Source organism: Molossus molossus, unplaced genomic scaffold (genome assembly GCF_014108415.1).
Source record: "Molossus molossus isolate mMolMol1 unplaced genomic scaffold, mMolMol1.p scaffold_m16_p_16, whole genome shotgun sequence".
NCBI lineage: Eukaryota > Metazoa > Chordata > Mammalia > Chiroptera > Molossidae > Molossus > Molossus molossus.
The window spans coordinates 70509615-70581703 of NW_023425351.1; positions in this window are offsets into that span (position 1 = coordinate 70509615).

Below are 72089 nucleotides of genomic sequence, written 5' to 3' on the forward strand. Positions count from 1 at the left end.
AAGTTCAGTGTAACTGCTCTCAGGAATTCTAGAACCGCGACGAAACAGCAAAGCCAGGCCTTGGGTGAGGACGTTTACCGGGCAGAAGGAGCGTGGGCCTTGGTACTCTGCCCACCATTTCCAACGGGGCTCCCCACCAGGGAAGCTCGGGCAAGGACACAGCTGTTCCTTTGGGGACAAATGCACAGGCTCTGGTGGCAGATGGACGTGGGTCAAATCTCCTTACCAGGCAAATCTCGGGCAAGGGACTTCGCCTCCCCGCACCTCGGTTGCCCTATCTCTACGACACAATGCGGCTCAGAGCGCCTGCTGCAGAGGATTCTGGGGCGAATCAGTGCCTGAAACAGTACTTGATGTCATAGCCGAAGGGCTGAGCGCATGGCGAATGCAGTTAAATACCAGCTAGTCTTTATAATTTCAAACATTTCAATGTAATACTTCGTGCGTGTGTGTGTGTGTGCATGTGTGTGTGTGTATTTAGTGGTTTTTAGGTTCATTGAATTAGTACAATTTGAGGTCATGAACTAAACCATAAATTCTACTTCTGAGAAGCCTAATTCTAGTGGGAGAAGCAGTACATCAGGGCACATATGGTTTTGGTCACCAGTGGTGACCAATGACCCTCACCTACTGGAGGGAGAGCGAGGACCGGGTGGCACAGGACGCAGGGCACCGTCTGGCCACAGAGCAAAGGCGGGACGTCTCGGCATTCAGCTCTCGACTCTGCGGGCACGTTGCCTTTTTATTTGTAGAAATAACAGAAAAGGAGTTTTGGGTGTTGCTTTTTATGATATTGTTTTAAGTGTTAACTACACTCTCTTTTCATAAATATTGACTTAACACCCACAAAATGCTGAGCATTGTGCTAGGTTTACAATATTCACAAGTCGCAGGGATTTCACAGATACGGAGCGCAGCAGATACAACGTGAGGAAGTAAATAAATAACTGGGTACAGTCTGGGAGGGGAACCAGGAGAACCGAGAGGACGCTGTGCTGGGAGGGTGCCGGTCGCAGCCCCGAGTAGGGTGCTCAGGACTGTTGTTACTGGGGAGTCGGCTTCAGCTCAGCGCCGGAAAATGCGGAGATGCAGCAGAGTCTGAGAGACAGGAGTGGGGTGAGGGGTGCCGGGAGGGAAAGCAGTGTGGGTGCTGGGGCTCCAATTTCACTTCTGTCCTTTCTGTTTGATTCATGGCCCCACCCAAGGACCTGTTCATTGTTTCAGAGAAGGAGAGAGAGACATTGATGTGGGAGGGAACACCCATCGGTGCCTCCCTCACATGCCCCAACATGGGATCGAACTTGCAACCTGGGTATGTGCCCTGACCGGTAATCAAACCCATGGCCTTTTGGTGCTCTGGATGACATTCCAACCAACGGGGCAACTGGCTAGGGCATCCTGTCGCCTCTTGAAGCCCTCGGCCATTTTGTCTCTCAGAACCTGGCGTGCGCATCTGTAGAATGACCGGCTCCTGCTAACTCACACACGTGTTGAACGACCGGCTCCTGCTAACTCACACACGTGTTGAACGACCGGCTCCTGCTAACTCGCGCATCTGTAGAATGACCGGCTCCTGCTAACTCGCGCATCTGTAGAACGACCGGCTCCTGCTAACTCGCGCATCTGTAGAACGACCGGCTCCTGCTAACTCGCGCACGTGCAGAACGACCAGCTCCTGCTAACTCACACACTGTTGCGGAGGAATTATATATAAATGACTGCATCCGGGGCCTGTGTCACGGTCAGGTTAGGCTCCTCCACCAAAATACTGTCAAGACCGGGCGGCTCAAATAACAGAAACGCACTCCTCACAGTGCGGGATGCTCCGAAGTCCAGGCTCGCCGTGCCGGCCGACCCCCCCGGCAAAGCCCACTTCCCATTTGCGGGTGCGGCCTGCTCGCTGGGTCTTCACGAGGGGGAGCACTCTAGTCTCTTCATCTTCCTGTGCGGGCTCTGATCCAGCGTGGGGGCGCCAACCTCATGCCCTCACCGAAAAGCAATTCTCTTCTAAAGCTCCCCCATAGCATCCATGGTGGGGGTCGAGTTTCAAAAATGAATTAAGGGACACGAATATTCAGTCCATAGCAACCTGGCACCAGGGAGTTCTCATTATAAAACAGTATCTCACATTCATCCTCTTCAAAACCTTCCGTGGTCACCCATGTACCCCGGGTCAGTGCCAACCTGCACGGGTCCTCCAGGGCCCTGCGTTGGGCCACAGGGGCTTCCCAGTGGGCTCTTGAACTCCCCGGGCCTTTGCCCTTGGCCTTCCTCTGCCAGAACCGCTGTTCCCAGCTCTGTCACCAACTCCTCCTCCGCCCCCTTCAAGGCTCTGCTCAAGCCCCACCTCTCGGCCCACATGCCCGCCCTTGATGCTTCTTACCCTGAGTCTCATGGTCATTCCAATAGGGCATATAATCGACACATTAATCATGCTTATTGATAACGGATTGTCTACCTCCTCTGCTACAATTCATGTCCTAGAAGAAATGGATCTGAGCCCTCTGGGCTCCCAGATTTGTCCTGAGCACTTAGAACAGTGGCTGGCACAGCAGGTGTCCAGTTCATGGGCTGACTGGATGAACACACCAGGGACTGACAGACGGCCTGCTGTCCTTAAAGCTGCTGCCCCCGACTCTCCGCCAGGTAACGTCTGAAGGCCACTAATGAGGACAGATGTATAACCTCGGGGCCCGGGTCAGATGCTCCAACGAGGTCATTAATATCACTTGGGAAGGTAAGGATTTCCTCTCCATTCCCTTTTCTTGAGTTCCTTTACCCATAGCAACTATTTAAATCCCAAAGATAAACTACATATTAAAAATAATCCGTTTCATTCCGCCTACGGAGCGGGCTCATGGGGAGACGCAGTGCGGTTGTCCGATGAGAGAAATCGTGACGGAGGCGGACTGCAGGCGAGGCCCTGCTCGGCTTGGCGGACGACGGTGTTTCATTGGGCGTTGCCTACTGCCGGGGTTTGTGGCTGGACACCGAGCCCATGCACCGTGGCGCCTTCCACGGCTGTGATTTCCCAACGTGCAGAGAGTTTCTGTGCAGAACGGAGAAGTGAGCTGAGCAAGGAGGGTGTCTTCTCCAACCAGCATAAGGACCGGACCCAACTCCAGGGAGGATGGTCCACGTCAGGGAGGATGTGAGTCTCCTGTACAGTGGCCCCACTGCCATCCAGTGTAAATCACAGGAACGAACCTGGTCAGAACCGGGAAGAAATCAGACACAGGACGAAGGGCCTTCCGGACAGGAAAAGGGGACAGAGAGGCACAGGGGTTGAGCCTGGGTCATCCAGAGAAAGGCACTGACTTCAACTACTACGTCAGATGCGCACTGCCTGTATGCACAAGGGCCCATGGTCTGATCTCTCTGAGCCTCAGTGTACGCAGCTGTATGGAGTGCATTTCAGATGGCGTGGGCTCAGCGGGCAAAGCACGTGCAGTGGGCAACCACACGTTTTAGGGTTTACTTGCTTCTTTATTAGCAGAATGACGGTCGAACAATCTCTCTTCTTTTGACAGGTAATCATCATGCCACGCTCTGCTTTATACCACATGCTCATTTCCATTATTTCATAAAATCCTCCTAATTCATGAGAAAGCTATTCTTGCTCCCGTCTCCCAGACCATGAAACAGAGGCACAGAGAGGCACAGTTAGGTAGTGACCCAGCTGCCGCCTACACGGGCAGGACCAGACTTACAGCCCTTGACACGACATCGGCTCTCCGCGAATAGAGACGTTTCCCCAGAATGAATGTATGCAGATCTCGCCCCTTCTGGTTGGTTACTGAGGAAACCAGATTCCCAAGGAGGATTTGGATAAGTAGATACAACCACCCCAACTATTCAGATTCCTGTTTCAAAGAGAACTGACATCTCAGACATAGTCGAGAAGAACGGATCCCCATCCTCTGTTCCAAGCCTCGGCGATTTTAAAGGTCTGAGACATCCAGCAATGGGTCCTTTACACAGGCACAGCATCACTGACACCGACGTTTCTCAGCCTGTGTTTTGAACTGTGTGTGCTGAAAGAGCGTGACTTCTGGTGTCACAGGCGTTGTCTTCGATCCCACCAAGGTCTGCGGCCGTGTGAGCCGGACAAGGCACGCAGCCTCTCGCAGCCAGTTTCCTCGTTCAGGAACCAAAAGTAACACTCTTTCCGGTAGGAATTGAATGTGGAAGTGATACATATTCCTTCGGACAGTGCCTGCATCTAAACACTCCACACAAAGTAGCTATTCTCTGATTAACGTTAGCAAGAAAAATCTCAGTAAAACTAGTCAACACTGCACACAAAGTAGCTATTCTCTGAATTAACGTTAGCAAGAAAAATCTCAGTAAAACTAGTCAACACTCCACACAAAGTAGCTATTCTCTGAATTAACGTTAGCAAGAAAAATCTCAGTAAAACTAGTCAACACTGCACACAAAGTAGCTATTCTCTGAATTAACGTTAGCAAGAAAAATCTCAGTAAAAATTCCTATTTTGTCAATCAGCACTTAAAATTTTCTCATCGTAAACAACAACTGCCTAAATAAATAAATAAACCAACACACCTACCCAGGAATAAAAGAAAGTCATCTAGGTTAGACTGATCGCAGAAGGGAAGGCCAAGAGCTGCCTTCTTTCCTACAGCTGACGTGGAAAAACTTCTCCCGGAAAAAGGAATGTCTGGTGATAGGATTAAAATAGGGACCCCGATACGCTCAGCTGAACTGAATGAGAGACAATTTTTCCAAACGACGACAGGCCGTTGCTAATCAGTAATTTACTTTTGTGTCGAACTTGTCCAGAAACTTGGGTTGAGGGAATATGATATGATGTTTTTAAGGCTCAACGCTTGACTTTTCCAACATAAAATTAATTTTTTGCGTGATGGGATGTGGGGGAGGTACGGAATAAGCCCAAAGGTTTTGGAAAGCCCTTGGCAAAACTCATGTTATCCAATAGAATTAATTTCTCCGAGAATGATTTACAACGGTAAACAGATGAATCCTTCCAGCAACCTTAGGAAATATACCCGTTAGCCTACCGTTATAATTCACCACGTTTAGAACAGACTTACAAATTCCAAAGTTGCCATCCGATGCTCTGGAGGTATTAAAATTAAACGGAGGGAGTTTTTCTTTAATGGCTTTGCAAAATGTTTTAATACTAGTAATAAAATAACAAAACAGATGACTCCATGAATTACATAACGTCTCAACTACATAAAGCTGGTCACAGGCGGGAGCTACAGCGGTCGTTAATTCTGAGGATGGATTGCGGATTCCGTTTTATATATTATTATTATTTTATGTTATTTCCCTTGCTTCCATTTACAATGGAAAACTGGAGGATGTACACTCCCCGCCCTGCCCCCAGAGGAGAAGGTAACCCCACTGCCCGGGTCAGTCCTCTGCCACCTGATGTGACCCCCTCCAAACCACTGTCACCGAGGCTGGACCTCTGGCCTCATCAGGACAGCAACACCTCTCGTCCCCGCCTGACTTCTCCGCGGGAAGAAAAACAAGCTGCTCACATCCGTCTTATCTTCTAATCACTGTGTTTTAAATTACAGCGATTTGTCAGAAACTCTTAAACTTGTTGCTGTGGATCTGGGGTGCCAGGACCTATCTCCTCTGGAAAAAGCAGATGTAATTAGAAAAATTCCCTTATCAATCACTCAACTAATGGTTGCGCTCTCTCTCTCTCTCTCTCTCTCTCTCTCTCATCAATTATTCTATTTTAGACAAAAGATCAGACCAACCCCGCCTCCTCTTAGCGATATACTATCATTTTCACTAATGGAATTTTAAATTTCCCTTAGAAGGGAGATTCCTGGGGAGACTTCAATGCAGCCGCTAATTAGGGATAATTCTTACACTCGCCTTGAATTAGCAATAGATCCTAACAAATGTGGGTAACGGTAGCCCACTTAGAACACAGTGACTTTTCTGACGTTTTTCTTGTTGTTGTTTGTTTGTTTCTTAATTGAATTTGTTAGGGTTACAATGGTTAATAAAAGTACATAGGTTTCAGTGAAACAGGACCCCATCTGATGTTAACCTGGGGACCCCAGGTTCCACGCACCTGCCCTCCACACAGGAAACACCTGGTTCTGAGTCCCCTCAGAACTCTGCAGGCTCCCCAGCCACAGACGTGTCCCGGACAGCTCTAACAGAAACAGAAAGCCGAAACGGATCTGTCCCTGTGCCACTGATCTTAGACATACATGGCCACACCCCACAAGCACACTTTTGTGAGGGTTGGATGTCCGACCAGGCACTAACGTAGAGGGAGCCTGGGAACAGGGAGTAGACTGTAAAACATCTTGAAGGGATACGTAGTAAAAATATCCAGTGAATTTACCAGCCTATTCGTGGGCCGACAGGGGACCTGCTGGTGGTCTTTGGCCGAGGGTCCAGGATCCTCGCGGGAAGGCCAGGGACTGGCAAGTGAGAGCCGCATCTGGGTGAAGCACAGCCCGGAGTGGGCAGGCGGGGACCCCGCTCCGCAGGGGCGGTTCAGGGTGCCACACTCCACCAAGCAGAACACAGGGACGGAGAAAGAAAAGAGACAGTGTGCGTGAGGTGTGCGGCCCCCACCCTGTCTACCCCTCAAACCCACAGATGTCTGCGCAGGGTTACCGGGGAAGCCGGTCACTCACATGTGGTCACACATGTCTATTTATCGGGGACGGTGCCGGTTTATATGTGTGGTCCCCCTGTGATCACTGACACCCCTGTTCTTTCTGAAAAGCCCAGTTTGGAAGATGCTATGGACCGAATGTGCTTGTGTCTCCCCTCAGGGCTCGATGTTGACACCTGAACACTCCGAAGCAAAGCGATCAGGGGAAGGGCCTCCGGGGGGTCACTGGGGGGACCCTGGTGGCGGCCCTCGTGCCTTTGTAAGAAGAGCCTGGTGACGGCCCCCACCCTGTCTCTGTCCTCTGCCACATATGGATGTGATGGAAAGACGACCTTCTGCACCCCAGAAAGGACCCTCAGCCAGACCTGACCGCTGGCTCCGGGACCTCTGACCTCCAGCCCCCAGAAGTGGGAGAAATGACCGTCAGTCGTTGACCTCACCGGCTCCCGCCCCAGTTATTGGTCCTTTGATGTGGCTGCCCCGGCTCACTAAGCGGACACACGGTCACCTGCTGAGCAGGTTCCCTGGGACCAGGGTCCACATGCCAGCTGAGTGGTTTCCGTTGCCCCTCAGAGGAAGCGGAGGGTCGTGCCAGCGGCTGTACCAGCCCTTCCCTGTTTCCCCAACAGCCTCCCCACTCGATATACAGCACCGTGTGGTGTAGGAGCTGCATGGAGGGTGGAGCCGGCCCGGCCACCGCGCCCAGCAGCGGGCTTGTCCCCGCTCTGTACGCAGCGCTTCCGGACCACGTGCCGCTCACCGGCGGCCGAGGGGACAGCTTTCGCTCTCGCTCCTTCCGAGGGACAGTTAAGTCTCAGGAAACAAATGGCTGTGCTCCGTGGAGCCATCTGACAGGGTCCTGAATGTGCTCCTTCGGGTCAGGACCGCACGGCCAGAAGCCACACCTCCCTCAAAGGTAAGGACATTGGAATCCAGATTTCATCGCTTCCCGACAGAGGCGGCCCTTGCTGAGACCTTCTTTCCAATGATTTATTAATTCAGTCGCTTCTGACAGTTGGAGTGTTTTAATTTTGCTCGATCTGCATGCAACTTTTGACGCTGGGGATTATAACATTGTCCCGGATCACTTCGAACCCCGTCTCCGCTGAGCCGAGTCGACGCTGAGTGCGTTTCACTCATGTCTGCTCAGCAGCCGTCGCCGGCCCCAGGACGGGTTCTCTCCTGCTCGGGGCTGACATTCGGGAGTCCTGGCTCCGAGCCTCTGCACTCAGCTCCCTGCCGAGGCTGCAGTCACCCCGCCAGGGAGAGTCCGTGGGGTGCGGCGAAAGCAATCTCCCTCGGGCTTGAGGTGCCCGAGTTCTGTCTCCATGTGACGGGAGACTTCACCTCTCCCAGCTCCTTGGGCTCCTCCTCTCCAAGTGGGGTGAGGACGCTGCCTCTCACTGTGAGGGCCCCCAGACTCCTAGGAAGTGATAACAGCCCTGCGGGAGGCCCCCTCCTGGAATGACATGTGATAACAAGCCCTTAGAAAGTGTCTACTGAGTCGGCCTCGGAACAGCACTGCCCATGAAGCCAGGACAGGAATGGAAAGGGGCTTGGACTTCGAAATCCTGACAACTATTATTACCCCCGGTTTTGTTTGTTTGTTTGTTTGTTTGTTTTCATTCTGGTAACATTTTTAAGAATTTTATTCAAACATGTCTGCATCCTGTACTGGGTTATATATTCCTACTAGTGCAGAGAGTTCTCCACTCTTTAGCTTTGGCCTTCCTTATCACTTAGGGACCCCATGATTAAGATGCAAACTGCACGTTAGGGAAGAGAAGGGCTAATATGAACGAGTACTCAGCATGGTAAGTCAGAGACCAGCAGGGGTCTAATCAAGTGTCATGGTTACCCTACAGATAAACCCTTGCACAAACATATTGGTACAGGAAAGTTAAGAAATTACTAATAGATTAAAATGAAAAAATGTACAGACCAATGCCTCACAAATCTAAACTAGCATTTCCAAATCCAGACCTGTGTACCATCGGTCTATTTCTGGTCTTGTGTTGCCTATCTACCCGACTGGCCTCGAGATCCCATTTCCCGATAGTCTGTCACTGGCCTTCCTGTCTGGGCAGCCACGCCCTCCAGGCTGCCTCATTCATTTGTCCTAAATACTCTCAATCTCTCCGGGTCCTGCTTCCTCACTACCGCGGCCTCGGCCCCCTTCCAATCATGAACGTCACGAAGGCGTTCAACGCGGTATTTTTACTTCTCACTGCTCATCCAAAGAAACCACTGTTCTTATTTCATTAAAATGAATTAATTAGAATTACTCATTTAATTTAAGGTAATTAAATTAATTCAAATGGGGTCATTTGGCGTCCCCGTTGTACACCTTTGGTGCTCCCCCACTGACTTCATTATGAAACTCGATTCCCAGACCATGCCAGTTGCGAGCTGAACCCAGATGCGTGGAATCCCCCAGCCTGTCTCTGCTCCCTAATATCTCAAGCTGCTCTGAGGAGGGATTTTCTAAAACCATCACAGTCTCTTCCATTTTCCTGGAATCACCTTCCTGTCTTCTTTATTTGAAGAATTCCTCGTTTTTATTCCAACTGCCATCCCCTAGGTGTCCATTCTGTGAAAACATTCTGCCCCTTAGGAAGAATGGGGAAGCACCTCCCTTAAGGGTCCGAAGTACTTTTCCATATCTCTGTAAGAACAGGGTGTTTGGTTTTTTTTTTAATCCTCACCCGAGGATACTTTTCCATCCATCTTCATATAGAGTGGGAAGGACAGAAAGAGAGAGACACATCGATGTGAGAGACACACACTGATCAGCCACCTCCCATATGACCCCCACCAGGGCCAGAGACTGAACTGCAACCGAGGTACGTGCCCTTGAGCGGCATCAAACTCGCGGCCCTTCAGTCGGAGGGCAAACGCTCTAACCGCTGAGCTGAACCAGCCAGGGCCAGGGTGATTGTTTTAAATGCCTTAAGCTGCACTGGAGAGTGAGCTGTGTGGACGAGGACTCTATTTATATACATTTAACCTCTGTATGTCCAGCTTTTTGGAAACACCTGTAGGCATCGAGTATCCGAGTATGGAGAAAAAGAAAATCAGAAAAATGAAGCAAGAGACAGCACCTTTCTTGGTCTGTGTACCTTGTTGAAACCCCGACACCCAGAATTGCTGATACTGCGGATGGTGAATAATGGTGTTACTGTTATTTTTATTGGCAATAGTATTATTGAGGGCACCGAGCATGGAGTCCACTGGTTGCACAGAGTGGGGTGCCTGTTTGTGTTTGCTGAGTGCCTCCTGTGTGCTTACCCCTCACAGGTGAGGGGATAACAGTAACACGTGTAACATACCATTTATGGAGAATTTCTATGTGCTGGCATTTGTTCTAAATTAGACACTTTATAATTAATTGACTTTTTTAGGCTAAACGGGTTACCCAGAGCCACACAACCAGGAAGAGGTGAAGCTGGGAGTCAGTGCTGGGGATCCGCCCCCAGTGCCTGTGTTCTAGCGCCTCTGTTCCTGGGGCAGCTCGAAGTCCTTCTCACGTGAGGGAAGAAGAACTAGGTGATGCAAGTAAACGAGAGATAAGCAAATAGATAAGACGGGCACTGCTGGAACTAATCATTCAGAGAGGGAGAAGTTCTTCGCAGAGAGTAACCGGAGGTGATAAATTGGGGGGCTATGGGTGGAGGTGAGCACAGAGGCCATGGTGGAGGGGAGACCAAACCAGCCCGGGCTCCCTTCCTGCTGGGACAGCAAGCCCCTCGTCTCTGAGGCCCCAGTGAACGCGGCGGGCTCAGGGTGAGAGAGAAAGCCCGGCTTCTCACACACAGTGAGCAAGGTGCGGGGGAGGGGTCCCCGAAAAACAAGGCTGGAGAAGAGGCAAGAGGAAGGAGGCTTGTCTTGGTGAGTGGTTTTTGTTTCTCGTGCGGCGGAAAGACCGTAGATGGTCTAAAGATGGAACCTGGTTAACCCTGATAAAGAGTCCTGGCCAGAGAGACTACACCGCAGAGGTCCCGCGTACAACGAGGGCGGGGTGAGCCGGGGCCGTCACAGTACACATGGAGACAGGCACATGGATAGTACTCAGCGCTGCCCACGTTGGGCTCACTGCCTTCATGAGACAGCAGGACGTCGCCCCGGTAGCTCTGAGGGGACCGAGGCTCAGACTGATCTCGTATTTTAAGGAAAATTCCCAGTCCACATCTGTTACATGAGCCGAGTAGGGATTTGAGCCTAGCTCCTCTGTCTGGCTCCAAAGCCCATGTGTCTGATACTCCGACCTTTCTGAGAAACGACGAGGATCTCCCAGAAGACTCTGAGCCTGCTGTGCTGATGATGACACCGACAATGGAAGGGTGGGGTCCCAGGCAGTGAGCACAGAGGGTAGAAAATGTAGAAAGAGCTTACGAAATCCCTGAGGGAGAAGCAGAGTTTGGGTGGCGGTGGCGGTGGGTTAGATGGAAGTGGTGGCGGGCCAGCCGGTGAGGTGACCCCATGTCTGGACTCGCCGGGAACTGCAATGCCTTCAGTAATGAAGACACAGGTAGGGACACGGGTAGGGTACCATGACCTGGACCAGCACACAAAGATCCAGACGCCAGACCGCATGGAAATTAGCAAGTAGGGGGCCTTTAGGACCCAGGATGGAGCTCCAGGGGTCATCGGGGAGCTCCGTGTTGACATTCGGCTGCTAGAGTCCAGGTCTGGAGCCATCACCCAGCACATCGAACTGACCCTGGTTCAGTAGACAGTTTGGTCAGTACTCAGTCTGTGGCAGCCTCGAGTCTCCCTCTTAGGAGTTATACTAGCTGGACATAGTTTTCTTTCCTTGAGCCTTACTCTGTCTATCTGTAACATGAGGCTGAGGGAATACATGATGATTGATGTCCCTTCAAATCATTAATTCTGTTCTATAACAAAGGCAAAACACCAGTGATTCATAACCCAGAGATTTTATGAGTAGGTAAGATAGAGTACGGTGTGATTTAATGAATCCATACGCAACTTTGATTAATAACATAAAGCATGTCGTCAGATAAAATACTTAATCTCCTCATGTCAGTGATCCAAATCGACCTCTCCTATTATATTTCATAATATTTTGAAATATAATCCATAGTTGTCCAATTCCAAGCCTTGCCAAATACCCCCACATCTGACTGACATTCAAACCACATCGAGTCCACTTCCTTAGTGCACTGATCACTCTGTTGAAAGACTTATCATTTCTCGAGTGAGTTACTATAAGATCATCTTCATCTGGTCTCTGTCTCTTACCTGGATTTTCCCAATTCTCTCTCTGAACATTTGTCAAACTAATAACTTCAAACAAATACCCAATGCCGTCTCTTTTGTGTTGAAAATCCTTCAGTGATTCCCTGTCTTCGTATGAGAAACTCTTCCTGCTTCGCATGGTTTGTTCTGATTGTGTAGGGTAACACCTTCCAAGACTCTCTACCGTCGCGTGCATCCGTCCCCCCAGAAGAAGTGACTCCAAAGTCTCCGCAAACACTATATCCATATGCCCATGCCTTCCAGGTATTCTTCCTCTTGCTTAAAATCTGGTTTCTTTTCCTCCCTTACCTTCCCGTGACCGACCCTGATAGCCACTCATTTATCACGATGCTTCTCTGCAAACTGTCCCTTCCTCAATCCCCCTTCTCAGCTCGCTGGAGCCCCAACATGTCTTCATGACATTGCCCTTAGCAGGAACTGAACCTGGGACTCTCTGGTCGGTGGGCCGATACTCTAACCGCTGAGCCAAACCGGCCAGGGCGGGAAAGATGTTTTATTTGTTTGTTTTTTCCTTATTCTATCTCTTTCGGGGTATGACAAAGACTGGCTCAGCCAGGACTGAAATATCCCACACAGGAATTCGGGGACATGTACTTGGGACGTCTCAAATGTGTGGTTCATTGTTTGAACACGTACTTCCCGAGGCCCCGGCGGGATGAACAGGTGGTGTGTCCCTCTGCAGCACACAGGGCAACAGTGCAGACTGGGGACTATAGCCCCAAAGGCACCGCGGTCCCAGGAACATGAGCCAGCAGAACACGCGGCCACCGGCGAAGTCCACAGCCCCAACAGAAGAGTGCTGATCGGACGCGCTGAGCGGTGGATTCGTTCCACTACCCGTGACGCAGCTGGGGGTGTGAGACGTCTTCATCACGACGCAGGGAGGTGCCAGTCCACCATGACACGGATCGCGAGGACTTCTCGCAAGTCCCGAGGACAAGCGGGTATTTGCACGGGCGGTGACTCGGCAGGAAGTGGAGCCTCACTCCCGCAAGGGCTCTGTTAGCAGATCTTCCTGAACCATATTTCCCGCACTGACTAGCTGGCAGGTTCGGATCGCCTCGGGCTGGGGACTGGCAACTGCGCTGCTAGACCAGATGGCACTTATTTATTTATTTTGCAAAGGAAGGGGAGGGAAGAAGCACGATGCAAATGGGAAAGTCCATTTTTAGTCCTAGAGCAGAAACCTAAAGGAGAAGAGAAATTGATTTTAAACAGTTCCAGATGCTACATGATTTTTATCTGCGAAGGAGCGTCTAAAAGGAGACGGCCATTGCGCAGAGAGAAGAAGGGAAGAAAAAGCATCATCTACAGGATAATGGCCTGCGGGATTTATCTGTAAGAAGGTGCACCTGCAGTGAGTGAGACCACTGTTCAGGGCAGAGGAGAGTCACACAGTTTCCATGCGAAGAATCGTGGTCACACGGGTCTCCACGAGGAACAGAAGGGCCTCTGCTGCTCGGGGTCCACAGTGCTGTGTCTCACCCCCAAGCCTGGCCCAGCCCCCCGACTGTCCCAGGAGCCACCCTGAGGGTCTCCTGTGTTTTGCCTTCTTCAGTTGTGTTCCTTTGTCCAAAGCAAGACTTGAACTAGCATCCATTGGGAGATGCTGAGAGCCTCTCGCGTCGGCCTTTTAGTGCACGTTGGGTGGGGGAGAAGGGAAGGAAGCTCGTAATTCCTACGATAAATTGTCTTGTCCTGAAACTACACGCAAAGGTTTTTCCAGACCTTAAATTCTGATGGCTGAGTCTCTTCACTGGGTCTCTGAAGTCTGGACTAACAAAGTTCTAAGGACTCCGCACGACTCGCTGTAGTGAACAGGTTGGCGGGTGACTTAAATTGGGATTCTTATCAGTTAGAATCTGGGCTCCATGTCATCCTCCATTGGATCCACACCAACCAGATTTCTCATTTGGTCCTTCAGAGACAAGTGACTGGGAACATTCCACTGCTCCAGGAGCAGGTCCTCAGACACGAGGTTTCTGATCAGCCACCAATGCTGTGACGCTGACACTCTGACGGACAGGGGCTCTGACCTATCCTGGAAGGTCTGCACTAAGACCCAGCGTCCAAGCACATGCCGAGTGACCGCACGGAGCCCAGTTCTCTCCTGCTCTGTTTCCTTGACAGCAAAGAGTCACACGGTGTCGGAGGGATGTTCTGCTGGTCAATTTGAAAAGTCAGGACAAAAATCCTTTACAAATCAGGAAAAATGATTTTGTGTTCTGACTGTGCTCTGCCCCTTATAATCTATGAGACTTTGGGGTACTTACCTACCATAGCTAAGCTAATGTTTTCTTACTTCTGAATGTGATCACTCTCTTGGGCAGTTATGTGGATTAAATTACACATTACAGATAAACATGTGTAACACAGTGCCTGAAATTTTAGGGGCACAAAATAAATAATAGGTCCTTCTGCCTTCTTATTTTCCTTCTCTGGACAAATAGATTTTCTCCATACTCATGGTTAGGAAACAACATAAATGTAATGGCTTTATACAAATCGAGTTGAATGTATACTTATTCATTATTAAATGCTTTCTATATGCTGGGCACCATTCTAGGTACAGGGAATACAAAAATGAACAAAACAGATGGGTCTTCGCACTCATAAAAGAAAAAACAAAACAAGATACATGATATCTGGTCTTGCCCTTATGTCCCCAAACTAAATTCTCTATCACAAAATCTAGAATTCAGGAGAGTACAGAAAAAGTCTCCTTAGATAAGAAAACAAAATGATCCCTATCGGTGTGGCTCAGTGGTTGAGCGTCGACCCTGCACCAAGAGGTCGCAGGTTTGATTCCCGGTCAGGACACAGCCCAGGTTGTGGGCCTGATCCCCAGAGGGGGGCGTGCAGGAGGCGGCCCATTGATGTTCTCTCTCATCGATGTTTCTCTCTCTCTCCCTCTCCTTTCCTCTCTCTCTAAAAATCAATAAAGAAAAAGTATTTTTTTAAAAATGAAGGAAAACAAGCTGGTAATTGTAAGTTGTTTTTAACTGGGAAATGCTAGAATCCCCACGTTACCCCAGGAGGGCGGGGAATCACTGCCGTCCACGCTAGCGCGCGTCAGTGCACTAGGAATGGCTCACGCCTTCCTCTCCGCCACCCACGAGCAAATGCACAGGCCCGGCCTCGCGATGCCGAGGACCCGGCCGCTCCAGCGCTGTCCTCAGACCAGCTGCACTGAACTGTGGGCCCGGGCGGCTGCGGCTGAGCCTCACCTGAGGATTGCTTCCCCGATGATGTTTAGACAGAACGAAAGGGAGGGACGGAGAGAGAGAAACAGCAGTGTCAGAGAGACGTGTCTGCTGCATGTGCCCTGGCTGGGGCCGGGGATCGAACCTGGAACCTGGACAGGGAATCAAACCAGAGACTGGGCCAGAGTGTGGGCCAGCGCTCTAACCACTGAGCCCACCTGGGCTGTGTGTGTGTGTGTGTGTGTGTGTGTGTGTGTGTGTGTGTGAGATAGTAGGCACGAGGCAGGGTCCATGGAGAGAAGCCGACCCCTGGACTGTCCAGCAGAAGGAACTGGAGTCTGAATCTGGTCACACGGCCGCTAGATCGCGAAGCCTCGCACAGGGCCCGGGATGGAGTTTCAGCTGGGTCTCGTGCAGCCTCAGCGGCAGGAAGCAAAGACGACATGTGGGCTACAGAAGTATTTCTTTTTTTTTTTAAATCCTCATCCGAGGACATTTTTTGATATTTTGTTCACACAGAGAGAGAAGAAGAGAGAGAGAAACATCGACGTGAAAGGGACACATCGAGTGGCTGCCACCCACACAACCCAACCGGGGCCGGGGACAAACTGCAACCGAGGTACGTGCCCTTAGCGGGAACCGAACCCGGGTCTCTTCGGACCACAGGCCGACGCTCTAACCACTGAGCCAAACTGGCCAGGGCTAGACAAGTATTTCATCGTCGCTGTTCTTGGTGGTGATCCTGAGGTCCCATGAAAAGGTCACAAAAGTGCAGTTTATTTCACCAAAGACGCTCACAACTGCTCCATAGATTTCTGGACTATTCACACCACGGATGTTTAAAGTAACAGAAAACATCTGTCTTATCAAGCAACTGACCTTTAGGAGTTAGATACTATCCCCTAAAACAGAAATGTTTCCTCTGTGGATTCTCAATCATGATCACAGTCTTCCGAAGAGACTTGAGACAGAGTGACCGCCAGTCCACACACAACCGTGGCCATTTCGGGGGCAGAAATGGGGAAACGTGTCTCTGGTACTGCCACTTGGTGCTGGCTCTTGAACGTCCTCATTATACTAACGACTGTTATATTAGAGGTTACCGTGGGATGGAATGTGAAAATGTTCTATGAAGAAGCCTCCTAAATTTAAAAAAGAAAAACATGTTTGGAAAAATGTTAGCTTTACAGCAACTCAGTATTTCACTTGCAAACAAGCTATCTCATGAAAAAAACCTGATGCAGAAATTGAACACCAGAACTCTGTATACCGCTCCGTAAATGCTTTGCTATTTCTTATTTCCTGAATGCCTGAAATCATCTGTAGGCTCGGACGTTCACAGGAAGAAGAGAAATCAAGTTTCAAGCTCTTCACTTGCGAAGCTGCAGCAAACACAGCGAAGCCAGTAATAGGACAGACGGACTTAACGGGGAAACACACCAAGCAGCACGCAGAATGCTTTTTAAAATTGGACTGTCAGAAAAATAAAAATAAAGCAATTTGGCTAATTAGAGAACACTAGAGATGGAGCAAAAATAGCCGAATCCAAAACTGCCTTAGGGCCGTGTGGTCCTTGAAAGATAAAACTAGATACAGATGATCGTGAACAAATGAAAACGAAGTGCCGTGTGGAGAAATGAAGGAAAATGGTAAATCTCATTTTCAGTGACTTGGAAAGAATCACCGCACAATCTCGGGGTGATAAAGTAAAAGAATGGAACGTGAAGTCCTCGCTCAAATCTGACGGAATAACACTTCATCTTGGACACTTGAATTTTATGTATATTTAATTGAGGTTCTCATATTAATAAGCCATGTGATGCTGCAAAAATCACCTGACTTTCTTGGATCAGTTTCCAATCAGAGAAATGGACGTGACGTTTCCTTGCAGATATTTTAATAATGCATTATATTATTCCGCAGAAAACCTTGGGTTTTTTGGAACCCTCAGAAAAGTTTTTCCAAATGGATGAAAACCTACTCATTTCAGTGCGACAACTCTTCCTTCAGCGTCTTTTTACTAGATTTGTTTTTATTTGAGCCTGTTTGTTTTCTTTTTTTTTTATCCTCATCCGAGGACATGTTTGCATGTATCTTCAGATCGAGTGGGAGGGAGAGAAGGAGGAAGAGAGAGAGAGAAACATCGATGCGAGAGAGACACATTGAGTGGTGCTACTATATGACCCCAACTGGGTTCGGGGACACACTGCAACCGAGGTACGTGCCTCAGCAAGAAACAAACCTGGGACTCTCTGGTCTGCGGGCCGATACTCTAACACTGAGCCAAACTGGCCAGGGTTGAGCCTGTTCCTTCTGTGACCCATACTAAATCCAGTCACCCTCTTCATAAAGCTGCGCTTTCTTGAGGGATTCATGCTGTCCGACTGGGATCCCAGGCCGCAAGCTTGTGCTTGAGATGTTCTCCTCTGCCTTGGCTCACAGTTCACCTCCGGGTCCCAGCAGCCCATCTGGTAATACTTCCTCTCCCCTCCTCTGTCCTTGTCTGCTCTCCTCCCCCCACCTCTCCCCACCTCTCCCCTCCTCCCCCCACCTCTCCCCTCCTCTCCCTTCCTCCCCCCACCTCTCCCCACCTCTCCCCTCCTCTCCCCACTTCTCCCCTCCTCCCCCCACCTCTCCCCACCTCTCCCCTCCTCTCCCCACCTCTCCTCACCTCTCCCCACTTCTCCCCTCTTCTCCCCTCTTCTCCCCACCTCTCCCCACCTCTCCCCTCCTCTCCCCTCCTCCCCCCACCTCTCCCTACCTCTCCCCATATAATTGACTTTAAATAATTGAGTTGTAAAGGTTGTCCTAAAAGTTTTGTTAGTATTTTCTGGATTTATACATAGAAAATAACATAATGTATACATTAAATTCAAAAGCTCAAGAACAGAATTTTGATTTCACGACAGTAATGCATTAAATATTAATTCTTAAAGCCAAATGAGCCTGTCCATTCATTTTCTTTCTGTGCCTGGAACGTACTTTCACACACATCAGAAACGCGAGCTGATGGTAGGGTTTCAGGCAGCGGTAGGGTGCTGTCGCTGTGAAGTTCATTCTTATGTCAAACACCAACTGTGCCAGGATGCTGATGATTATGAGGGCCATATAGACACATGTGTCTGCTGCCGGGCACCCCATCACCCTCATCCACTTCTCACGCGCGATGTAAGCACCAGATGTGCCCAGAGACACTGAGAAACACTGAGACTCCACAGAAACTATTTTCTGGAAGTTCATACCCTTCATTAGAAATAGAATCATAACAAATTTTTGAGTCTCTTCCCTTTCACACGTCACCAAGGACAAACAGTACGAGACGTTCAGTCCAGTCTGCATGCGTCTCTTTAGGGACAGACAGTGCACAGGAGGATCTTGCAAATCTCATTCATTCTTCTTTTGATCAGCTCACCAGGATAATGAGAAAATAATACAGCGGCTAAACTTCATGTTCTTGGTACCCTCCCCAAAGCTGTGTCTGTTATCTCATTTAAGAATTGAGGACAGGTGTTTGGGTTGATTCAGAGACTGTTCGTGACCCTCAGTGCGTATCTGAAAGACTCCCCGTGACGGCGGTAGAAAAGGGGCCAGTGTGTTACTCATCGGTCAAGAAAGAAACTGGATCCAGGGAGCATGTTGCATTGATTTCTTTCCCTTTAGACGGTTCCTAAGGTCTTCAGGATGTGGTGTGCTTTCAAATACACTGTTTCATGGTGTCCTGACAACACCCCAGCCCACTCGGCGTGACACACAAGATTCAGCAGAAATGTGTTTAAAATGCAGGTCGTCTGTCCAAGGCCAATGACTTGAAGCCCACTGTGTCCTCACTGCCTGGCAGGACCCCGCGCACATCCTGCTCTGGCCACCCAGCGTCCTGTTCTTCGTAAACATCGCATTCCGTCCTGCCCGGGCTTGGGCTCTTTCCGAGAACAAGGACTTTGTCATTTGTATATTGTATCCCAGCGCCAAACACAAACCATAATACTTCGCAAGTGAAGAGAGCGCACCACGCGCCGCGAGGAGAGCATCCTGCCTTGGACTCGGGTGCATGGCGTCGGCTCCCACGCTCTCACCAGGGCGTGGGCAATGGGGGGTCACTCCTCGCCCCCCCGCCCCCGGGAACACTGTTTCTGGGCCTCACCATGACATAAATGAATTGCTAGGGCTCTGGAGGAATTTTTTTTTTAACTTCAGGCTTGTAAGATAAGAGCTCCTATTAATACAGATTAACAGCTTCACCATCCAAGTTCTGAGAGGCTAAGCGATTTGACCAAGGTCACACAGGGTGATCAGTGACCCAGGTGTGGACAGTCTCCACTGATGAATGGCCCATGTGGAATCCCTGCAGTTTCTACTGCCTGTGGGATGCTCGCTCCGTTTCAATGACAACACTTGGCCAGGACACCCCCAGGGTGCAGCTGCCGCTCTAGCTTACAGCGGATCACTGGTCACCTTGATGGCACCAGAATTCCCTCGTAGGCAGAGACGTGGACGGAGGTGGCCGAGCAGGAGAAGATGGATCTTCCACGGCAGACAAGAGCCACTGAAACTCGAGTGGCCGTGGAGTGGAAAGGAGCAGGGGGACAGTTACGCACGCTCTTTACTTTTTGCATCCGCTCGGTGGGGTTGCTTTCTGGCGCGTCGACTGGAATCAGAGTCAAAGGCACATTCTAGATGCGCTGGCGACTTCTAAACCTAGGCTTTCATGAGCTTCTCTTTAAGCATATTTTTATGTATTTATTTGAGAGACAGACAGAAACATGGATTTGTTGTTCCGCTTACATATGCATTTATTGGTTGATTCTTGTAGGTGCCCTGACCAAAGAGTGACCCCGCAATCTTGGCTTATCGGGGTGATGCTCTAACCAACAACTGAGCTACCTGGCCAAGACCTGGGCTCTCATTGTTCAAACACGGGTTTGGAAATACATCCCCAGTAATGTTCGCCTGGCTATTCTCAAAGAGACAAACTTCATTCTTGCACAAGAAACAAGGGGGAAAGTGACATAGTTTGATTATCGCGATGGCAAATAATCCGATCTTCCTGTGAGAACCGCTCGGTCCCTCCGCAAACACCCCGACAGCGCTGTGCAACCTGGGACACGCACATGGCCACTGAGCACTGGATCGTGGCCAGTCTGAACTACGATGGACGATTTAAGGACCTGAGGTGTTTCCTCCATGTGGCCACCGGAAGCTAGCGGGAGGTTGATGTGGTCACTATGTGCCTGAGCTCCCATGGCGACCTGTAACTGCCGTGTCCTTGCCTGTTCTTCCTTGTTCTTCTCATTACAACGCTCACCAGTGTAGACTGTGCCCCGTGAAGCCGGCGGTGATGTCTTCTGTCTTTGTACACCCAGCCACTGGCAGGCAGTCCGGGACGTATTTACCACTTCATAAAGGTTTTCCACTGCATCGTGGGGCCAAAAACACAAAAGAAAAAAAACAAAAACCCAGGATTCCTATAGATCTACTAGGTGCACAAAATTTATACTCAGGGCTTTTTCCTACAACATTTCCCGTCACAGACCATCTATTTCCTAGTGTTTCAATCACCTCATTTTGCAAATCAGGACGAGCAATGTCATAGCCGTAGCAGGAGAAACGGGGTCTTCGTCGATCATTCCTACCGTTCGCCTGACTCATCATGTAGTTTTACTGTTGGAAAACAATGCTCCTCATCAATCAAGGGCTCATGCGGTAGATTCAGAGCGGCGTGTCTGAGTCCAGATTTTCACTGTCACTGTTGGTGCAACGACGGACTTGCCCCTCTGAGGTCACTGTGCTGGGCTGTGAAGTGGGTGATGACATTCTGATCGTGAGCCCGTGACTGAGCTGGGCCGCGCGTGAAACAGTGAGGGCTGGGAGCAGGGGCTCCAGGACCCGCGCAGACCCGGCCCCTCGCGCCTCTGGCTCTCGCCCACCTGCTCCGCGTCTCCCCGCCTTCCCTCTCCTCCCGCCAGCCTTCCCCACGCGCACGGAAGTCACCACCCTCGGTGGGCTGGGCTTATGAGAGGAAAACACGACACCTTCCGTGGTCACGTCCCATCTGGGAAGCGACTTATTAAACGCATGCTGGGATTCTAGCTCAGAAGAAGGTCCCACTTCGTAAATGCGAAAAAGGAAGTTCAATACTGAGGTCAATCAATTCTGCTTTGACCTTGAAAAGGTGGATAAAAAATTTTAGTTTCATCTCAGGGGGAAAAAAAAGTTGTTTTAAGGGATTCAAATTCTTCCACACAATAATTGAAGATACATTGATTTATGATTTTCATAAAAGCAAATGCATACAATAAAAAAAAAAAAAAAAAACTGCTGTCCCAGCTAAGGGCATCCCCTCCGCCTGGTCAAGAACTAACCAAGGACGAGTGTGTGTTTTCACGCACATAGACACACACACACGCACATTTAGTGTATTCATTCTCATTGTTTTTTATTTGGCAGAGTCTAGTTATACTCCACACTTTCCAAGGACTTTTAAATGATCTGTAATCTCATTAACCCATTGCCTTCATTATTCTACTGAGGGCTTGTCATCTGGCGATATTCATCTGAATGTGTCTTCATTTCCCGAGGACGTACTGCTTAATCCAATTTCTTCTTGCCTTTTTTAATAGGGCAGATCATTTACTTTGGTGAACTGTCATATCTTTCAGCAAATTAACCAAAACTTTATATCAAAATATTTCTAGACAAAAATCATGTGGAGAAGAATGTGAAGCATTTAAGCAGATTCTCTATTCGGTTAACAATCCACAGAGCTGCTTCTCCCCGTGACCTCGGAGGTAACACAGCAGTGGCGGGAAGACGAGGGACCGGCACCCGCCCTTCTGGTCCCAGGGTCCATCAGGACGCTGCCTGGCTCGCAGGGGCTCTTTCTGCAAGGCTCTCCCCACTCCTGAATTAGCCACGTTCCTGTTCCCTTTGCTTTTCCTCCCACACCTCCAGCTCTGAAAGACCCCGCCCAAGCAGGAAGGGGGTGTTGAGTTGTCGCCAAGCACGAGGCCTGCATAGCAGGGTCTTCCCCGGGATTCTCCTTCTCCTCTCTGGTCTCATCCTTCCACTCGGTCACCTTTTCTTCTCCTTGATCACGCTTTCCTGCTCCCTTTTCAAATACTAAACACCATTGATTGGATATCGTCTTGAAACTTGGTAAATTTACTGCAGAAAAAAATTAGGCAAACGCAGAGCAGAAAGAATTCACACCACGCGCCTCACCCAGATTCTGCGATTACGACTGGGGATCCGTCACGGTGCATGTCCGTCTCAACCTGAAGCAAAGAGATGTATCATTTTATGATTAAATATTTTAATAAGTATTTCTTAAAGACAATGATTTTCCTTCTGTATTCATTAGACCACGTTACTGAGTGAGGATTGACATATAAAAAGCTGTACCTATTGCATGTCTACAACTCACTCAAGTCAGGGATCATTATACACCCACGAAGCTGTCATCAGCATGGAGGCCGTAAGCATAGCATCAGCTCTAAAGGCTGGTCCAAGTGAGAGGGCACTGAACTGAGGGGGGGAGGGGAGGGGAGGGGAGGGAGGGGAGGGGGGATAGGGGAGGAGGGGAGGGGAGGGAAGGGAGAAAGAGGAGGCAGGGGAGGAGGAGGGGGGAGGGAAGGGGGTGGGGGAGGGAAGGAGGGGAGGGGAGGGGGGAGGCAAATCATCTCAGTAGAAAACAAGTTTCTCTTAGAATAGAAACTCCAAACAAGACGCAGGTGTCACATCTTGCTTTCAGAGAAAAGCAGAGATCACAGGATGTAGAGCATCTCTGGTGGCACGAGCCCAGTTTTGATCCATTTTCTTAAGCTCGCTAAAATATTTGCATTTTCACTGGCTTTCTTCCTAATTGCTGGTGTTAATCTGTCCATTAGCAGCTGCTTTCTCTTTTTAGAACATGCAGCACCAGAGGAGCAAAGACACGCGGCAAGGCCTCCGGGTCACTGCGGGTGTGCGGCCCCAGGTCCTCAGGCGCGGAGGGCGTGTGCAGGCTCCGCAGGTCCACGGGGGCCTCGGCAGCGCGGGGAGGGAGCCCGGCCCTGTCCTCAGTGGGCTTCACCGCAAGGCGCACCGCTCACCTTCCTGAGAACAGCCTGGGCCGTCGCGTGGGCTCCACATCCTCACCAGCCCATGCACAGGGGGCTTCCCACACTGTCAGCCCCCTGGTAGGCACAGCGTCAGCCTCAGGTTCTCATGTGGTTTCCACGCATGTCCCTGCCAATCAGTGATGCTGAACATTCTTCTTCTCATAAATAAGCAGTGATTGTTAGCCATTAGTGTATATATATATATATTTTTTTTTTCTTTATTGATCTTAGAGAGAGAGGAAAGGAGAGGGAGAGAGAGAGAGAAACATCCATGAGAGAGAACATCGATTGCCTGCATCCTGCACCCCACAACCTGGGCATGTGCCCTAACCAGGAATCGAACCCGTAACCTCTTGGAACATGGGTTGATGCTCAACCACTGAGCCACACCGGCTGGGCCCCATTAGTATATGTTTTGATGAAGTGTCTGTCCGAAGGTTTTGCCTGATTCTTAATTGGATTATTCGTCTTCTGATGGAGTTGAAAGCATTCTTTGTTTCTGGATGCAAACCCTTGGTGGCTATTTATACCTATCATACTTCTAACAGGGTTGTATTTATTTGCAAGCAGCGATGGTCCATTAATTTTATACAATAAAGACAGAACAGTACATGGCCCAGGGGAGAAAATCAAGGGTGGGTCGACACAGACAGATGACAGAGTGATGACTCATGACGTCGCAGCTTTGAAAAATACATGTTTGCACCGCTCCTCAGACCAGCTCAGAATTACCGAAACAGACAAGCTGGCCTGAGAATTATTTTGCATCTGACCTGAAATAAAAACACGAAGACTTACGTTGCAGATGGCACCTCTCACAAGACGAGTCCAATGTAATAGTCTCCAGAGGCTACCCCGAGCTCCGGGTGACCTTCTGGAGGCCACCAGGGGAACCTAGTTCCTCAGCCCGGCTCAACCCATGCACCAGCTGGCGAAGAGGGCACAGGGCAGATACATGCGTAACCTGCAGAATTCCCCCAGCGGGCAGTTTCTGAAACAAGTGACCCAGTGAGACCGGGTGGAGGCGGGGTCCCCCAGACAGAGGTGTCGGGTGGCAGGGGAGGGTCATAGCTGCAGTGGAGGGGGACGGGCCGCACCCCTCGGTCCAGCAGAGCAGCCAAGGCCTCAGGAGCCGGCTGCTGCCGACACCACTCCGAGAAACCTGGCGGCGGGGACATACTCTGTCTCAAGAAAGTGAAGGAAAGGCCGGTGCCCCTTTGGGAAGGCACTGGACTGGGTAATGGAAGGGGGCGCGGGAAGGGTGAGCACTGGGCTGGGGGGGGGAAAGCAAAGGCTGCTTCTCTCTGGGCCTCGCTGCGCACTCACTGGCTCAGGCTATGTCCCGTGCGCGTGGTGAGCACGCTCGGTGTGTGCTGGTGACCCTGCACCCGTGAGAGCTGGGACCCTGCAGCTCACCTGCACCGGGTGCCACCGGAACTTGCCCTGGTTTAAATCTGGAAACATGTTCACACGACGTTTCCTATAGTGTTTCTCTAACAGTGCGATTTTTTAAAAAAATCCTCACCCAAGGGGATATTTTCCAATGTATTTTCGACAGAATGGGGGGGGGGGAGAGAGAGAGAGAGACATCGACCTGAGAGGGACACATCAACTGGTGGCCTCCTGCACGACCCCAACCAGGGCCGGGGATGAACCACCACTGAGATACGTGTCCTTGACCAGAATCGAACCTGTGACTCACGGGTCCACGGGCTCTAACTGCTGAGCCAAACCAACCAGGGCCAACAGCGCAATTCTTAACTGTAAACGACTCGGATGTATTTGAATGGGTCAAAGAGTAAATAAGCCGAGGTCCAGCGACACAGTCACGTACTCAACGAGGACCCAGAGGAACCAGCGATGGAGGCGTGGGTAAATCTACAGACACGGAGGAGCCAGTGTCCACGGACCCGCGTATGTGACTGCGCACATAGCAGCCCTGGGAAGCGGCGGCAGCTCCTCGAAAGAGCCGCGACTGGGCAAGGTGGCCCCCCTTGGCTCCCCGCAATGCAACAGGGGGAATTCAGCGAGGGCCAGGCTTTCCAGTGCTCCAGAGTGAGGGGACGAAGCCTGGGTTCTGGTCCACAGTGCGGGCGCCTGGGCAGAGTCAGCACCCACTGTACACACCATCTGCACCTCCAGTTTGACAGGTGCCTGGACACACAGCACTGAGTAAGCCACAGTGAGACCACACGTCCTCGGGCGCCGAATCTCACTGTTCCGAGAGAAGTGCTACCCACAGACGGTTGTGTGATACATGTTAAAGTGCATATATGATGGGGGCCACCATCGCCTGTAACAGGACAGGGTTGGCAGATGTACTGATGAAAACACCCACTTACACTTGAATATCGGACACACAAGGTATAGTTGTCTGTATAAATGCCTCATGCCATGTTTGGACCTTATACACGTGTACGTATGTATATGTATGTATATAAGTATATACATGACTATGCTGTATTTCATAGAACATATTTCATGGAAACTCTGTGTAGCAAAACATTATTCATTGTTTATCTAAAATTAAAATGTAATGCAGAATTCTGCTTTCTTTTTTTTTCTCCGGGCAAACCAAGAATCTTGGCACTATTTTAAAAAACAGTAATGACAACAAAAGCCACCAAGGATACAAGGAGTTCAACTGGCCCTGTTGAATATGTGTGAGTGTTACTCAGTGGTCATCAGCTCTATTCGAACCTTTTCGTGTTCTCTGAATTTCAGGGACAGAGGAGACTTTAATATATTCCCCAGGCTATGCCCTTGGAAGGAGTCAGCAGGGAGGGAGGAGACGGGAGTCCCCAGCTCCCCGCTCCTGGTGGTGCCTTTGGCATCAGGAGCGACAGCAGCCTGAGGTGACTCTGGGTTCCCGCGGGGACACTGGCACGTGCCCAGCATCGTGGGCAGTGGTTCCCTGCCGGCCTCCCTGCAGGCTCCCGGGCTTCCGCTCAGCAGGAGCGTTTCTGCTCCGGAGGCGGCGATCCGGTGCCCTGACCGATGAGCCTGCAGCGCGTGTTCAGGGTTCCAGCAGTAAATGCACAGAGACGGGACCCTGGGCCCGGCGGCGTGGCCGGATTGGGGACCTCGGGGTTATTTTGGAGTGAGGGACGCAACGGGGACTGAGTGAGAGGTGACACCTGCTGCAAACAGAAATGTCCCGAGAATCGCCCAACACACTGCCAGCCAGGAACCTGTGTCGCGGGCTCACGGGGTAGTGCTGGTTGACTTGTTTTATACACAAACTTTTTCTCTGACCTTCTGTACAAAGAATGCAATCTATTTTGATGAAAGTTATTTTTATTAAAATAAAAAATAATAGTCCTTAAAGTAATTATCAGGAAGTGAGTCACAAAAAAAGTTCCATGACAGCCCCTGGCAGAGCAGACGTGTGCCCAGAGACCCCACGAAGGTGCCCACGGGCAGGGGCGGGGACACGGCACGGTGGCTCCTGCAGTGCTGTCTTCCCTGGGCTCCCGGCAGGTCTGCTCTCGCGGGTCTGAGTGATCTCACAGGGCCTGCACCCTCTCTCACACCGCTGGTCCTCGGACAGGTACTTACTCCAGGGTCCTGTCTTCCCTGGGCTCCCGGCAGGTCTGCTCTCGCGGGTCTGAGCGATCTCACAGGGCCTGCACCCTCTCTCACACCGCTGGTCCTCGGACAGGTACTTACTCCAGGGTCCTGTCTTCCCTGGGCTCCCGGCAGGTCTGCTCTCGCGGGTCTGAGCGATCTCACAGGGCCTGCACCCTCTCTCACACCGCTGGTCCTCGGACAGGTACTTACTCCAGGGTCCTGTCTTCCCTGGGCTCCCGGCAGGTCTGCTCTCGCGGGTCTGAGTGATCTCACAGGGCCTGCACCCTCTCTCACACCGCTGGTCCTCGGACAGGTACTTACTCTAGGCTCCTGGCTCCCTGGGCTCCCGGCAGGTCTGCTCTCGCGGGTCTGAGCGATCTCACAGGGCCTGCAACCTCTCTCACGCCGCTGGTCCTCAGACAGGTACTAACTCCAGGCTCCTGGCTCCTTGGGCTGCGCATCGTCCCCAGGGTCTCAACTCACTGCATCTCCGAGCCCCTGTGGGATGCGCTGCCTGGACACGCCCACTCGACAGCGTGGGTGCCGGGCCCACTCCCGTTTGTGGTCATTCCTCGAGTTCTCTCTAATTACCGTGTATCCTTCTGAGTCCCCGGGGTGGAGCGCTCTCAGATGCGAGATGGTCCCCCACCCAACCCCAGAGAAGAGCTCTGTGTTTGCGAATCTTCACTATGCGGTAACTGCGTGACACGAGACAGCTCTCAGAAACCTGACGTTCGCACAGAAAAAATGGGAAACCTAATATGACTTCATTAGTTCTCCACGAGTATTGAGTGCAAAAGAAACAGTGGAAAATGCGGAGCTTAGCTCTTGGAGCATAATAGTCTCTCTATATATATATTTAGTAATTTTTAATGATGATTAGTCCAATCTTATATGACCTGATTTATTATCTCTAAAAGATAATAACAGGGCATATGAAAGTTTAATGACATCATAAATATAAAATTCTCTGGGAGTTATGAAATAACAATGAGGATTAGGGTTTATTATTGATTAGTTCACGGGACGACTTCTTTTTAGATGATTTTGCTGGTTTTGCCACTTGCTATCGAAGCGACTTTGACGCAAGTTCGCTCAATTGCTTTAATCATAGAACGTTTCCAGTTCCATCTGTCAACCCAGGAGAAGGGAGGGACAGCCAGGGGAAGGCAGAAGAGGTGAAGACGCACACATGTCCGGGCAGCATGAGCTACCCTGTCGGGCAAGCAAACCGCTCACGGCCTCACGGACAGCAGGAACATGGGGGACTTCCGGGGGGATGCAAAATGTTCATTATTTCCACTGTCCCAATGCTTCAAGGATATACACACACAGGCATGATCTAATCCACAGGTGTGTCCTATATATGCCAGCTCGCTGCACGTAAATTACACCACAACGAATCTCTTAGAAAGGTGCTTGTGGAAATACAAAGATAAAAGAAACCCAAATCTGGAGGTTCTGGTCATGCAAATCCTCACATAATAAGGTTTTTTTTTAAAAAAGGTATATTTTATTTTATAGAAGAGGTGGGCCTTGAAAAGCTCGTAACGCAGGGCAGTGACCTGGTCCTGTTGCCCCCTGGCTGGAGACTGCCAGACCGTGCTCGGAGACGGGCCGGGAAGGCGGACTCGGACGCACGCATCAGGCATCAGCCCCGTCCCTTTCTGCTGCTTGGATACTCGGTCCTTGTTGCCGTAACCTCCCAGGAAGAAAGCGTAACATTTCCAGCAGACGTGAGTTATGAATATGAATCTGTTCTCTGCGGCATGTCTAAGGAGCAGATCCGATCCGTCTGCTGCGGGGAGGAGGGGGCCAGGTGCGGCTGGGAGCGGGCCAGGCGCCCAGGGCGGGGTGCGCCGGCCCCTCCCTGCGCGGACCCTTCTCTCGCTAACTGCCGGCCGGCTACCTGCACCATCTCCATTCACAAGGCCACCGATGGACGGGCAACTGCTTGACCCCCGGTGGGAAAATACATCACCTGCTCACCTTTGCAGCAACAGTCTTTGGAATTTGGTTAGTTTCTGAGCTGTTAGGGTCAATGGTGAAAGTCAAATTGTTGAAAGTTCTAAAACTCCTACTTCGTTCACGAGACTTAGTTATTTTGAATCTCCCCTAGTGGAAGAAGCTATGTCTCATCCATGCACAAATCTAGGGGTGGGCTCTGACTTTTGTTTTTGTTTGTTTGTTTATATGTGTTTATTGATATTTTAGAGAGAGAGGAAGGGAGAGAGATAGAAACATCAATGTGAGCGAAACATCCAGCAGCCGCCTCCTGCACACCCCACTGGAGATCGAGACCACAGCCTGGGCACGTGCCCTGACCGGGACTCGAACCGGCGACCTCTGGGTGCAGGGGTGGACGCTCAACCCCGGAGCCACACCGGCGGGGCCGGAGCCCTAGTTTTATGCATCAGGTGTACACAGGGTGGGACAAAAGTAGGTTTGATAATGAATAAGTAACAATACAAAAATAAACTCTGTTTTGCATACTCTGAACTGGAACCCTGCTGTGCCCCACCCTGTACACTTCCCACACGTGTGCGTGTCACTCACCCCACCCTGCGTAAGAAGCCTGTGGCTCACACAGAGGAGGTGTCTTTCCTGAGAGTGTGTAGCAGAAGTGACAGCTGCAATCACGTCCAGGCCACACACCTTCCTGCAGCAGAAGGGCCTTCCTGTGCCATGCTATCCCACCAGGATCCCTGCCCATGTCTTACTGACCTGTACGTCCCTCCCTCTGCCCAGCACCCCTGCCTCTGCCCAGCTCCCCTGCCTCTGCCCAGCACCCCTGCCTCTGCCCAGCTCCCCTGCCTCTGCCCAGCACCCTGCCCTCTGCCCAGCACCCCTACCTCCACCCAGCACCCCTGCCTCCGCCCAGCACCCCTGCCTCCGCTCAGCTCCCCTGCCTCTGCCCAGCTCCCCTGCCTCTGCCCAGCACCCCTCCCTCCGCCCAGCACCCCTACCTCCACCCAGCACCCCTGCCTCCGCCCAGCACCCCTGCCTCCGCCCAGCTCCCCTGCTTCCGCCCAGCACCCCTGCCTCTGCCCAGCACCCCTGCCTCTGCCCAGCTCCCCTGCCTCTGCCCAGCACCCCTGCCTCTGCCCAGCACCCCTGCCTCTGCCCAGCTCCCCTGCCTCTGCCCAGCACCCCTCCCTCTGCCCAGCACCCCTGCCTCTGCCCAGCTCCCCTGCCTCTGCCCAGCTCTCCTGCCTCTGCCCAGCACCCCTGCCTCCGCCCAGCACCCCGCCTCTGCCCAGCACCCCTGCCTCTGCCCAGCTTCCCGCCTTCCGCTGCGTGAGCTCCAGTGCACTGTCTTCCAAGCCAGTCCCACACCGACACCATCTCGTCATGCAGAGAGCTCAGTGGAACACAGAAGGAAGTTCAGGAGAATCCGGGTGGAGAGAAGAGCAGCCGGCCCCTCCCTGAGGCCGCTGGGATGCCCGTGTCCTTTACAGAGCGCGGCCACACCGAAATACCCTCACACACGCGTGGCAGGCTACAGCCTTCTCAGTAGACACAGCGCGGCTTGGAGCCTTGTGGGCAGAATCAACGCAACAGCCAAGATCATGTCCGTGGCGGTGACGGAGATAGTTAGGGGTGACAAAGAGTTACCGTAAAGCACTGTCACAGACGTACATGTGACAATAAGCACACACCTGCTGCATGTTTTGTAGTGTGCATATTGCTTGAGAAGCAAAGATACTTTTGATTAAATGTCACCGCATCTTCTAACGATTTGCCTTGGGAACCCCACCCCCCCTCTGAGCCTCGACATCGTATTTGTCATGCCTGTGTTCGGACTGAGAGTTTTCATGACAGCATGTATGTAGAAACTGTCCCTGTACCTGCTAGCCCTCAGTAGGCGCTCCCTATGCCAAATCAGGACGTGGCCTGCAATATTTAATTTTAATTTTAATGAGTCATTTTACATATTATGGACAATAGATAAGTCCCAACATGGTGTCGGGCCACGATGAATCAATAAATCACAATTCTTCTCTGGCCCTGGCCGGTTTGACTCAGCGGCTCCATCAGCCCCTGGACCAAAGAGTTGCGGGTTCGATTCCGGCCAAGGACACATCCCTCGGTTGTGGTTCAGCCCCAGCCCTGATTGGGGTTGTGCAGGAGGCAACTGATCATGTGTCTCTCTCTCATCGATGTTTCTCTCTCTCCCTCTCACTCTGTCTGAAAATAAATGTAAAAATATCCTTGGCCAAGGATTTAAAAAAATAATCCTTGCCTGTATTTCCATGTCTCACCATCATCTTGACTCCTGTTCTGAGCCAGCGAACCGCGTGGCTCCGGGTGAAAAGCAGGTGGGAGAGGGGCGGAGGAGAAAGGTTGTGTCATGAAAGGCTGTGGCTCTGTGGCGGGCACTCTCCGATCGTTTTATAGACACAGGAACGGATTTGCCGAAGATGGCAACGCCGGCGAGTGGCAGTCAGCAACACCCGCCGCTCCGGGATGCCCCGCCGCGGCGCAGCGACCCTGCCACCTCCGTGTGCCCCCGCGTGCCCCCAGCGGGGTCCGATATCTGAGAATTCTTGCACAAACGGGGCGGCGCTCCTCTCTCAAGCAGGTCACGGTCTATGCGGAACAGAACACACATTGCTCATCTGTGAAATGGGGAAATCGAACCCTGCCAAGCTTACAAGGCTGTGTGGGAGCTGAATTTATACATTTGAATGTCTTCGTGGGTTGCACATTACTCAAGCAGCAGGGAGCGTTACAGCTGTGGCTGGAATTCTTCGGCCGACGTTGAGATCCGTGCGCTTGCCGGGGAAGAACACACAGTGCCTCGGCCGAGCCCGGGGGAGCTCGGTGCTTTGGCAACGAAGGCAGGGAGAGCCATCGATCACCGCTCCTCACCACGGGAAGGCGTCACTCCGCCCGGTGCAGGCTGCCTCTGTGTTGTTAAAATCACTTTGCTAATTAGCAAGCAAACTAAAATTAGAGGCAGCTCCACTTATTCCCTCGCCACGTTTTCCGCTTTTCTCTCTTGCATTTCAGACACCCTGCTGCTGCCAAACACGTCCTACGGGGGACCGAGGTGCTCCAGGACTGGGGAGCCGGGCTGGCTTTGAGGATCCTGCAGGCTGGAGGGGAAAGACGCCCCGAAGTCCGGCCACAGGTAAATGGCAAGCGCTGAGCACGCAAACACGCGGGGACGTGGAGACCAGGAGGGGGTTGGATGCACCCTCCTCCTCCCCAGCAGAGGGATCGGGCACGTACACACCGAGACTCCGCCGCTTCCTGCCCTCCTCACAGCAACCCTGGGAACCAGGTCTCAGCAGAATGCCGGCTTTCTGATGCAGAAACAGTGAGAAAGGCAGTTTGCCTAACTCGCATTGATATTTACAGTTATAAAATTATGACGCAGAGAGTCAGTTCTGAAGACTCGGGTTCTGTGGCTCCTGACCTTAAGCCCTTAGCTGCATCCGACCGCAGTCGGGTGAGTGTCCTTGGACCCCCATCTAGAGGCGGAAGCCAGCGTTGAGGTCGCATCCCGGTCACGCACGGATGCATCAGGCCAGGCTGCGGTGACGAAACCCAACGCTCGGGTGGCTGAGCCAGACGCAGATGTCTTTCTCCCAGCTCTGGGGGTGAGAAGTCCGAGATCAAGGCTCTGGGCAGGGAGGTGTCATTCCTGGCCCCCCTCCTCTTGGCTGCGAGGGAGGGCATCCGGCCGTGTGCTCACCTGACCTCTGTTGCGTGTGTGCAGGGAGACTTCGAGAGCACCCTCTCTGTTCTCTCTTCTCAGAGAGGCGCTGAGCCCGGCCTGAGGTTTCCCACCCTCATGACCCCATCCAGCCCTACGACCTCCCCAGGCCCGTCTCCCACACACCACCACATCGGGGGGCATCGAGGGCTTTCATACATGAATTTTGAGAGGACATACATAGTAAGTCCAGAACATTCTGCTCCTGACACCCCAAAAGTCATGTCCTTCTCACTTGTAAGATATACTCCTTCCACCCCAACAGGCTCCAAAGCCTTAACTCATTTCAGCATCAAGTCTGACGTCCAAAGGCTCACCCAGGCCAGTCGTGGGTTCGACGCCAGGCGTGATTCATCCCGAGTGGTGGGCGGGGACACCTGCCGTGCACGGTCTCTGTGGGGGAGCCTTCTCGCAGGCACGGGGCGCTCCCTCTCGGTCTGGTTTCCTGAGGTTTCATCCTGAACGGGCACTGCGTCTTGTCGAATTCTTCTTCCGCAGCTATTGGCACGATCACGCGGTTGTTTCCTTTGGGCCTGTCGATGTGATGCATTCCATTAACTTTTGGAATGTTGGACAGCCCTCGTGTACGTGAAGTAACCCCCCTTGGTTGTGGTGTGTACTTCCTCTCACTCATTGTTGGATTCGCTTGCTAGCATTTTGGTGTGAGCTACGGGCCCGAGGAAGAGCTCATGTGGGGGGCAGCAGAGAAGGGGGGCTTGGTTCACAAGGCCAAACACGTAAAAGTGTCCCAGCGCCAAGAAATGACGAGGAAAACGAAGGAAGGGTGCGACGGCACGCCACGTGTCAGCGACCGCTAGGACGTCAGGGAGTCAGCCCCAGGCATCGGGGAGTCCGCGGAGGTGAGTCCTGAGGTATAACCAGGGTCCAAGCTGCGAGGGCCCAACCGCATCACAGGGACGATGAGGAGTCACTGCAGGATTTTAAGGACAAGAGAGTCGTGGGGAAGTATATCATGTCCCTCCCCAAGAACAAGCCTGGCCTTTTGCCCTCCACATACCGGCACAGGAGAGCTCCCGGGAGGGAGAGACCCTGGCCCTCAGTGCTCGTATCTCCTGCGCCCAGCAGGCCTGGCCCTAAGCACTGACCCTCACCCGGTCACTCAACAAACACGGACGCGTTTGCCAGGCAGTGAGTGAGTGTTTGTTTAACTTTTTGGAGGTTACTCTCCAAGACAAGGAGACAAATGCAAGCATAAAATAGTTTACTTATCTTAAAAGCCCAGACATTGCCCCCATGTCTACACCTTTGTCTTAACTTGTCTCTTCAAATAGAACCTTGAGAATATTTATAAGCCCAGGGTCTGAAACCCTCTGACAACGTGGATCTGATGTGAGATGAGCCTCACTTGAACCCCGAGCCCAGAAGGATTTCAGTACAACAGGCTCAAGGACACCTCTCCAAACCTCGGCGCCCTCCTGTGCACCTGCTTGTGAGGGTGCAGGAAATAGTGCGTCTGAAGCACTGCGCACACCCCGGGCACGTGATGCGTACCCACAGCGCTCGCCTGCATCATTGTTTCCCGCTGGCTGGACCCCCGCCCCCTCCCCCATGCTCTTATCCGCAGGACATCCCTGTCCATCTGAAACCCCTCCAGCACTGGTCTGTGCCTTCCGGAACAGCTGTCCTCAGAACTCCAGCATCCCCTTCACCTGTGGGCTCAGCACCGCCACCCGAGCCCTCGCACCCAGACCGCCCTGTCCCCGTCATTCTGCTCTGTGCCCCCTGCTAAAACCACGAGCGAACTGCTGTTGTAAGTCCAGGCCCCGTCTCCCGAGCCCACCGTTGGGTTCCAGCCACACTTTCCGCTCGACACTGCGCCCTGCTGTGTCGTGAGATCCTGCCTGCCCCTCCGGTGTCCTCCTCTCTCGGCCGATGCACGCGGGTCCTCCTGAGCCCGCACAGCGCCGTGCCCACGTGTGCTCACCCAGGGACGTGTGCTACGCATACTCTTGAATGTCACCTCCGTGCGTCCGTCGCTTCGGTTCATGGGGTGCGAACGCACGCTGTGGCTGAGCACCCACTATCTGCCACATGTTTTGAGAAGTTCATAACCACCCCCTCTCCACCCTTCATCACAGCTCTCTGAGCCCGGCTGCCTGGCTCCACTTCCCTGGGATGACCCCGGGGCAGAGATGGTAAGCCGCCTTCCAAGATCACACCGCCGGCAAGTGAAAAGGAGGTTCTGAGCCCACGTGGGGCTCCGGGGCTCACCCCACGGTCACCGCTCGTTTTAAAGGCGGCTCCTCCTGCTCGATTCCCGGTGCTGTGAAATCAGGCGGGATGTCTCACTCGACTCTGCGTGACCCCGAACCCCAGTCTCGAGTCTGCTTCTCACACAGAGCTGCCTGCTGCGTCAGCATCTTCACGTGAGATTCCAGCTCTGCTGGCCACCGTCTGAGACAGGTGTTCTTCTCGTCTCCGTCTGAGTCGAGACGTGGAACCGGGACAGAGCAGCTCGGTCGCCCGCTCCAGATCCTGTCTCAAGTCAGCGGCAGAGGCTTCGAAGACGACAGGAACACGCCAAGAGCCTCCTGCGTGTGCCGGGCACGGCGGGGGCCTGGGGTGCTGAGGAGCAACCCTAAGCCCTGCCCGCAAGGCTCCCCAGGGCCGGCACAGACGGGGTACGTGCGGAGGGCTGCAAAAGATGCTCCGAACCGCAGAAAGCAGCCTCCAGCGCCAGCCGGCAGCCCCGTCTTAGGGACGGCCACGCCGATCAGCCACGCTCTCTGACAGTTCCACTCCATTTCATCCAGTTTTCGCCTGAAGTTTGAAATGTGTACGATGACATCGCAGAAGCCATGAGAAATGTCTATTTTTACATTTAATCGGCACTTCCTGGGCTGAGAGTTTTTGGAGACCTAACTCCGCCGCACGGAAAATCCTCTCTAACTCGCTTTGGGCCTTTTATTCTTGGGAACCATCCGACGGGAAACCTGGGTTCTTAGTCAGAAACCTGACATCTGTCTTGTGTCTTCTTGTTGTATCTTATTTCTCTCTCCCCTTCCTCTCCTTTTCCATGGGTCCAGAAAACACTTGCTCCCCTCTCTCCGTTCTCTGTCCGGCAGTGAAGGTGCACGTGTTGGGGACACTACCGGAGACTCGGCTGGTGCAGGACAGATGTTCTATTAGGAGACCCGCAGACCTGGGTCCCAGGAGATGGTGGTTCTGCTGTGTGCCCGTCCCAGCCTACGGATAACCAGTTTGTGGCGGGACCAGCGCTTGTGTGCTTCTTCCGTGATCGCAAGACTAACTCTGCCCACTGTGGGGGAAGCTGCATTGCTCACATGTCCAGGGACACCCCAGGGCACCCCTGGGCCATGCAGGCCGGTGCTGGCAGAGGGAACGAGAACGCAGACCCGGGGCTCTGCGCCTCCTGTGGTCAAGGGCAGGACCTGGTGTTCCCGGAGCTCGCTCTTCATCGGTGAATTTAAAATAGAAGAGCAGACATTTAAAGTTCAGGATGAGAATAAACAAGTGGCCCGAAGGGTCAGTTACCAACCGATGCCTCTAATCCAAAGGAGCCTGGGGGGTGAGGGGTGTGGCCCGCCCCTTTTTCCGGGGGTGCGGCCTCGCAATCAAAGCTCGGCAGACACTTGCCTTACACAAAAGCAAAACCAACTCAAATACAGATCCCACCACGTGATAGAAGATTAGCCGTAAGGAAGTTCTGTAACAAGGTCTGACTCACTCTGTAACCAGAAAAACGGGAATGCTCAGGTGTACACTGACAGCCTCGGATGAAGATGGGAGGCATCACAGTGAGGAGCTGGTCGTGGTGGCAGCACAGGAGAAGACCAGTGAATAGAAGCTGCTCTGACCCCTGTGACCTGTGACCAACATGCAGCCTGTGAACTCCGTGGGCCCGCCGTGTCACGCCACACATTCTGTGAGCTCCGTGGGCCTGCCGTGACACGCCACGCAATCTGTGAGCTCCGTGGGCCCGCCGTGTCACGCCACGCATTCTGTGAACTCCGTGGGCCTGCCGTGTCACGCCACGCATTCTGTGAACTCCGTGGGCCCGCCGTGTCACGCCACACAAGCTGTGGACTCCGTGGGCCCGCCGTGTCATGCCACACAAGCTGTGGACTCCGTGGGCCCGCCGTGTCATGCCACGCATTCTGTGAACTCCGTGGGCCTGCCGTGTCACACCACGCAAGCTGTGAACTCCGTGGGCCCGCCGTGTCACGCCACGCATTCTGTGAACTTCGTGGGCCTGCCGTGTCACACCACGCAAGCTGTGAACTCCGTGGGCCTGCCGTGTCACACCACGCAATCTGTGAACTCCGTGGGCCTGCCGTGTCACGCCACGCAATCTGGACAAGGGCTGAACTGCAAAGCGACTGCGGTGAGTAACTGGCAGGAAACAGGTCCTTCACTCACAAGGCCATGCCCTCTGGCCAGCAGGCTCATCTCTGGATGTCCTCCCGGGAAAGGGGGCCAGGAGGGAAGGGAACCAGCCTGTCTGTCCCTTGGCTGGAATCGCCCCCACACACACCTCTCACTCTATACTTTACCAGGAAGGGCTCGTCAAAGGACAACCGAACAGCCCTCTTCGGACAACGTCCTGCCCGTACCCCCGACCCAAACGCAACGTGACGTCTGGTGATCCGGCCCCACTGGGAGGGCGCAGGTGCTTCTCTCGGGTGTGAGTGTTTGAAAGTGGACGGATCGAATGCCGCCAGGTTGCCGGGCGCCTGCCTGGTTCTCCACCTGTCCGTGGTCTCCTGGAGGCCGTGTTTCCTTCCTCGGGTCCTGCCATGTCCGGGACGGACACCTGGCAATGGAATTACAGGCCCTTCTTGTGCCGCCTACGTTCACCGCCTCTCCCTCTAGACCCTAGACCAGCGGCCAGCAGCCTTCCTGATGTCGCACCCTTTCATACGGCTCCTCCTGTTGTGGTGACCCCAACCGGGACATTATTTCCGTTGCTACGTCATCACAGTAATTTTGCTAGTTACTTCTTAGGCGACCCCTGTGAAAGAGTCGCGACCCCCAGGTTGAGAAGCGCTGCCTAGCGGGTGCCAAGTGGAGGGTCCTGCATTTAGACCTGACCGCACGGTGACCTGCCTGTTCCTCCGCCAGGAACGCAGAAACCAACATCCTCCTGGAAATACGGAGGACATGATTTTCCACCATTAAGAAGATGACTGGAGCCCCGGCCAGTTTGACTCAGCAACTGGAGCATCGGCCAGCGGCCCAGAGAAACCCGGGTTCGGTTCCCGCTAAGGGCATGTACCTCGGTTGCAGTTTGCCCCCCGCCCTGGTTGGTCGTGCAGGTGGCAGCCACTCGATGTGTCCCTTTCACGTCGATGTTTCTCTTTCTCCCTCCCACTCTATCTGGACAAAAAATGAAAAAATGTCCTCAGGTGAGAATACAAAATAAAAATAATAATAAAAAAAGATGATTGGAGCAGAAACAATACATTTAATGTAATGAGAGGTTTCCATGCCGTCTACGTGAAGGATTCACGGCCTTCCTGTTAAACTGACCGACTTCCTTCCTCGTGAACGACACCCACGACGCGTGGCATTTTCTTCCCGTTGTCAGCCACCTGGTGTCCACGGTGCTATGTCCGAACAGTTTGCTTCTGAGTCCCTCGCAGCCAGCCAGCCCCTGACAGCTGCGGCGGCCGTCTCAGCCTCCCTGCGTCCGGGACACAGTGCAGTACGACCACGGGTGTTCGACGTCCGCCCTGTGCCCACACCTCTGCCACCAGGGGAGAGCCCTCGGCGAACAGCCCAGCCGCGCAGACACCGGAGGGCACCGCCCCGCCCCGGTGCCTGGGTTCCGTAGGAGAAGCTGCTCCGCAGGCTCGAACAGGGGTGCAGAGTTCACGCAAGGGAGGGCACCCGGAGCCTCCCTGCTGAGAGATGGGGTTGACCCCCAAAGACGGACGAGTGCTCTTCCAGGTGCTCTGGGGGCTCAGGTGGCCGAGTGGGAGAATGTCGCAAAGATAACTCGACGTGTGAACACACCGCAGGCTCAGCAAAGGTGCATCTGCGGGTCGTGGCTGCAGGACAGAGCTGGGGAGAGACGGGGGCGAAGGTGAGGCCAGGGCCAGGCGGGGGCTTGTCAGCCCCACGTTCAGTTCAGGCCTTACTCTTCTGTGGATCTTCTCATCAAAATGTCTCAGGCTGGGGAGCAACAGGGTCAGATCTGCTACTAGAAAACCGGTCTCATTCATTCACCCAGGGTGGACTGGAGGCAGAGAGAACACATGGGAGAGTCTCACACTTGCTCGGGCTGGAAACATAGGGACTAACTCAGGAGGTGGGGACCACTGACCAGTGACGACAGGGGCTTTGGGGGCAACACATGGGCTCCAGTTACTGCCTCTCTTACAAAAGGCATATTAGGATGGGTTTCATTCTGCCTCCAAGCCTCATCTGTAAAACATGTATGACCTATTAGTCAATGAAGCAACAATGTTTGTGACCCCAATGATACACTTAATTCATCACAGTGTCCGGTTCAAAGTAAATGCTCAATAGCATTATCATTATCATCTATCGTATAGCCACTGAGCGATTTTCATTGAGAGTGGTAAATGAGGGATGGTTTTGAGATAAACTCAAGATACAGAAGTGAGAGAGGGAGCGATAGATGGACCTGCCTAGAGGCAACAAAATAACAATGAGATGAAAAAATGTGCCATTTATTGAGGTGCACGTGTACGGTCAGCATTATTCGCCCGTTCACCTTCCGCGACGCACCTGTCTGTGCACTTGGTTTCTGCCTCTTCCCTGACGTTATATTCCAAGTTCGGTGCTGCTCTTGAAGACGGACTCTGGAGAGGGAGAGTCAGGAGGCATGTCAGAGTGGTGGAAGGGACACCCGAAGCCAGGCAGAGAGGACAGGGCAGCCAGGACAGGGACAGCAGAGGCTGTAAGAAATGTTGAGGGGCCCTGGCCAGTTTGGCTCAGCGGTTAGAGCATCGGCCTGCGGTCCGGAGAGACCCGGGTTCGGTTCCCGCTAAGGGCACGTACTTCGGTTGCAGTTTGTCCCCGGCATTGGTTGGTCATGTGGGTGGCAGCCACTCGATGTGTCCCTTCACATCGATGTTTCTCTCTCTCTCTCCCTCCCACTCTATCTGTACAAAAAATGGAAAAATATCCTCGGGTGAGGATAAAAAAAAACAAAACAGAAATGTGGAGGGGACGATGGATTTCCTTCATGGAGTCAGAGAAAAACAGACGGGAAAGGAAGTGAAGGACTCGGGTTATTTGGAGTGCACCTCTTCTTCCTTTACCCCCATGGGCTGTGTCTTATTCACCAGGACCCTCTCTGGGGAGAACCGCGTGGTGACAGCGAGGCCTGCCTGTCACCACCTCTGTCCCTCACAGCGGTCACACTCGAAGGCGGACATTCGTGCCGCCAGCATCGCCGTCCGGGCCTCTGAGGGCAGGGTCTTCCCGGTGCCAGCCTGTCTGCTCGGGTCTAACCCGCTCACGACCCGAGGCGGCACTGTGTCCTCGGCCACGGGCTGGGCATGCAGCCATGGCAGCTGGCGCCGCCGTCGGCAAACCCCCGCGCCCTCCTCGCTGCCCCGGCACGTCTACAATACCCCGCGAGGTCTCCCGGGCTGTCGTTCAGACTTAGCCATCGGCCCCGGACGGGCTCTGAGAAAACAGGAGCCCTCTGTCCCAGGGAGGGGCTGGGGCAGTCCCCGCCTCAAACAGCGTCACGGATCACACAGGTCTGTTCCTCCACGGCGTGCTGGTTTAGAATTCCAGGCCCTCCTGTCCCACTTCGGTGACAGAGTCACGACCGTCAGTCCTGATGTTAGCACGACACCCGTCACTCGTGAACTGCTCCCACATGAGTCCGTTGAAGAGTCCCCCACACCCCGAGATGGAATAGTGCCACCGCAGATTTGGAAACCAGGTGTGAACAATCTAATCATAAGCTGCTACCCAAATGCAACAGTGGTGATCATGAGACATTCCCCAATTTGTCACTCCTGTGCTTTTATTCCACTGGTTCATTTTTATTTAATATTACATAATGGAGTTCCTTTTTGGTACAGCGCACCTTAATTTTAATTATGGTCCTAGTTACATTAAAAGCTACAATTTCTCAGCCAACCAGATTCACTGCTCTCAGCATTTCATACATATTTTCAGTCCGTGCTTACTTAACCAATACGATCGAACAGGTTTACAGATCAGAAAATAAGGTTTCAGAGATCGAATAGCTTGCTTGAGATAACTCGATAATTTTGCACTATATAATAGCCCAATCCTTCCCAGGGTTAACTCGTGTGCTCTTCAGTTGTTACTACTAAGGGTTCACTGAAATAATCTCCATGCATGGGTTAGTTTTTCTTCTTCTTTTGCATTATTTCCTTAGGTTAGTTCACAAAAATCAATACTACTAAATCAATATCTATATAAATGCACTTTTGTAAATCTATTGAGATAGGTTTAAGAATAAAATACTCCAAAGTAACGAGCAATAATTTACACTTAGGCGAGCTGTTTGCCTCATAGAACAGCTAGATCTACAGGAACACGGAACCTCATTATTGTTCTAAGTCCATCCCTTCGAGCACATCTGTTCCCGGATACAACTGACATCTGTATTTTCTCTCATTTGCATTGATCTTTACTACTTGCCTATTCGAGTCCTATTGTTTTTCATAAGCAGCTATAGAGACTTCGTAATTACACGTATACTCTAAGAGTTGTGTGCACCCATGCACATGTGCATGCTGTGTGCATGTGTGCGCACATGTGCACATGTGTTCACATGTGTGCACATGGTATGTGTTTGTGTGTGTCGTGTGTGTGTGTGCATGCATGTGTGTGCATGCATGTGCGTGTGTGTGTGTGCATACATAGAGATCGTTTAATGATCCCTTCAAAAATGCCCAGCATCCGTTCCTCCCTCTTTTGGTCGCGGCCCCTTGTTTGCCTTCAGGGACTGTGGTCCTTCCACACCGGGTCCAGGTGGCTGAGGTAGGAGTCCTGCATCCTCCTAGCTGCAGTAATGGGGTAAGATCTGGGTCAGACTCCAGGTGGAGGCAATGGAAGACCTGTGCAGAAATTGTGTGGAGAGCATGGGAAGTAGGTCCTCCCCTTGCTCTGCTGCACCTCTGCGGGTAAAGCGATCCCGTAGCTCAGGGGCCATGCCCTTCTCGGGGGACGTTTTCCTGGGAGTAGTCACCACTGGGGACTGTACCATAAAAATGGAGAGAGACATCATCGCTGTTTCTCGATTCCAAGACAGAAACGAATCCTAGATATGGTCTTTCGGTCACGGGAGGTTCTAATTTAAGTTGGTTAAATTGAATTGTCACTTGCTCTCAGACACTGGCCAGTACCTTTGCGTCTACCTGCTGGCTTCCTAAGCAACGGCCTCACCGATTCTGACAGAACCAGTCTTCTGAACCAGGTGCTCACCAGGTCCACCTGCCACCTGCTCCTCGTCCCGTTCCCTTCGCCAAGGTCTGCGCCGGGGTGTCCAGTCCACCCTGAGCGTGTGCACAGAAGGGCACCCGGGTCACACACCCTGAGCCCTGCTGACTTGCTTTCTTCCTTCTCCACCTTCTTTCAGCTGAGCTGCCCCCCTCCTTTGAAATGCTCATAAACGGCGCCTGAACGTCAACTCTCTACGTCTTCACGCCCGCTCCCTGGGCACTGCCGACCAGCCTCCGGGAGCTGCTTCAGTCCTGTGCCAAGTGTGGAGACCCGTCAACGTCAGGGCAGAAGTCCAGGGTCCCTGTCAGCTTCCGCAGGCAAGCAGAAGGGACCAAAGTCTTCTTCTCCGAATGCCTGCATGAGTTAACTTCACCCTTGTCGTGGCACACCTCAGTCATCCCGGAAGAGGAACACATCCACCTTTACTTACACCTGACCTGTGCATGGGCTCTACATAAAGAACTCAGGGGTCTGGTGCGCAACGTCACCGAAGTGAATTTCATCGGAACGCATCATTCACTGCCTACGTTCATGGCTTTCACAGCTAAAGCTTTGCTGGAATTTCAGCTTCCTGGTAAGCAAGGTGCATCCTCTATGGTCACAAGTGATCATGACGATCGGGACATAGCCAACAAATAAATGATTCCACCCAACTAGGGCCCCAAACATGTGAGGGGCTCACCACGCAGAATCCGAAGAAGATACGTCCATTCTGAGAATCGCCCGTTGGATCGAACAGATGCTGGTTTGGAATAGAAATGTCTTTCTGACCAAATCCTACTGGGAATTCAGCACAGTCTAGAATCACCTCACACCGTCTCAGCCTTAGTCACAGAGTCCCCCTTGATGTCCCTCTGGCTCTTTTAGGGGAGCCAGGCTGTGCCCAGGCACATGTAATCCCTAGTTAACCCTTTTTATCTGTGGACTTTCACATTTCAGTTTTTGTTCATTGACAGCAGGGTAGCTTTTCTAATAAAACGAGAAAAACTGTTTTTTCCTATGTTTCCTTCATTGCCGCTTCCGGTAAGTGCCTTAGAAAGCAGATGACTTTGTGCTGGGCCTCCAGGCCCCTCCCCCTCCTCTTGCTGCCAAGCTCCTCCCTCGCCCCGCTCCAGACACGCGAGTCTGACTTCTCGGTTGCCCCGGCAAGTATTTGCCAGTCCCTTCCTTGCCAAGTATTTTTAACGCATATTTTCAAACGGTGTTGTCACAAGAACAAATGATTTTAATCTGAAAATTTTGGATTGAAATTTAAACTCAACTTCGTGGCTTTTGACTTATTCACTTCCTAGCCTCTAAACATCTGTTATCTGGGCAAGAGGTCTCACAACAGCACTGCAATGACAGAGTGACGTCACCTCCATCCTCCGAACAGACCAGGATGCTGCCCACCCAGAGGCCTGGTGTCCGGACGTGCGTGTTCCGTCCTGGCAAGTGGTACCCATGGCTGTTGTCGTCATTCTGTAATTGTAGCTATTGCTGTGTAGAATATATATTTACAGAGTTCGATGAACAGGTTTTTAGATAGAATGGAAGGGAGGAAGGGAAGGAAGAGGGAGAGAGAGAGAAACGTTGATGTGAGAGACACATAAATTGGTTGCCTCCCACACATGCCCCGACCAGGGTAGGGGATTGAACCTGCAACACGGGTACATGCCCTTGACTGGGAATCAAACCTGAGACCCTTCATCCACCAGCCGACACTCTAACCACTGAGCCACCCGGCCAGGGCGTCACAGTTTACTACCACTCAGAATAGTTTACAAACAAAATGCACACAATCCCTTATATTTTCTTTGCTAAAAAGGCTGTGTTTTTTCAGACTGCCTCAGTATACTCACACATACACTCACACATACACACCTTGCCTGTTAGTATATTTTCATTGTAGGTTACATGCCAATTAGAGTGTTCTTTATGCCTGAGGATTACATAGTAATTATATGTAAAGTTATTATGGAAAACCTGGCAAAGGCTATGTGAGCAATGGCTATAAAATCATAAGTGGATGCTGTTTAATTTTATGATTATTTGCACCATATGAAATAGCAAGTTGCCAAAAATCAAACCAAAAGGGTATTGTGAATCGGTTAACCATGTCCTTTGAAAAATGTTGAACCAGCCCGGCCGGTGGGGCTCGGTGGTCCCCAGGCACCAAGAGGTCATAGGTTTGATTCCCAGTTGGGGCACATGCCCAGGTTGTGGGCCTGATCCCCAGTGGGGGGCGTGCAGGAGGCAGCTGATTGATGTTCTCTCTCATCGATGCTTCTCTCTCTTCCTCTCCCTTCCTCTCTCTAAAATCAATAAAGGGGGAAAAAATTAGAAAACGGAAACAACACAATGTTGAACCTCGGGAATGCCAAACATAGGCTGCTTAGGGTTCCGGGCCAGCAGCCCGGAGGGGGGGGGGGTCACAACCGCTGTGAGGTGTTGCAGGCTCCTCGGCGGGAGTTAGAGATAAATGTGAACGTGGAGTTAAGGGGCGTCATAGCTTACTCACTACGATGTTTAGCTTTAAATAATCATGTGCCTATAAACAAATACCCAAATACTGAGGAACACAACCGTCGTAGAAGAAGGTGCTTGCCGTGTTACCAAGCAGATGCGACCCTTCCCATGTCCCCCCGTCACATGCTCACGTGGGCTCCGGGAGGGTCAGCCTCTGAGGCGCAACGTTTTCGTTTTGGAGCCGAGGGACCCCAAGGCAGAGAGACTCTGAGCCCTTGTCACACAAGGAATCAGGTGACAGAGAAGGTGTCCCCATCTGGGAAGCCTGCCTCCAGGACTTGGCCCCTCACTGTCTCGTTTCCAGAGACCGAGGTGCCAGTGGCTCTCCCCAGCTCTGTCCCTGGCCCGACGCTCAGCCGCAGCCGTGAACATCTTCATCCCTCTTCCTCCAGGCTCCGGGAGAGAAAGGACTTCGCCACCGAAATCTGAGCACCTCCTCCCGCCGCTCCTCTGAGGTCTTGCTTCCTTTGCCTCCCCTCTGCCCTCACCTGCCCTCCTCGGTCCCGTGTTCCTGGCTCACACACAGGAGACTTCACTCACGCTGCCTCTCCCGAAACCCGCCGACTACCTTAGTCCTCATCCGCATCAGCATCATGTAGGTGCCCTGGCTCACTCCCTCCACTCGACTCTCACACAGCAGCTCATGAGGCCTGGGGCCCTCCCTTTGGGGGTCACGGTGCTTTAATGCAATTCTCTACGGACGCACACCTGTGTTCCTGAAAGCATCCGCGTCCAGGGCCGCCCGTCTCCGACTGTCCCTCTGTCTCCTGACCTGTGAGTGTGCCCTGCTTGACTGAACATGTCCTCACCATGTTCTCTAGTGCCTAGTACGCTGTCCGGCAGGTGACGTTAAAACGTATGCGCCACCTCCACGCAGACAGGAATAGGAGGGCCGGTGTGGGGAGCCCTCACACCCTCCTCGGGGAGCCCTGCAGTCTACTCTGTGGACTGAGCCCCCCCAACTGCCTCTGCCCCTCGTAAGTACCTCCTCCGTCCCTGTCCCTCGGTCTACACACGTGGCTCATCGTGTCTGCATGTAGTGGGTTGCAACCCCTTTTTTTCCCAGTAAGTTCTTCTGCTGATGGAACATCTCGTTGGTTTTTATTTACAGTGGACACGAGCGTGGAGTAGGAGCTGAGAGAATAGGAGTGAAACGAAACACGCATCCGGAAGGGCCATGTCCCTTTGGCTTTCACTGTTCACGCTCTGGAACACCTGTGTGCCGACTGCTCTCTTCTGCCTCCTGACACTGGACTCCGTCCTCCGGGAGGACAGACACGCCGACGCGTCGGTCCTCTCGCCTTGGTGTCCAGCACGAGGCCTGCCAGGCAGTGGGGGCTTCGTGAACAGAATGCACGCCACAAATACGAGTCAAACAAGCAGCACTTGGAATCGGTGTCCAGAGGAGACAGCCACTGACGACGGGGGAGAGGTCACCGAAGAGACAGAATAATGAGAGGGGCTACCCCCGCTGGGAAGCCGCAGGAGCGAGACGGGCTGAGTGCGGCCCTGGAGTCAAGCGGCGATGTCCCCGTGTGTGTGTGTTTGTGTGTGTGTGTGTGTGTTAGAGCGCGCGTGTGCGACAACTGCCGCGTGTCAGACGTGTGTGTGCGTCTGTGTTGAGGCATCAGGACGGCCCACAGTTTCTGCCCTCGATCCATCCGGGGCGGGAAGCGCCGCGCTCTGTGCTCTCCTCGTGCGGCAGCTCCGCGGGACACGGGCAGAACCCCGAGTGCGTCCCGCATCAGGGCGCCCAGGTTTGTACTCCTGCGCGGGAATCGAGCCTTTGAACACATTTTTTTTCTGGCTTGTACGTTTTGGAGGGTTGATAGAAATATTCCAATAAATCACAGGTTCCTGTGCTTTCCGTACGTGGCTTAGCCGAAGGGTCATCTACAGAGCTTTGGAGTCTTCACCAGCCAAAGGGGTGGGTGGACTAGACGCGAACCGCGGTCGGCAGGAGCCGTCCCGCCTGCTGAGTGTCTACTGCGTGGAGATGGTGAGGGAAGGAAGACAGGAGGGAACCCACCGTGTGCCACCTGCTGCAATGAGCAGAGCCGAGACCCTTACGTGCTGGCGATGACCCTCGTAGACTAGGAAGGCAGGAGGAGGGCAGGGGGTGTGGCTGAGAGTCCATTAGCCCTCACAGACAGGCTATTAAACGTGCGGCAACAGGCATGTGCATGTTAACAGCCCTCCTGCGCGGGTCTTCCTGCCAGACTGCCCCGGGGGTTCGAACTTGAGTGGACAGAGCTTAGCAGCCATGACCTTGCCATTTGGCATGGGTCCCTGATTCGGAGACTGGCTCCACCCCTCACTGGCCGCGGAGTGGCCACAGACTGCGCAGGCTCCCTCCCAGCGTATTTCCTGGGCTGACAAGCATGTACATCTCACTGGGCCGTAGCAAGGACATGGAACCCCACGCCTTGGGGCACAGAGGAGATGCATGTGTGTAACACCCTGCGTGGCACACAGTCAAACACTTAATATTAACTATTTTTAAAAACTCTGAATGCAGCCACTTGTTCCCACCCATCAGCGTGTTTGATTCTCGTCACTTAGATTAGAGAGGCTAATTACCCTTCACTTTCTGCATGTGAACACTGCGGCCCAGGGGACGGAAGTGTCTCCCTGGGTCTGCGCCGACTCTGCCTCCCCGTGGTCGGAATAACCTTGAGCAATGGCCCAGGACCCCGGATCCATCCGAGCCCAGCATTCTCATCACTCCGTCCCCAGGGCACCTCGCGAGCTCTCTGCTTCAAGCCCGGTTTTATTTCCCCAAACTGGCTTCTTGCAGTGGACACTTTGGACAGCCTGCCATCAGGTGCCCAGCTGTCCTCAGGAAGGGCCTTCCATTTCCACTTGCCCCGTGACCTTCACATCCTGTCCTCGGTTTGTGGTCGAGCCCTTCTGCCAGGGCACACAGGCGGAGTCTGGAGCTCCGGTCACCGTGGGGAGGAAAGGCAGACTCCAAACTGGACCAGGCTCCTCACACCCCACTTTGATTGACAGGGTCTGCATCTAAGGCTATGAGCTCGGTCATCTACCCGCCACCTGACTGCAGGCGCCCCCGTCCATGAACCACGTCTGGTCTTCTAGGCAACAGCTGCACGGCAGACAGACTGCGTCTTTCCCTGCTCCCCACACATGACTCAGGTGTCTCCAGTCACAGGAAACCTCCTGTGACACCCAGTGCACACCCACCTACGAGAGTCGTTGCATCTCACAGTGAGCAGTGACGCGCTGAGACCTGACCCTTGTTCTCTTTCGTTCCGTCCGTATTTACCCTCCGGCACGCACTGGGGACCACAGACGCACGGACGGTGGCTCGCGAGCAGCCAAGGGATCCCTCGCAAACGTCAGCACGGGGTCAGCTGTGGGATTACACGATCCCATGTGGGATATAAAACTGAAAACAACAAGCGAACAAACAAACAAGAACTCACAGACATACAGCAGGGTGGTGACCAGGGGAGAGGGTGGGGGTAGAGGGTAAAGGGGTCGAACACAGGGCGCTGGAAGGAGCTTTGACTCCGGGCGACGAAAACAACGCAATATCCAGACGACGTATTCTAGAGCCGTGCGCTTGGAACCTACATAATTTTATCCACCAATGCCACCTGACGCATTTAACTGAAAAATACATAACAGATATTTAAAGGAAGCAAAAAAAAAAAGGCTGAATAATAAAAAACTAAATACGGAAATGTTCACTCCGCCTTTCACTTTGATGTCAACAGGAACATTTAAATTATACTTTGCACTTGATAATGTCATGATGGCAGCATTTTAGCTCAAACATCTGATCTTCTAAAACCTACACATAACATTATACGTTTGTTTTGCAAAGTCAACATGAATGTTGCAATCATGTAATCCTTACATCTATTCCTGAAAAGAAAACAGAAACACGGATACGTAAAGACAGATACGTACTGACAAAGGTATGTGTAGGCACCCCAAACAGAGACACCTCGCTCCCTCTCTCTGTCTCTCCTCCCTCTTTCTCTCTCTCTCTCCTGCATCCGCCATGAGCCAAGGCTTTGATTTGACTTTCATCTTGGTCTGACCTTCTCATTGGGAGGAGAGCAGCCAGATGGTGGCAGGTGGGGATGGACAGTGTTACACAGATGGCGTCCTCCAGGGACGTCTCCGCACGTCCACGCACCCCGAGTGTGCCAGCACGCCCTCCACTGGGTGCACCCCCTTCACCATCCCAGCGACGGCAGAAGGAGTTAGTGACACAATCGAGAAGAGGGACCTTGGCTTGGGAAGGATGTTGGCTCGTCCCTCATGTCTCTTCCCCATTCCTAGTTCAATCTGAGCCGGCCACAACGGCATTCGAGTGTGTTGCTCGTTCATCCTCTCCCGCCTCATTGCCAACGCTTCGGAATTTATCTCTGGTCGCCTTTTCCCAAGCCCTAAAGCCTTCTGTATCAGGCCAACTAGACGACCCGGGGGTGACAGAGTGCTGGCGTGATTCCCCCGAGAGCCCCTCTGAGAGGCTCCTCCCTGTGTTGTCGCCGCGTCAACCACGACCCTTAAGCCCGCTCGCTGAGAACACAGAGGAAGCAATCGGGCGTCAGCTAGACTCGCTGGGCTGTGTGTCTTTCTTGTTAATGACCACGAAAGAAGACTAGCTTCGAAACTACCACAGTCCCGTGATCCACCAAGGACAGAAGCGAGTTCCTCTGAACCCAGCGGCAGACCGAAGGGAGGGCTGCCCTTGCTTTAACAGCCTGCTCGCCCCCGCCTCCTCCCGGAATCTCCAAGAGAAGAAGCAGCAGGGCAGGAACGAGAGCGAGGTTACACAGTATCCAGACACTTCGTGGATTGTTTCATTACGTGGCGGCATGTGTTACTCATGCACAGGGAAGCATCTGCAAAGGGGGCCCCTCCTCCTGGCCTGGGCAATGGAGTGCAAGCCTGCAAGAAACCGTAACGGGCAGTAATGCTGTTCTGCGTCCCCAGATGTGTGGTGTGAGGTCCCAAGCAGTTCAATGATTTGCCTAAAGCCACTCACAGAATTAGCACACACCAAAAAAAACAGCGTTACCTCATCAAAGACGAAGAGGGCTTTGATGTCAGACCAACAGAGTGTTTGATCCTGGTTTTTGCTCGGCCATGCAACTGATCATAAGCAAATTTTGTAACTTTTATAAGCTTCAACTCGTGCTGTTCTCAACGTGGAGAAGGAAATATCTACCTCATTGGAGTCTTGAGAATTTAAAAAAGGAGAGGGAATTAAAAACATAAAAGACACAGTTACCAGAGCAATGCCTGGCAAGGAGTAGTTTTACAGCAATTCCAACTGTTCCTTCTCCATCCTTACAACGTGCAGTCAGTGATGGTTACAGCACACCCCGTGGACTCTGTACTCCAGCGGCGTCGTCCCAGCTCGGGGGCTCAGGCATGCCCACTCCAAGGCACCCACAGTGAAAGAACCCTACCATCCCTTCTCTGACAGGGGTGCAGGGGTCTCCTTTAATTCTAACAAACATCTTGAACACTGGCAGGGGCCAGGATGCTCAGAGGCATTCTCAGAAAGTGCCCTGAGGGGTCTGGGGGGCATCGTTCGAACCTCACTCCCACTCCGGAAGTGACTGCTCTGTGGTTGGTGAGGACGCCCGCATCATGAGTGGCATCAATTTCTCCACCACTTGGAAAGTGATGTCAGCGAGCAAAGACCTGGGCTCTGGGGAACGCGAAGCTCTCTTCTCCTTAGACATGACCCTAATCCCTCAGAGCCCCAAGCACCCGAGTGACGCTCGCCCCCGAGGCCTCTTTGCCAGCCTTCCACAAAGCGCCTGCGGCTGACACCCTTTGGGCACAGGTCCAGTCTGTGACTCCTGGCATCCACCTTTCTCTACATTCCTTCCTCCCCCATCTCCTAAGCTTTAGAACCAAAGCCCTCCATTAAAAAATCCCTATTTTAGCCCAGCCAGTGTGGCTCAGTGGTTAAGCGTTGACCCATGCATCAAGAGATCGCTGGTTCGATTTCTGGTCAGGACACATGCCCAGATTGTGGCCCAATCCCCAGTGAGGGGTGTGCAGGAGACAGCCACCTGATGTTCTCTCTCATTGATGTTTCTACCTCTCTCTCCCTCTCCCTTCCTCTCTCTCTAAAATCAATAAAGAGAAATTATTTTTTTTTAAAAAAAAGGACTTTGCAAATCTGCTTTCCATGGGAAATCCAAGTTGGATTGTAAAACCAAAGGAAATTGATCAGCATCTGTGGAATTATGATGATTTGGAACAAAATGAGTAGATGCACTAGAGAATTTCCTTGTGCAGTTTTGAGCTCTGTGAAGGCACAGCACTGACTTCCTAAACAGTCTGTCATATTTTCCTGTCTATTGGAAACTAATGAATTCATCAATGGAAACTAACAGAACAAACAATCAAATCTAGCATCTCCTTGCCAAAGCATAGCCTAGAGAAGGCACCTTCCGGTCCGACTTCAGCTCCAAGCTTCACTGACAGATCTCCCAGAGTCTCCCCGGGTGAACGACTGAGCAGTTCTACACTTTGACAAAGACATAAAAAGGTGAAGAGGTAAAAAAAAGAAAAATCCCTGAAATTGACACCAAATGGACCTGGTTTTAAATTCTGCCTTGACTACATGTTGACTTTATGACCTTCAGAAGTTAACTTGCTTTCTTTCTGCCTCAGTTTACCCAGATGTAAACTGGGGAATAGGATTCCTAGCTTGCTGGTTTTGCTGTAAACATCAAATCCAGAATGACTCAAAATGCTACTGTCCACACTCACGTCCACTGCATTATGAAGCTGCCAAGTACAGCTCTTTGCCAACACGGGAAGTAGTTCAGCACTCGGCCGCTTGCATTTTAAGTTGGGCTGTGACCAGTTCAACTGATTTAATGTTTGCTGCCCTTTTGTCATTTGTTGAAACGGGTTCATTAACATTTGCTCTCATGTTGCTGTTATTCTTGAAATTCATTACCTGCAATAGGTTAGCTAAGCATGAAATCAACTTCATTTTCTGCACGTCTTTCATCTGCGACATTTCTGTTCTCAGCCATGGCATACTGAGTTCCGGCGCCCATGCATAGCGTTTGAGAGTGTGGACTTTATTTTATTTTATTTATTTATTTTTTCATTGTTGAAAGTATTACGGATGTCCTCCTTTTTAAGTGCATGGACTTTATTTATTTATTTATTTTTTTATCCTCACCCGAGGACATTTTTCCATATTTTGTTCAGATAGAGCGGGAGGGAGAGAGAGGAAGAGAGAGAGAAACATTGACGTGAAGGGACACATCGAGTGGCTGCCACCCGCACGACCAACCAGGGCCAGGGACAAACTGCAACTGAGGTACGTGCCCTTAGCAGGAACCAAACCCGGGTCTCTCTGTACCGCAGGCCGAAGCTCCAACTGCTGAGCCAAACCGGCCAGGGCGAGTGCATGGACTTTTAGATCGATGTGGGTTTAAGCCCATTTCTACCACTCATCCGTTGCGTAAGCCGAGCATGATGAACTTCTTGAAGCCCGTTTGAATGTATTTAAAAGTGGGCTAATGCTATCTACCATCTGCTCACTGGAGAGTAAACAAATCAGCATATGTATACATGTGTGTGCGTCTGACATAGAAGAGTAGAGTACTTTGAATCTAAAGCCTCCTGTTACATACAGATATTTAAAATACACAGTACAAGCTACTTAAAGTACATGGCACTAGATTTACCTTATTACTCTTAATGTACTAATTATAAACGCATTTTCTTTTTTTTTTCAGCCACCCCCCAATCTCAGCACTGCAGGGCGATGCGCCACATGAAGGGAGAACATGGTGCCCCTCCATCCCTCAGACCTTCTGCAAACCTTCCCTTCGATCCCCCGCAGAGGGCTCACCGGCGCCCCAGCTGGCAAGGGGCCTGCGCCTTTGCTTTCAGCACCGAGCAGCCCCTTCGGATCCGAAGCACCAGGGAGGGCAGGGCAGTGACAAATCTCTGCGGTGACAGCAGCAGGCAGGGCCTTGGAGCCCAGGGAGCTGAGGGATGGGCTGTCCGATGCGAGCTGCTCAGCCCTGGGAGGTGGATAAGCTCCTTCGGGCGCCACTGAGTTCACGGGCCAAGATCCTCTCCTGAGCACCACCCAGCACCCGAGGCTGCGGAACCCGTTCCGGTCGGTCGGCGAGGCAGACGCGGCCGGCCCCCCAAGTACTGTTCATTCCCCGTTCACCCCAGGCCGCGCCCAAGCATCAAGAAGAAACGACAAGGAATTAATTCAAACGCTGCAGACTGTGCAGCTCAAATGACGGCCACTCCGCACCCAAGTTTCCGGCATGGACGTTAAGTGTTTTCTTTCTCCGCTTCCCGCCGTGTTTCCAGCCGGGACCAGCGTCTGCTGGCAGCAGGGAAGTGTGCGGACTCCTCACACCTGAGCTGCCGTGGCTGAGCCACGCCTCTCGGTGCGACCTCCAGACACTGCGATCTCCGCCAAGGGAAGGCGTGTCCCCACACGCAGCACGTGTCCCCCAGGAGGGGACGGTTGATAAGCTCGCCTTCATCCAATCAACAGCTTATGCATCTCAAAAGATACCAGTAAGAGTAACAACATCTCTTCTTCAGACGATATCATTGATTTGCACACCAATAATGAAACCCCAGACCTATCAGGAGAAGGGCACTTCCCAGACTGGGACACACACATCCGAGACGCCTGTGGGAAGCACTCAAGGTCACCTGCACCCAGAGAACCACAGCCAGAGAACACCCCGCACTCAGCCAACGGTTCAGGTGCAGGGACGCACGCGTGAGCGAGTACACCCGTCCGTGCCAAGAGCTGCAGAGATGTGGGGTAACCACACACTGCTCGGGGACCACTCATGACAGGACAATTTCACACAATAGGTTAGAAAACAGCTGCACACGCCCCCTGCCTGCCATGCCAGCCCCTGCATGGGACCCACAGGGAAAACGGACAAAACGTGCCCAGGGCATCACTATCTGCCCCAAAGCAGACCCCGCTCAGCCGCTTGTGAGCAGCGGTGTGGTACATACATAAGTAGCGGTCAGAATAAAACAAGTCACCGAGCCACAGTGCACGGAGCAGATACACGTCACAAGCCTGACACCGTTAGAGACACAGAGGCACAGCAGGTCGGAGTGTTGGGGCTGGGTAAGGCTCGGGGAGGGCCCCGGAGAGTCCCGCGATGACAGCTCCCACGGCACTGGCGATACCATAGTTTTGGACCTGAGTGGGATTGTTAGTTCTCGGGCTGGAGTCATTTACTAAGGTGTGTGTGTTGTGTGCGCTTTTTGAATTTGTAGTAATTTTTTACAAAATGTTTCAGGTGAGAGCAAAACTATTCAACTTGTGAAAAGTAATATAGAAACTATTTTTTTTCTACCTAGTCTAGAAAGAAATTTTTAAATCAAGACCAAGAATATTCTAAAAGTAAAAGAAAATATTAGTAATTCCCATGATAATAAATTTAATACACTTGCTCATCAAAAAAACATCAAAAGAGCCCTGGCTGGTTTGGCTCAGCAGTTAGAGCCTTGGCCTGCAGACCAAAGAGTCATGGGTTCGATTCCGGTCAAGGGCAGGTGCCTAGGTTGCAGTTCGTCCCTGGCCCTGGTCAGGCTCCTGCAGGAGGCAACCAGTCCATGTGTGTCTCTCACATCGATGTCTCCCTCCCTCCCTCCCTCCCTCCCTCCCTGAATCTGAAGACAGGTGGAGAAATATTCTCAGGTGAGGATTAAAAAAAAAAAAAATCAAAACAGAAAATACAGGTGCCAACTGCGAGGAAAGTTTTGGACACTATCAATCTGAAAAGGTGCACCTAGAGCTTCTAAACAATGACGTCACTTCCATTAGAAAAAAGTCATTCACGCAGACAGAGATACACACCTTCACAGACCTTTCACACGTAGGACAGGTCCTACATGGCCACCAAGCGTGGGAAAGGTGGTCAGACTCCGTGGTGCTCAGCAAAGGAATGATGGAATCACTCTGCCACCACGCCACACCCCTCTGATCGGTGGAGTCAAAGGCACAGAGCCTGACAGGATGGTTCTGGCAGGGACAAGATCCCCAGCCCTGCGGTGACAGTGTCAGTTAATACAGTGACTTCTGAGGACAGTGCCCTCGTCCGGCCGAGTCAGCTCAGCAGAGCCGTGGGTGGGCTGGCTGGAGACAGGGCGGCGTGGATGAAGGAAACGGTCAGTACTGAGCAGGCTCCGAGGGGTCTCCCACTCATGCTCCAGGAACACCCAGGGCAGGAAATGAGGGATGCGTGATGCACCTTTAAGGTGTGGGGGGATCAAACCTCAACAGGCCATCTTTCGAGAGACTACTGCTCCGAGCCATTTTCGGGGTCAGACGTAAGATGGAGAGTTGGTGCCGCGTCGCCCGCGGTGTCCGATATGCCCGGCGCCACCCTCCCCCGCACGAAGCCACCCCAGAGAAAGGCACCGGGAGTCACGTGCAAGGTGCTTTAATTTGCTTCGCTCATAGCGCGCGGCGATGAAGATGCTGTAGCCTGAAGAGCAACAGGCCACGGGGTGCACACCGGAAGCACGGTCGTTCCGGGAGCAGAGGTTAGGCGGAGAATGTGGTCAAATAACACGGGCTGCGTGCGTGGGGTTTAAACCCATCAGCCACCGCAGAAGCCTCTGCTGACGAATACAGGGGTCCTGACAAACAGCTCAGGACAGCGGTTCTCTGGGGGGGGGGGTGACTGGATTTGAGAGAGGCATAAATAGGACTTAAAAGTCGATGGCTAGGTCTTTTGTTTAAATAGTAAATGCATTTTATACATGTGCCTTTTTATCCCGATAATCAATAAAAATAAAGGTGCAGCAAGAGAGGGAGCAGGAAAATCGCAGGACACGCAGTCCTGTCCTGAGCCTGACCTCAGTCACCATGACCCTCTGACTTACCCTTGGCGCTGTGCACCACCGCCGAACATCCGTTCTTCTTTATTTTAGATTTTTATGGAGCATTTTGGGTAGACCAACCAGTCTTTGGTCACAAAACAAAGATCCGTGGGAGGCACCTGTTTAGCCCAGATGGTATTTAAAAATGGAATGGGGGAGGGGTGCCATCGGAGGGACACACTCCTTACAGTCAGCCAGGAAGCCACACGTCCGTACCCTATTGTCCTGCTGCAGTCCGCTCCCTCATCTGTCACCCTGGGGGTTGTAGACATCCGTGACTGTGACCGCACCTTTAATGGATGTGAGCTAGAGGGCAGTTATTCAGGGCTGTGAAGAAACAAGACCCCCCTCAACGTGGCCTCTGCGTGGCGCGCCCACAGCTGGCTGACTGCAGCCCCACACGGCGCCTCCTTGTGCTGTCTGTTTGTTTGCTTTTCTTTTGTTGATTTCAGAGAGAGAGGAAGAAATAAGGAGAGATAGAAACATTGATGACAGAGAACACCAATTGGCCGCCTCCTGCATGCCCCCCCTGAGGATCGGGCCCACAACCTGGGCATGTGCCCTGACTGGGAATCGAACTGGCGACCTCTTAGTGCAGGGTCGACGCTCAGTCCTTGAGCCACATCGGCCAGGCTGTGCCTACTTGCTTTGTTCCTTAATCCTTACCAGAGGATCTTTCTCTGCTGATGTATTAGATAGAATGGAAGGGAGGGAGGGAGAGAAACATTGATGTGAGAGAGACACACCAATTGGTTGCCTCCCACATGACCTTGACATGGGGCTGGGGATCGAACCTGCAACCCAGGTACATGCCCTCGATCAGGAATCAAACCCGTGACCATTTGGTCCTCGGGCCAGTGCTCTAACCACCAAGCCAAAGCAGCCAGCGCTGCGCCTAACTTTCAGTAGTTCTCATGTCCCACCGACTCCTTCTGAACACATGGGTCTCCGAGCTGAGTGTGCTGCTGATTCCTCCCGGGGCGGGACCTGGCCGCGGCGCAGGGCGAGGAGCCGTACCAGCAAGCTCGGCAGCGGACGGGCGAGCAGCGGCGCCTCCCTGGGCTTTGCAACGAGGCAAGAGTCCGTGGGGGCGTGTGTGCACACAGGTCTCAGGGCGGACAACGCACCTGCAGACACACCACAGGATTCGGAAACGGGGCAAGTTTGGCCTGGGAGGAACGCGTCGCTGTCAGTGACCTCTGGACACTGCCCCCCGAGGAAATCACACCTCGGCCTGATACTCGTCAATGAAGAGGGGGGCTGACAGCTACCTCCACCTCATTCCCGTGACTCACGCTGCACCATCACTCACTCTGCGCCACGACAGAGGCGGAGGGACACAGCGTCACCCTGCGGCCTGTGAGACTGTCGTGACCTTGGTGCCCACCGGCCCGCACTAGGGCTCCCTGAGGAGTGGGCAGGACTCGGCTCCCCCCCGAAAAGCACAGGATGGCAGAGAAAGGCGAAGCTTCTCAAGTCCTGCTCACGGCCATCGGGGAACCCTGCATCAGGACCGCGGGGGGCTCAGCCATTTCGGTCGGGCACTGAGGCCCAACCAGAGGACACAAAGGACATACATGTGGCATTGCCCACGGAACACAACAGTGTTATGGGATCAGAACACACCGCCCCGAACAGGCCCCCGTGGCACACGGAGTATCTCAAGGTCAAGGGACTTGAGGCAACGGAAGGAACAGGAAGGTCACTCTGACCTCCCCCTTCTCCCCTGAAACAGGTCATGGAGCCCTCCTGTGGCCGTCGCCCACCCTAAACGCAGAAGAAAAGAGCATCCTCGTCTCCGAGGACACGGGACACCCAGCTAAGCCGCCCTCAGCTCACCTAGCCCAGCCTGTGACCTAGCTCATTTCTGCACTGCTGTCCGCTCTTCCTACAACTTAGCCAAAATGTTCAGGCTCAACCCTTCCTTTGGGTCCGAGGTCCTTAGTACGGCTCCCGTATCATGTAAACCTTATAACAAGTACACTTGTTTGCCTTGCTCCTATTAATCTGTCATCGTTTGCTTCATTTTCAGACCAAGCCAGGGACGCTCAGAGGGTCAAAGAAAGCTTTTCCTTCCCCAAGAAACTCAACAGAAAGACCATGGTGCACAACTGGTGCACAACTGTGAATGATGGCAGAACGGAACTGCTGGGACAGAGCACGAGGTCCCCACGCCCCCGTCACAACCACGGACTGATGAGATGATCTAGGAACACGCCACAGCGACGCTGAACAGCGGTTCGGCAGGACAGGAGCAGAGTTGGAAAAGGACACACAAAAGAAAGAAAAGCAACAAGTCTTTTAAAAACATCCTTGGAGGAGGAAAAATGGCAGCGGAGTGAACGGAGCCACACAGACCGTCTCCCAGAACCAAACTGGAATTACAACTATAACACAGACAAATCGAACGGGAAAAACCAACAGAAAAGCAGCTTGCGAGGACCAGACAACGAGGGACACTGACTCCATCCCGGTAGGATTGCGAAGGCACGAGACGGGGCTGGGAGCCCACGGTTGGCAGCTCGGCAGCGGCCTCATCTGGGAGCAGCGCCCTCGGGTCACACTCCCAGGTGGCCCCACAGCGCAGCCGGGACAGAGGCTGAAACGGCCACAGCCACTCACCTTGGGCTCCGGCAGAGGGAGGGCGGACTGGACTGGAGCTGTGTGGGGACACTCGGGATCTGGAGGGCGCTCAGAGCTTTGGCTGAGTGCAGCCACGCAGGACGGTGGCCACATTGCTCCTTCCCAGGGCTCTGAGGAGAGGCAGCAGCCCCTCCCTCGGAGATCCAACCCCACCCTGTGGGCCATTGAAGTGCTAATTGAGGCTCACTAACGACCAGCATCTGCCCCACCCTTGGGAAATCCCCTTGTGCTAAGCACCTGAGGGAGCTTTTCAATCAACTGACAACCCAAAACTCATCAAGTAACCTAGACTGCTAGCCTCCAGGCAAAAAGCTAGAGGATAACAGTACCTTTCCTGGGCTGGCAACTTTAACCAGGAAAGTAAGACTTGACAGTGGTGTTCAACGTGGGTCCTCCCTCGCTCATCTAAACACAGGAGAGGGAGCCACAAACAGCAGAACACCAACACCCACAGGGAGAACTTGACAGGCCCCAAAACCCACAGTGATAGCCAAAATGGTGAAACACAGAAACAGAAGCCAAATGAAAGAGCAAGAGACCTCCACCAAAGATCAATGTGGAGCAATTAGGCATGTTAACAGAGCTAGAATTCAGAGCCATGATCTTGAGGAAGCTGAACAGCATGAGTAAGGACATAGAGACACTGAAAATAAGCCAACTGGAAATTAAAAACCAACAAGAAGAGATAAAAAATGACATATCAGAAATGAAAAACACATTGGAAGGTTTAAAAAGCAGAGTAGAGGAAGCTGAGGTCCAGATAAGTGAATTAGAAGACAAGGTAGAAAAAATCAACCAATCAGAAAAACAAAAGGAAAAAACTATTAAAAAACAGGAAGACAGCTTAAGAGAACTATGGGACAACTGGAAACGTAATAATATTCGCATCATAGGAGTCCCCGAAGAAGAAAAAAAGGAGCAAGGGATAGAGAATATATTCAAAAAAATAGTGAGAGAAAACTTCCCTAATTTGGTGAAGGAAGAAGGCATTCAAGTTCAAGAAGCACAGAGTCCCAAGTAAGAAGAACCCAAACAGGCCCACACCAAGACACATAGTAATTAAAATGCCACAAATTAAAGACAAAGAGAGAATCCTAAAAGCAGCAAGAGATAAGCAACAGGTTACCTACAAAAAGAACCCCATAAGGCTCTCAGCTGACTTCTCACAAGAAACACTACAGGCCAGAAGGGAATGGCATGAAGTAATCAAAGTCATGAAAAACAAGAACCTGAATCCAAGACTACTCTACCCAGCAAGGCTATCATTCAAAATAGAAGATCAAATAAAGAGCTTCCCAGACAAAAAAAGGCTAAGGGAATACATTAGCACCAAACCAGCACTGCAAGAAATGTTAAAAGGACTGCTTTAATTAGCAGTAGAAATGGGAAGAAAAATAGAACCACACTAAACAAAAATGGCAATAAATAAGTACATATCAATAATCACCTTAAACGTAAATGGATTGAATGCTCCCATAAAAAGACACGGAGTAGCTGACTGTAAGAAAACATGACTCATCTATATGTTGTTTACAAGAGACCCACCTCTCAACAAAAGACTCACATAGGTTGAAAGTGAAGGGATAGAAAAAATTTTTCCAAGCAAATGGAAAGCAAAAAAAAGCTGGGGTAGCAATTCTCATATCTGATAAAATAGATTTCAAAATGAAGACCATAACTAGAGACAAAGAAGGCCACTATATAATATTGAAAGGATCTATCCAACAGGAAGATATAACCTTGATAAACACATATTCACCCAATATAGGAGCACCAAAATATATTAAAAATCTTCTGGAGTACTTCCAAGGAAAAATCGAGAACAATACAATCATAGCAGGGGACTTCAACACCCCATTGACAGCACTGGATAGATCCTCTAGGCAAAAAATTACCAAGGAAACAGAGACTCTAAATGAAGCACTAGACCAAATGGATTTAATAGATATCTACAGAGAATTACACCCCAAAACTACAGAATACACATTCTTCTCAAGTGCACATGGCACATTCTCAAAGATAGACCACATGATAGGACAAAAACTAAATCTCTACAAGTTCAAGAAGATTGAAATCATATCAAGCATCTTCTCAGATCACAATGGCATGAAACTAGAAATCAACTGCAACAAGAACATGCAAAGACATTTCAACACATGAAGGTTAAATAGCATTAAACAATGAATGGGTCACTGAGGAGATCAAGGAAGAAATTAAAAACTTCCTGGAAACCAATGAAAATGAACACACAACAACACAAAATCTATGGGATGCAGCGAAAGCAGTTCTGAGAGGGAAGTTCATAGCACTACAGGCCTACCTCAAAAAACAAGAAAAATTTCTAACTGACTGTCTAACCTCACAACTTAAAGAATTAGAAAGCAAACAAAAAGAAAACCCCAGAGCAAGTAGAAGGAAGGAAATAGTAAAGATCAGAGCAGAAATAAATGACATAGAGACCAAAAAAACAATTCAAAGGATCAATGAAACAAAGAGCTGGTTTTTCGAAAAGATAAACAAGATTGATGGACCCTTAGCTAGACTCACCAAGAGACAAAGAGAGAGAACCCAAATACACAAAATCAGAAATGAAAGAGGAGAAGTAACAACCAACACCACGGAAATACAAAAGATCGTTAACAACTACTATGAACAACTATATGGCAACAAATTCGACAATCTAAGCGAAATGGACAAATTTCTCGAAACACACAGTCTCCCAAACTATTCCCGGAAGAGATAGAAAACTTGAACAGACCAATAACAACTAAGGAAATTGAAGAGGTAATCAAGACTCTCCCAGCAAACAAACGCCCAGGCCCAGATGGCTTCACGGGGGAGTTTTACCGAACATTCAAAACAGAACTAACACCCATTCTCCACAAACTCTTTCAAAAAATTCAAGAAGAAGGAAGACTTCCAAACTCGTTCTATGAAACCAGCATAATTCTAATTCCAAAACCAGAAAAAGACACTACAAAGAAAGAAAACTACAGGCCAATGAACATAGACGCCAAAATCCTGAACAAAATATTAGCAAATCGGATCCAGAAATACATCAAAAAAAAAGTATTCACCATGACCAAGTGGGATTCATTCCAGGGATGCAAGGCTGGTACAATATTCGCAAATCAATAAACGTGATACACCACATAAACAAAATGAAGAATAAAAACCACATGATCATATCAATAGATGCTGAAAAAGCATTCAACAAAATCCAGCATCCATTTCTGATAAAAACACTCAGCAATGTAGGAATAGAGGGATCATATCTCGACATAATAAAGGCCATATATGAAAGACCTCCAGCCAACATCATACTCAATGGACAGAAACTAAAAACATTTCCATTAAGAACAGGAACAAGACAGGGATGTCCACTTTCGCCACTCTTATTTAACATTGTACTGGAAGTCTTAGCCACAGCAATCAGACATGAAGAAAAAATGAAAGGGATCCAAATTGGAAAGGAGGAAGTGAAACTGTCATTATTTGCAGATGACATGATATTATACATAGAAAACCCTAAAGACTCCATCAAAAATCTACTAGCCTTAATAAATGAATTTGGCAAAGTAGCAGGATACAAAATTAACATCAAGAAATCGACGGCATTCTTGTACACCAATGATGAACTCACAGAAAGAGAAACTGAAAAAACAATCCCATTTACCACCGCGCCAAAAAAATTACGATACCTAGGAATAAACTTAACCAAAGAGGTAAAGAACCTATTTTCTGAAAACTACCGGTCATTGAAAAAAGAAATAGAGGAAGATATAAAAAAGTGGAAGCACATACCCTGTTCATGGATTGGAAGAATTAACATCATTAAAATGTCCACACTACCCAAAGCAATCTATAGATTCAATGCAATCCCCATCAAAATACCAACGACATATTTCATAGAACTAGAACAAATACTTCAAAAGTTCATATGGAACCAAAAAAGACCCCGAATAGCCACAGCAATCTTGAAAAAAAAGAACAAAGTAGGTGGGATCACAATACCAGATATCAGGTTATACTACAAAGCGACTGTAACCAAAACAGCCTGGTACTAGCACAAGAACAGGCATATAGACCAGTGGAACAGAACTGAAAACCCCGAAATGGACCCAAGGCAATACGCTCAATTAATATTTGACAAAGGTGGCAAGAGCATACAGTGGAGTAAAGACAGCCTCTTTTTTTTTTTTTATCCTCACCCGAGGATATTTTTCCATTTTTTGTACAGATAGAGTGGGAGGGAGAGAGAGGAAGGGAGAGAGAGAGAGAAACATTGATGGGAAGGGACACATCGAGTGGCTGCCACCCGCACGACAGGGCCGGGGACAAACTGCAACCGAAGTACGTGCCCTTAGCGGGAACCGAACCCAGGTCTCTCCGGACCACAGGCCGACGCTCTAACCGTTGAGCCAAACTGGCCAGGGCAAGACAGCCTCTTTAATAAATGGTGTTGGGAAAATTGGACAGCTACATGCAAAAAAATGAAACTAGACCATCAACTTACACCATACACAAAAATAAACTCAAAATGGATAAAAGATTTAAATGTGACCCGTGAATCCATAAAAATTCTAGAAGAAAATGTAGGCAACAAAATTTCGGACATCATACGGAGCAGAATTTTCACTGATACATCACATAAGGCAACAGAAATGAAGGAGAAAATGAACACATGGGGCTACATCAAACTAAAAAGCTTCTGCACAGCAAAAGAAACAATCATCAAAATGGAAAAGCAATCCCACTGTATGGGAGAACATCATTGCCAATGATGTATCAGATAAGGGGTTAATTTCCAATATATAGAGAGTGCTCATACAACTCCACAAAAGGAAGACAAAGAACCCAATTAAAAAATGGGCAGAGGAACTGAATAAACACCTCTCCAAACAGGACATACAAATGGCCAAGAGACATATGAAGAAATGCTCAAAATCACTAATCATCAGAGAGATGCAAATTAAAACAACAATGAGGTATCACCTCACACCTGTCAGAATGGCCGCCATCAACAAATCATCAAACAACAAGTGTTGGCGAGCGTGTGGAGAAAAGGGGACTCTAATACACTGCTGGTGGGAATGCAGACTGGTGCAGCCACTATGGAAAACAATATGGTGCTACCTCAAAAAATTAAAAATTGAACTTCCATTTGACCCAGTGATCCCACTGCTGGGAATATACCCTAAGAAGCCTGAAACACCAATCAGGAAGAATATATGTACCCCCATGTTCATAGGAGCACTATTTACAATAGCTAAGATCTGGAAACAGCCCAAGTGTCCACCAGTAGACGAATGGATAAAAAAGCTGTGGTACATATACACAATGGAGTACTATGCAGCAGTAAGAAAGAATGATCTCTTATCCTTTGAGATGACATGGAGGGACCTGGAAAGTATTATCCTAAGTGAAAGAAGCCAAGCAGAAAAAGACAAATACCACATGATCTCACTTATATATGGAATATAATGAACATAACAGTCTGAGGAATACAGTAGACCCAGACACATGGAAGTAGGGCACAGACTGACATCCGTCAGAAGAGGGGGTGTGGGGGTGTGGGGTGGGAAGAGATAAACCACAGAACTTATATGCATGTATGCATGACCAATGGACATGGACAACTAAGCCGGGGACGGGGCGGAGGTGGGGTGGGGTGGGGGGTGCCAATGGGGTAAAAAGGTAAAATATCTGTAACAAAAAAATAAATAAAAATTCATTAAAAAAAAAAAAATCTCCTTGGCTGTAGGTTAAGACTGTATTGGAGAGGGGAGAAGCGGGGAGGGAAGTCAGATAGGTAGTGGGGCTCCCGCCCAGGGGAAAGGCAGGGGTGGTGGCAGACGATGGAGAGGAAGGACAGGGTTCCCGGCACACAGCTGAAACAGGACCAACGGATTGGCGTGAATATTAGGTCCGAGGGGCCGGAGTCGCTGGAAGGGGATTTCCTTGTTGCTAACAGACTCCCAGGTTCTGATCGACCACACGTGGGCAGACGCGGAGACCTGAGCTCCTGGAGAGACAGGCTTTTCCTTCATACCCTTCCCGTGTTGGGCAGGGCAAGCTCCGATGGCAGGAGGAGGGAAGAATGGAATGTCAGGGTGCCTGTGGGATTGTGTCCCTGCTTTTAAAAGGAACCTCGGTCTTTCTCTCCGTTTACACCTCTGCTTCTGCAGCTCTAAGTGGGTTCCAGCTGCCCCGCAGGGGTTTGGAACGAGGGGTACGTTTTCGTAGAGACAGTTTGAACGTTCAGGTGGAAAGTTGTGCGTCCCCCAAAATCATAATTCAAATCAATGCCTTCAACCTTCTGTCCTCACGGGGCTTGGAGATTCACAGGTCTTGTTTCCTAAAATCCCTCTACTCAACTCTTGGATCTGTAGTATCCTAACAGGAAAACCAGGGGAACAGAAACACCTGGGTTTCTTGCCATATTTCAGTTGCGAGAATAGATTTCTTTAAATTATATATTCTTGTACAGAAACGTTCTGGGGACCGGGGCTGCCTTACAGTCCGAAGCGATGTTTAGATTTCCACTCTGTGAACAAGAGCCCTCGCGGAACTCCATCTGGATGGATGCACCGGAGGTTCCCGAGACAGCTGTAAGGACCACCTGGCGCCCACGGTCAGCACGGACCACGTGCGTCTGGATCCTGGTTTAACCGCGTCAGCATCGTGGGAAAAGAGACCTATTCCCTCTCTCAGACTCTGGGATCTCATTTCCAGACGGGCACAGTCCTATCAATAGCCCTGAGGAGATGCCGGGTTCATTGGCCTGACACCCTACTTCTGCAAGCTCTTCAGAGAGTTTATGAAAAGGAAAAAAGCTTTAAGAAAGTCATACTATCCTAATACTGTCAAGTTTGGCTTCATGACCCTACATGACAAAATTTTTGTTAAAGAACGAAAAACTACCAGCATTATATCCAAACCCATCTCCTGAAGACAAGCGATAAAGTGAACAGGAAAGGGACAGTCCAGTAGGGGTGGTTACTGGTAAGCCCGTGACCCCAGACCCTTGAGTCAGTGAAGCTCACGCACGCCCTCGGGGGGCACAAGCTGCCCACAACAACATCAGAACGTGAAGGTTTCACTCTGATGGAAATGAACACACATCAGGGAACACCAGTCCCAGAAGACAGGTCCCTGCCTCCCGAGATCTAATCGGGCTGGGACGGCTGCTCTGTGGCCTGGGGGCTGTATGACATCCCAAGTGAAAACATCTGGCCTCTTCTGTGACAGACTGGCCCTGTGGCCCTTTGCTGACCTCCCCAGAGAAAGGAAAAGGCCCTTTCCTGCTATGTTATGACATGCGTCCCCCTAAACATTCCATTTCTTCAAACAGAGGCCCAAGGGGTCTTTCTGAACTTGAGGTGTAGCTTGGCTGTTTCTGGCCCCGCCTTGCGCCCCGTAAGAGACGGGGTGAAACCTGGACCCTGCTCCTCTGCCCCATCTCCCCTGGCATGTGCCCGGGAGTCTTGAGCAGGCTACCCAGAAATAAATTAGTATAAAAGTTGAATTCTCCCAAGTTCAAAACCTAATTTCATCCCACAGTCCTTTTCATTCATATGACTAAAGAATAAATAACAACAACAATTTAAAAAAACTCAGATCAAATCTAAGGAGTGCATCAGGGCAAACAAAACGTGTATTATCCCTAACTCCTAGAAAGGTAGATCCCTTAAGGTATATACTTGACATAACTAAACGCTTCGTTAGAAAATGCTCCCTTTTCACCATATGCTCACAGGCGACTGTATTGCACCAGGTGTGTGGATACGAAGCACCACAAACAGATGTGGCAAAGCCACACAAGGGCCAGTGAATACAACAGTCACCTTAAAGTGACACGTGTGTCCTCCAACACGTGGCCAAACACCGTACTGATCTCACACATCCAGTAGTGTCCTCCTCCTCTGAGTGAGTGGCTGGTGGGGTCCCCCACGCAGAGGGAAAGCCTGCCGTGAGGGGCGCACCGAGAGAAAGTGGAGTGTTCCCTAAAGAAGGCGGAGCAAGTTGCTTCGCTTCTTGGGCTGGATCCTGTGACGTCAGCTTGTCGAACCGGGAAGCACGTCGCCCCGATTCCCCTCCTCTGCAGACAACCAAAGGGGAGAACTGGCCAAAGGGGGAGCGGACTGTGTTCCGAAAGGAAGCAGGGAGGCAGACGGCATTGCTCCCTGAGGCTGTAAGGTCAGACACAGCGACAGAAAAACGCGGTGTCCCGATGGGTCCCAGCTGACTGTCCCCCTGCAGTGTGTGTCTAGCCCATTGTCCCCACAGACGCACCTGCTGAACTGACCATCCCAGGGTACCCATCAGGCGCTGGCTGCAGGCTCACGGAGGCGGTCAGCCCTAGACCGCCAACTCTAAGAACACCATGTGCTTCTGGAAATTTCACCAGGGGAAGAAACATACGAAATTATTGGACAGATAGATGACGCTAAAAAGGTGAAGGTAAAAATTATTTCGATTTTCCACAATATCTTCCAGGAGAAAGAAGCCGAGGAAACGCTTGCTGACTTATTCAACGGAACCAGAATTACTCTAATACCAAACTCACTGAAGACAATACAGAAGAACTCTAGCCCAACACTGCTCCTAAACACAGATGAAAAATCTTCAAGGAATGATAACAGCCAAGTGACTTAACCCACAGTACATGAAAAGAGCTGCATCATGGCCAAGGGGGATTTATTTTAGATATACAAGACGAGCTCAGCATTCAAACCCAACAATGTCATCCAGCATAACCAGGTGAAGGGAAACAGCACATTGACTTACTCGATCCAGAAAGAACATTCAACCTAAATCAACACCTCGTCATGATAAAAAAAAAACTCTGCAAACTAGGACGGGAAATGTCCTCAACTTGAAATAAAATGTACAAAATATCACAGCTAAGATCGTACTTCGTGGTGAGGAATGAGATGTCCTTCCCTAACACTGGGATCAAGGCAAGGGTGTCCCCTCTCGGAACTCCTGTTTAACGTCACCCAGATGTCCCAGCGGTGCAGCCCGGCCGTACAAGGAAATACAAGGGACATAGATCGCAAAGAAATAAAACTGTCGTTTTACACAGATGACATGACTATCTATGTAGAAAATCCCGGAGTCAAGAATAAAAAAAAACCTCCTGAACTACTAAGCAAGTCTAGCAGGGTTATAAATGTCAAGGTTGATGTAACAAAAGTGGATTCGGTTCTCACATATCACCAAGGAGTAAGTGGTGTGTGAAGTTTCTTAAAAGACCATTTATAAAACTGCTTACGGAAGAGGAGAACCCGGGAAAGCTAGGACACGAGATGCCCAGAGCCTCCCCTATTCCTCCGCCAGTGCCGGTACTGGTTGGACCGAAATCTCCGGGGCCAGACGCGAGGCAGCAGAGTCTTAGGGGTGTCAGTGCAGAAAATGGTGGGGCGTGCCTTTGAGAGAAGGAAGACAGTTTTAAAAGAGAAAAGCCTGGAGCTCCTGTCTCTCAATCATGCAGCTGTTTTAGAGAAAAGCGTATAGACGCTATACTATAGAGATACGTGGGGCTCCCGTCTCTCAATCACGCAGCTGTTTTACAGAAAAGCGTATAGACGCTATACTATAGAGATTTACATGGGATTTGGGATCAACCTGTGGGACTGAGGAAAGATAAGAAGCAGGATAAATAAGCCCACATTCCTATCTCTGCTCAGCCAACAGTGGCTGTACAGCTTTAATAATGCTCTAATATATACTTAATAATGCTCTGCTACACACACACACACACACACACACACACACACACACGCACACACAGACCACAGTTGAGTTAGCCACTTTTCTGTTGAGGAACCTCTGAATTATTTTGTGTTTGGGCTATTACAAAGCAAGTTTCTAAAAGTAAAAGTAAAATACAATGAATTCAACAAATCACAGATTAGACTATGGATTATACTCCTTTAACTCCTACAAATGGGCTCAGCTCCAAGTTACAACTTTACATAATTGTGATTCAGAACCAGCTCATACCTCATTGTATCTTGGTAACGTGATCATTTTCGATTGACTTAACCAGTAAATGAAATAGAGAAGTTTTCCTCTGCATTTTCTTCAACTGTTTTCCCTAGAGAAATTGGATTGCCACATAAAAAGATACCGAAATATCATAAAATCTATTTTTTAGTCAAGTGCAATGGCCAAAAGGTCTCATTTTTTAATCCCCAATTAATGCTATTTGCTAGGGTCAATATTGTCTGATAATCAATAGACCATCAATTGTTCCATTATAGTATATTTCCTTTAATATTTTTCTTGACCTTTTGCTTATCCTCTACAAGTATTCTTTGTAAATGCATTATTCAACTTCTTCTATTATGTGAATGTGTACTTGCATCTGTCCTATTTGTCCATTTCTGAAAACTCTAATTAAGGATCATTTTCTTCAAGCCGTAATCTCAAAGCCAGAAACTGTGCCTCAATCAAAACTGGACTTGGTGTTTTCGTATTTCTCTTCATCTTAGTGATACAATGTTCTCAGTAAATGCCATTCTGTGCTGTTCCTCCTCATCACTATCAGTCCTATTGGGTGTTAATGTATTCTTCTCGGTTTCAAAGCACTGAAGAGATACATAGAAGTCTGGATTTAGACCATTTCATGGACACCTTGTTTCTTCTTTGCCATGGTATGTCCTGACATAGGGCGGTAGGGATGTCCTCGGATGCCTTCTTGTTTTTCCTTTGAATCCACAACACATGAAAGATTAGAGAATTTGTGTGTAGCAGTGACATAACTTTTGTAGTCAGCTCGGATCATCGTACCAGCGGATGTTAGAAGATATTTATTCTCTGAGCCTCAATAACAAGTGATTTCAGTCTTTATTGCAATGTCTAAGAAATAGTCTAAGACTACCTTGTGCTTTTTAATGACACAGATAAAGTATTGGTAAGGCTAATATAAAGTTATTTATTCTTATAAGCTGCCAGGTGTGACAGTTAATAAAATGCATTTTTTTCAGATTACAAATTCAGTTTGCATTTTAAAATACATTTTGAATGTATAACTGTGTCTACTTCCAAGGTTTTTTGGAAGCGATACCGAGACACGCAACTTCAGGGCGACCTCACAGCAGGTGTAAGAGGCTAGTCTTATCCTTTCTGGGCCTCGGACCCCTGAATGCAAAGCTGCCACATGGAGGAAAGCAGACTGTCCGTCTCTGCATGTGGACTCTGTACGGGTGTCTACTCATCTGTCATCTGCCTGCTATCTGAATGGTCTCTATTGGCATATGTCCTATCTGACATATAACTGGAGCGCTCAGTACAGGGGGCTATTCTTCGTGTAATGCAGGGAGGGGGCGGGGGTGAGGGAGGTGCCTCAGAGTAACAGCATGGAAAACAGACTTGCAGTCACAGAAGTCCTGGAATCCCAAATGTGTCAGCAAGGAAAACCTTGAAAGCTATTTTTCTGCTGGATTGTCCCTTTGCCCTCATTTTGCCGGTTAACTCTTAATTTTCCATCACATCGCAGGACCAGAAGAAAGCCCTCTGCGTTTCCTTCCACTCTATTCGAGGCCATCGCCCCTTCCAGCATATTAACTTGTGCACAACTGCTTGTCTTCCTTATCCATCCGAGCACATATCACACTCTGATGGCATCGTCTTCCTCCTAGGCTGGGTGACTGGCCACCTGAACAGCGTCTCCCACTCTTAGGCATCTGTTCATTCCTTTTTTAAAAATATGTCATTCCATGGCATTGTTCTTCACAATAGCTTGGTTTCAGATAGTGTTCTTAGCGGTGAGAATAGGAAATAACTCAGACAAAACACTGCCCTGACGACCTTGGAGCACCTAAGAAATATCCAACCAGGTAATCACAGAGTGATACGTGAGACTTGAAGGAAAAGAAGGGGTTCGCTTACCTGAGGGAAGCGAAAGGGCCCCCACAAAAAGAGTTGCAGGAGCAACAACATCAAGGGCTAAACATCTGGCCACTCTGTTTTTGTATCCTTGGAATCATGCACAGTTGTTATAATATTGAAAGTGATCACGTTTTTAAGGGAATGAATGAAGGCAAGAATGAAATCTGTAAAAACACGCCCAGCGTGCCAAGATACAACAACTCAATAAGTGTATGTAACCAGTAGGTTTTTAACGATCTCCTTTGAAGACAAACAGTGTGGCAGAAGGAACAAAAGCTTCTGGAAAGGAGACTGGAGGCTTAACTGTGTCATTTCTTAACTAATCTTGAACAAGTCATCTAATCTGAGACAATCTTTTCATTTGCAAAGTGGGGACGATGCTAGTTCCGTGACATGAGTGTTGGCATGGTGATCGGCAAGTAGCTGGTGCTCAACAGCTCACCGGAACATCTGACTCCAGACGGCAGTAATCCTATGTCACCAACTGGCTTCTGTGGGACACGTGCCGCAGGACGGACATCAGTACGCAGGGGTTTGTGAGGACACGCAATTGGGATCAATCCCTGTGGAAGGGAGAGGAAGGAATTAGCACAGACAAAGGGAAAACCGGAGCCTCTACTGGCTTCCAATAGCACCAGCTAACCCTGAGGAGTCCTGGAATAAAATCGCTCAGCAAGTGGGTCTCACACTGAGCCTGAAAGACCGGGTGGGGTGCACCATCTCCCTGGGCCTTTTACATCCTTTCTCTCCTCTCTTCTTTGGCAACTAGATATTCCAATTGCACACAGCATGGGCCACAGCTTTACAAATGCTCTAGGCACTACTGATGAAGTTTGAGCCTTTTCCTAGGGTCTTTGCCAGGGTAGGAAAATACTGTATTTTGGAAGGGTGCTCCAAAATTTAAACAGCTCTCCAATATCCAGTATTGCTTCCCATCCCCTGTCATAAGCACCCCAGGAGCTGGAATCACGCACCCGCCCCCCAGCTGCTGTCAGCTCACGACATCTGTCTCGCCGCCCCTTGGGGTACGCATGGTCCATTTGTTCTTGGACCAGACCCAGCGCGTTCCAGCTGGGTTACCCAGTGACTTAGTGTCCTGTGGTGATCGTGGCTCCTGAGCAGAGGGTTGCATCTGGAAACGTCTTCCTTGTCTTTAGGAGTGGGGTGCTGCCTCAAAAGAACCCAGTGGGCCACTTCTGAGGGGCCAAGGCTTCGGTCAGTCTGGGGTTCGAGATCCCAAGGGCCTCAAATCCCGCCTCCAATGTCAGAGTCCCTTTGTCTCTGGCAGGATGAGCTGGGCACAGCAGGGGTGCCTGGGTGGGTAACATCATCACCTTGGGCACTTGGCTCTCTGATCATTGGTCCTGCCTTGCACTTTCTCTAAACTTCCAACGCGAAAGCTAAGAGCCGATACTCTGCAAAGGGGACCCGATGGCTTTCACAGAGGGCTTTCCATGTTTTTCTTTTTTCCTGGACTATCAATGCGCTCAAAACAGCATCCAGCTCTGCTTCCTGGCCACTGTTTCTCCCGCGATTCTGCAATGGCTGGAGCACGGCCTGGGCCTGGCGTAGGGCACCTGCTGCCACAGATGGCATGTCGGCGTCCAGGCCCTGGCAGCGCGTGAGCACCAGTGCACCTCTGCCCAGGGCCCCCATGGAGGGCTGTCCTCGGGGCGGGCTCAGGGAGTGTCAGGGCTGTTTGTTCAGGGACCCAGCTGTACCCACCGGGGAAGCCCCATGAGGCCCTGGAGGGCCCCTGGCTCAGGTCCTGCACGGGTGGGCCTGGCTGGGGACAGGGCAGGGTCCTTGCAGAGGTGGGGTGTGGGGCGGGGACGCGGGGTGGGGAGGGGAGCAGGGGCTGAAGCCTTGTGGTGGGAGCAGGTGCACCGAGAACCGCTCGCAGCCGCCCTGCGTCCCTAACGCCCTGCGTCCCTAACGCCCTGCGTCCGGCCAGCCGCCTGCGTCCCCGCCGCTGTCTGCAGCACCAGAGCTCCGAGGTGAGTCCTCTGGGGGCACTGTGGGCCGGCTCCCCTCCACTCAGAATGGGTTTAAGTTTGGCGGCGTTCCTGCTACCTGAAATGTCCGGCGGGGGGGGGGCACTGGCAGGTACACGTGGGCGCCTGCCCAGCGAGCAGGGACCAGTTGTGTCTTCCGGGATTGCAGAAGAAGCACATCCTTTTTCC